General features: G+C 39.2%; 2 protein-coding genes, 1 non-coding gene and 1 pseudogene across 3 annotated transcripts; 1 reads left to right on the top strand and 3 right to left on the bottom strand.

The window, feature by feature from the left end:
• Window positions 1-14,795: 14,795 nt before the first annotated feature.
• LOC145119451 (putative aldo-keto reductase 2) lies at window positions 14,796-16,591 on the bottom strand. Its single transcript, XM_079055116.1, has 5 exons — window positions 16,335-16,591; window positions 16,036-16,236; window positions 15,687-15,859; window positions 15,471-15,573; window positions 14,796-15,322 (listed from the first exon to the last, which is right to left on the bottom strand). The coding sequence occupies exons 1-5, from the start codon at window positions 16,548-16,550 to the stop codon at window positions 14,990-14,992; spliced, it is 1,026 nt and encodes a 341-aa protein (XP_078911242.1). The 5' UTR covers window positions 16,551-16,591; the 3' UTR covers window positions 14,796-14,989.
• Window positions 16,592-17,493: 902 nt separating this feature from the next.
• LOC145120978 (voltage-gated hydrogen channel-like protein) lies at window positions 17,494-18,273 on the top strand. Its single transcript, XM_079056759.1, has one exon. The coding sequence runs from the start codon at window positions 17,515-17,517 to the stop codon at window positions 18,217-18,219; it is 705 nt and encodes a 234-aa protein (XP_078912885.1). The 5' UTR covers window positions 17,494-17,514; the 3' UTR covers window positions 18,220-18,273.
• Window positions 18,274-48,713: 30,440 nt separating this feature from the next.
• TRNAG-UCC (transfer RNA glycine (anticodon UCC)) lies at window positions 48,714-48,785 on the bottom strand. The gene has a single exon. It is a non-coding gene; the product is annotated as a tRNA-Gly (tRNA).
• A 2,318-nt stretch (window positions 48,786-51,103) lies between these two features.
• LOC145121887 (F-box protein CPR1-like) lies at window positions 51,104-52,521 on the bottom strand (annotated as a pseudogene).
• Between the last annotated feature and the right edge of the window lie 19,568 nt (window positions 52,522-72,089).

Here is a 72,089-nt window from a genome sequence, read left to right as displayed (position 1 = left end):
GTGGCATATCATTAGCTGCAATAAATATCAGTGGAAACAATCAACGTATTAGATTCTTAGCTTGTAATCCAGTAAGATTGTGATGTATCTTGATATTATAGGTTTGAACTACCATTCACTGACATAGTATTGCGAGATATCATCAGCGTGTGGTTTCATAAATTGACTCAATAATCACTTTTATTAGAAAAAAGGAAAGAGTGGTATGATGCGTGTAATAAGTTGTGGTGTTTTAGCTTAACCATCGGCATAGTTTTTTTCAAGCTCTCATCAGCGTATGGTACGACAAGAATAGGTTGGTGCGTGTGATAGCCTACGGTACATAGACTGACCATCGACACAAAGTTTCAAACTTTTATCAGTGTGTGGTATATCATAGTGAATCGTCAAGTTTCATTTAGTAGAAATGAAGGAAATAATGAATTGTTTCAGTCATGCTGAGGTAGAATCAGCATGAATCATAAACGAATATAACCCATTAGCAAGAAATGGTTTAATTCTTGCATCATAGAGTTTTAGTTGTAGTCTACAATCAGAGATTCTCCGTTAACACATAATGGTACAATGTCATACGTCATACTAGGAGGTCAAGGACATGAATAATCCTTTGTCATTTAAGGACCAGACAAGTATCTATTACACTGATGACTGTGCAAATAATGTAAGCCATTAGGTAATGCTCATTGTTTCTGAAGAACGTGAAACTTGATGCATACGGCAAGCAAGCTTCCACGGATAAGGTCAGGTAAGATAGTTAACTAAGAATAAACACCCAAGCCTTTCTATCAATATTTTATTTGGACCAGGAAATATCACTTAGAAGGTTTAGGCAATGTTAGATAGTCAGCGTGAGGGGGTGACTCAATGTTCTCGGAAGATGGTCTCGCTAATGAGAGACTTAGAGAGATTTAGTCACACAAAGCAGCATGCTTCTAGCGACGATGATTTGTCAAAACTTACATACTAGGCTTAGAAAAGCCTTCGCCAGACCCTTTTAAAAAATGGTAAAAATAATAAATAATATAAGAATACAAGCAAAAGATTTAGTCAAACAAGGAAATATTCTAAAAGGCGATATATTTGCAGCTTTTGCAGAAACCTAATAAAGACTCGATTCATCAAATCCTTTGATTTGAAAGGTCATAAATGAACTTCCATTTTTTGAGATATCTACCCCTTGAATTTTGGCTATAAGAGAGAGCAAACAAGATCAAATATATCAAACAAGAAACACAATTCATAGTAAACAAAGAGAGAGAATGCCTTTAATCGTTAAGATTTTGCGGATTGATTCCAAGCTTCATGTTCACGAAGAACAAAAGACGAACATGAACCATTCTTTGTAACCAACGAGTTAGAGGGATCCAATCTTTGTAAACTTTGAGTTATGAGAGTCACCATGACAATATTCAAAGGTTCCATTCATTGCAATCCATGAAGGAAGAGAAGGTGGGATTGTTGTCTTGTTGAAGACGCCTTTGGATCTTTGAGGTGATGGAGTGGTAGTGACAACGTCAGTGGAAATTAGACATGCTCTCTCAACTAACTTCACTGCATCCTACTACAATTAGAATAAACTGTTCAAGAAAAAAGAGATATGTGTCTAGAAGAACACTTAGTGGCACAGTTATCCCCCATCTGGTCTTATCAACAGGATGCAACTGATGAATTAGCATCAGCATCAGCGTCAGTGAGAGGGTAGTTGGTGCTAAAGAAAAGATGCAGAGTCAGCATCAACTAGATCTTATAAGGAAGGTGATGCACTCAAGGAGTGACAAAATGATCTAAACAATTAAGATCAATATCGAGATGAAGACAGAAGGTCCTGACACATACATATGGAAAGAGAAGGATGAACATTGGCAATGTTAGTAGCAAAATATATATGTACAATGTATACTCCTTTGGTAAAATAAAAGTTAAAAATAATTTTTTGAACCAGAAAGTTATAGCAAATAAAAGAAAATAGCAGCTTATGTTCATCAGTTTAAAAATAGCAAAGCATAAAGTAAAACTAAAGTGGCAAAGCAACAAATAAAGTATTAATGTCTAAATAAACAAAATCAAACCATATAAATGTCGTTTTCCCTGAGTGAAATAAGCGCAATTTTGTTCTCAGAATCAAATACGTTTCCTTCATCGCAATTGAAAAGAACTATATAACCAGTGTCACAAATTTGACTGATGGAGATGATATTGCCTTTTAGACCCTTGACATAAAACACATCCTTCAGCTTGATCGTCCTGTATTTAAAAGTTCCAACACCTGTAACGACTCTTCCACTATTTTCACCAAATACCACCATTGGACCGTCCTTCTCAGCAAATTATGTTAGGAGGAACTTGAAACCAATCATGTGTCTACAGCTTCCACTGTCTAGGTATCAAGTTTGTCCTAGATTTAGACTTGATCCTCTGACAGCATGACAAGTATCAGCGTCACTCATGCCATCAGGGGAATCATTGATAAGAGCCATTAGACCCTTAACATTCAAACCCTCATCTTCGGATGTCTCCTCTTCTTCAACACATTCTTCAAGATCCTATTGTTTTGAAATGAAAGCTTTTGGCAGAGAGATGTTTTTCTTCTTCAAATGGGCCACCAGCTTCTTGTATAACACTTCATAGTTCTTAGGACTTTGAGCTTCTTTCTTCTCTTTGCAATTCCTGGCAAAATGGTCAAGGCTACCACAGTGAAAACAATTCCCTTAGTTTCTATTCTCTGAAGAGGATCTCCTTACTGAACTGCTTCCTTTAAACTGAGCTCGTCAAACTCCGTTTGATCTGTTTTCTTCATAGCCTTTGACAATAAGAGCAACACTGGCAACAAGTTCATCAGTGAGATCTTCAAAAATTTATTCACCCTGATCTGAGTTATCTGAGTCGTTGATGTGCTTCATTGCTTCCTTTCGAGAAACCAATGCTACAGACTTTCCCTTGCTTGAATCCTTCATGATATCTTTATGAAGAGATTTGGTCTCTTCATAATTTTGCAGATTTCCAAACAAGGAGTTTAGATCCATGACATCGATCTTTTCACTATTCTTAAGGACATCAGCGTGATGTTACCAACTTTTCCCGAGAGAGTCGAGAAACTTCAGAACCAACTGAGACGAATGGTTGACGATTCCCATCTTGCACATATCATTAACCAAGCAGTTAAACCTATTGAAGGTTTAGGTAAGTGACTCACCTTGTTGAGCAAAGAAATGCTCATATCTCCGATTGAGGTTGTTGATGGTTGTGGTCTGGACTTCTACGGTGCCTTCATAAGCTACTGTCAGCATGTCCGTAATTTCTTGAGCCGACTCACAATTTTGTAAGTGATGATATACGTGATAGGGAAGAGAGTTTCCAATTGCGGCCCTGGATTTCACATTAGGACTAAGCAGTCTGTTGTCATCGTCATCATAACTTGTCTCCGACTTTTGCTTCAAGGAGCCAAACGGAGCATTATTGACCATGGGTTGATACATAGGAATGTGAAAACCTTTTTCAATAATCTTGCGCATCTCATAGTCTATGGTTTCAAGAACAACCATGGCTTTTGTTTTCCACATAGCGAAATTGTGTTCATCGAAGGGAGGAATTTTGTTAAGACCAAAGGATTTAGGATTATTGGAAGTCGACATGGTAACTTGAGTGTATCAAAAACCTTCTCTGATACCAATTGAAAGTTTGTATCTATCGGATACACTTCAAGTGTAAAGAACAAAAGTAAACTAATCTAAGAAAACAAAGAACAGAAAATAAATAACACATGGAGTTCTCTAAATTATCTTTCACCAAGAAAGGGTTTTGTCTTCACCAAGGAGACGAGTTGTCACAAATACGAACTATCTACATTAGGGTTTACACTAATGTAGATTATATACTAATCTATACAAGTATATCCCTTGATTGAAGGGATTACATGTAATCTATACTAGGTATCGACCATCATCAAAAGGATATCAGATCTGCTATCTATTCTATACTTATCTATATCATTACTTAATATCTAACATGTAGAGTGTTTGACTCATCAGATTATAAGGAGTGACCTTACAAAATTCATGATTCACATCTTCCAAATGCCTTCAATGATATTAATGATCATTCTTTCCTAATTAATGATAAAATCCCAAACAATGTTGATAAAATTCCGAAGACCGTTAATGATCTTTCTTCTCTAATTAATATTGAAGTTCCTCATGGTCCTGTTAATGAAGTTCCTCATTCTCCTATTAGAAGATGTACAAGAACTGTTACTCCTTCTACTTGCTTGACAATTTACATTTGTTATAATGTAATTAACCAACATAATAATATCAATGATTTTCTTATACAATTACTAATTTGTTCACAATGACTCAAGTCAAAATTCCCACTTTTCAAACAATCTAGGAGTAATTAACCATGATGCTCCCAAAATTGTTGAACCATTATTCTATAATCTAGAAAAAGGAGATCCTATGTGGGAAAAATAAATGATAAAGGATGCTTTGAATGCTAACAACACATGGGAAATTCTCAAACTTTCTAAAGGCAAAGGACCAATTGCTTGCAAATGGGTTTACAAAGTGAAATATAGAGCAAATGGATATACAAAAGATATAAAGGTAGGCTTATAGCAAATGGTTTTTGTAACACCCAAATTTTCAAAACAATTTTTCATTTCAAAACATACTTTCCACCACATAAAAATCACAAAATCATAATAAATCTCTGTATCATCACAAAACATGTCCCAAGATCTCATATAAATAAATCCTCTCTCGTGTGTACGAATCATGCCGGCGCCTTCCCGCGATCCTCACTAGTACCTGAAACACATCACACAACAACTGTAAGCATAAAAGCTTAGTGAGTTCCCCAATATACCACATACAACACATACGCCACTCGAGGCTACAAAACGACCCTCCGGTCCGATGTGTCTCAGCGGGACCCTCCAGTCCCGTAGCTCGTTGGACCCTCTGGTCCGCTCATAGCTCGTTGGACCCTTCGGTCCGGTCTGTATCGTTGGACCCTTCGGTCCGGTCTATATCGTTGGACCCTTCGGTCCGGTCTATATCGTTGGACCCTTCGGTCCGGTCTATACAAAACATAGCATACATATAACACAATGCACATAATCTCATACATACACATACCATACAAGACCCTCTGGTCTACACATAAATACCACTCTAGGTAATGTATAGTGAGAAGACTCACCTCGGATGTCTCGGATAATATCCCGCCCGTGTATATACTGATCTAGCCTCTGCCTATACACATAACATAATCATCTCAATCAATCACGACTCTCTAGGCTAGACTAGACTCTCACATGTCCTCTAAGAAGGCTAAAAGGCTATTTTACCCTTCAAACAGTCCACAAGTTCCATTGTTGACCAAACCCAAAAAGTCAACAAAAGTCAACGGTCAACCCTTGACTAGACTCGCCGAGTGCACAAATGTGACTCGGCGAGTTCAGTCGTGAACTCGAGTCCTCTATCCCCCTTCTGACTCACTGAGTCATTCCCCCAATTCGGCAAGTCACTCACTGTGTGATTCACGGGAAACCCTAACCCTACTCGCCGAGTCTGTCCTTGGACTTGACGAGTTCATGTCATGCACAAACTCAATTGACCTCCTGAGGTCAGATCTGTTCCTTAGAACCATAGATCTGACCTTCCCAAGCCTGATAATCACGTAAAGCTTGGATCTTGACACTCATGTGACGCCTAGGAGGCTTTACTTGGTGATTTAGCCCCAAAAACAACAACCTGAGCTCATTGCCTCCATAGCTCAACATAAAGCAAGCTGGAATAAGCTCTTTAGACCACTATGGGTCCAGATCCGAAGTCTCAAAGTGAATAGGGGCCATATTCTCACAACTCCTTCCAATAAAAGACATAAAAACTCTACATCTATGGATTCCTTCAACAAAACAGATAAAGGGGCGACATAATACCTCAAAGATGAAGTCTTTTGCTCGAAATCCCAAGATGCACAACCTCCTTGGTCCCCTCCAAGCTGGAATCACCTCCTTCTTGTAAGAATCAATCACAAAGATCAAGAAATGGCTCCTTTCCTCTCACAAACGCTCTAGCTCTTTTAGGGTTTCTCTCTGGGGTTTGGTACCCGCAAGTGACGGCCCTAAGGGCCTTTAAATAGGTCCCAAACCCAAGAAATTAGGGTTTCATTAAACAGCGTGGACTCGCCGAGTCCACGTATGGACTCGCCGAGTCCAGTCATTAATCCAGTCCAACAAAGCGCGGCTCTACTCGGCGAGTCTAAGCGCCTACTCGCCGAGTCCCTCTCCAAAACTCAAAAATAATTAGATAAATACAGTACCTAGAAATCCGGATGTTACAATTCTCCCCCACTAGAATCAGACTTCGCCCTCGAAGTCTCTCTCAGCAAATAACTCTGGGTACTGTTCACGCATCTCTAACTCCGGCTCCCAAGTCAGCTCGGACCCCTTCTGATGTTGCCACTGGACCTGAACCAATGACACCTCCTTGTTTCTCAAAACCTTGATCCTCCTATCCCGAATCGCGATCGGCCTCTCAACATAGTTCAGGCTCGCATCCACCTGAATGTCCTCAAGGGGAACCACTGCCGACTCATCGACGATACACTTCCTCAACTGAGATACGTGGAAGGTATCATGAATCTGACTCAACTCCGCAGGTAGTTCCAAACGATACGCTACTCTGCCCACCCTGGCGATCACCCTGAAAGGACCAATATACCGAGGCCCCAACTTGCCTCTCTTCCTGAATCGGATCACTCCTTTCCAAGGAGATACCTTCAGGAGGACGAAGTCACCAACCTGAAATTCGAGCTCGGACCGTCGTCTATCCGCATAACTCTTCTGACGGCTCTGGGCCGTCAGTAACCTCTGCCTGACCTGCTGAATCTGCTCGGTCGTCTGAAGCACAATCTCCGTACTACCAATCACACGTTGCCCGACCTCACCCCAACAAATGGGAGTCCGACACCTCCTCCCATACAACAGCTCAAAGGGTGGCATACCGATGCTCGAATGATGGCTGTTGTTGTAGGAAAACTCTGCCAAGGGTAAATATGTGTCCCAACTCCCTCCAAAGTCCAATACACATGCCTGAAGCATGTCCTCGAGCGTCTGAATCGTCCGCTCACTCTGCCCGTCTGTTTGTGGGTGGTATGCGGTACTAAAATGCAGCCTCGTACCAAACTCCTCATGAAACTTCTTCCAGAATCTGGAAGTGAAACGCACATCTCGATCTGAGATGATCGAGATCGGCACTCCATGCCGTGATACCACCTCCCTCACGTACAACTCTGCCAACCTCTCAGCGGAAAAGCTCTCACTGATAGCAAGGAAGTGAGCGCTCTTCGTCAACCTGTCCACAATCACCCAAATTGCATCGACGCCCCTAGCAGTCCTCGGCAATTTGGTGATAAAATCCATGGTAATATGTTCCCATTTCCATTCGGGAACCTCCAACGGCTGCAATTTACCATGCGCTCTCTGGTGCTCGGCCTTAACTCTGCGACAGGTCAAGCACCTCTCTACGAACCATGCAATATCCCTCTTCATACAGGGCCACCAATACTCTCTCTTCAGGTCTAAATACATCTTAGTGGCCCCGGGATGGATCGAGAACCTCAATCTATGCGCCTCCTCCATCAAGATGGTACGCGTTCCACCCACGAACGGTACCCAAATCCGACCCTGAAAGGTCATAAGTCCTCGACCATCGGTAACGAACTCCGATACCTGTCCGATAACCCGCTCTCTCTTCCGGTTCTCCGGCCTAATGGCCTCAGCCTGCGCCCCTCGAATGGTGTCCAACACCGGAGTCATCACTGTCAATCTCATACAAACATCTCGTATCGGGGCACTCTCCGCCCTGCGACTCAGGGCATCAGCTACAACATTAGCTTTGCCCGGGTGGTACAGGATCTCGCAATCATAGTCCTTCACCACATCCAACCATCTCCTCTGACGCATGTTCAGGTTGGGCTGATCCATCAAATACTTCAAGCTCTTATGGTCCGTGTATATGGTACACTGAACCCCGTACATGTAGTGACGCCAGATCTTGAGGGCGAACACTACTGCCCCCAGCTCCAGATCGTGGGTGGGATACCTCGCCTCGTGAGGCTTCAGCTGTCTCGATGCGTATGCTATCACATGCCCTCACTGCATTAGCACCGCTCCCAGCCCCGATATCGATGCGTCACAATACACCACAAAGTCCTCCATTCCCTCCGGAAGGGCTAACACCGGGGCTTCGCACAGTCTCTGGCGAAGTGTCTAAAAGGAGGCCTGCTGCTCTGGGCCCCATGAAAAAGCAACACCCTTCCGGGTCAATCTTGTGAGTGGCACGGCGATCTTGGAGAAATCCCTGATAAATCTCCTATAATAGCCGGCCAACCCGAGGAAACTCCTGATCTCGGTGGGGGATCTCGGCACCTCCCAACTCATCACTGCCTCAATCTTGGCCGGATCGACCAAAATCCCATTCTGGTTAACGAGGTGCCCTAGGAACCGGACCTCTCGTAACCAGAAATCACACTTGGAGAATTTGGCATAAAGCCTCTCCGATCTCAAAACTCCAAGTAACTCTCTCAAATGCTCCTCATGCTGCTCTCTGGATCTCGAATACACCAATATGTCATCGATGAACACGATCACCGAACGATCCAACATCGGTCTGCATACTCTGTTCATGAGATCCATGAATGCCGTCGGTGCATTGGTGAGCCCGAAAGGCATCACCACGAACTCGTAATGCCCGTAACGAGTCTTGAATGCTGTCTTCTGGATATCCTCATCTCATACTCTCATCTGATGATATCCAGACCTCAAGTCGATCTTGGAAAACCAAGACGCTCCCTGCAACTGATCGAATAAATCGTCGATCCTCGGTAAGGGGTAACGGTTTTTGACCGTCAGTTTGTTCAGTTCCCGGTAATCAATGCACATCCGGTGTGAACCATCCTTTTTCTTGACAAAAAGGATCGGCGCTCCCCACGGCGAGCTACTCGGCCGTATAAACCCCTTCCCCAGCAGCTCCTGAAGCTGCGAGGATAACTCCTGCATCTCTGGTGGCGCAAGGCGATAGGGCGCCTTGGCGATAGGTGCTGCCCCCGGAACCAAGTCAATACGGAACTCTACCTGCCTCTCGGGAGGTACACCCGGCAACTCCTCGGGGAAAACATCCGGGAACTCACGCACTATCGGAACCTCATCGACTGACCTCGGTCTCTCTGCATCTACTCTCGTATCCACCACATAAGCCACAAACCCACTACAGCCCTGCTGTAGACTCTGCCTCGCTATAGCGGCCGAACAAAATGCTGAGCCAGAACGGGTACCCTTGCCGTACACCGTAAGTAGTCTATCACAGCCCCAAATCGGCTCAACCAATCCATGCCTACTATGACACATACGTCCCCCATAGCAATCGGGACCAGATCTATCGGGAACTCGACACCGAAGATCTCGAGTACACATCCTCGAATCACATCAGTAGCATACACTGCTCGCTTGTCGGCTATAGAAACTCGTAGAGGTCGACTCAACGCCTCTCGCTGAACACTGATGTGTCGACTAAACGCTATCGACACAAATGACCGACTCGCACCCGAGTCAAACAACACCAAAGCAGGTACAGAACACACAAGAAATGTACCTATGCATACCTCAAAATAAGCATAATATCACAAACTCAATATAAACCGAGGAAAGAATACATACCAGCTACCACATCGGGTGCTGCGCAGACCTCCTCCGCTGTCAACTGGAAGGCTCTCCCGCGAGCCTTCGGCGCCTCGGCCTTCATCGGCCGACTCTCTGTAGCTCGAACAGCAGGCGCAGATCCCTACGCTGATCTCTGCAGTAGCTGTGGGCACTCGGCCTTCCGATGGCCGGTCTGGTTGCAATGAAAGCAAACCGTGAATCCCTTGGGGTAGTCCCTCGCATAATGCCCCTCCTTCCCACACTTATAACACACCCCAGCTCTGCATGTCCCCTCGTGGCTCTTGCCACACTTTCCACAAGTGCGGCCCTTCGGACCCCCAGATCTCGAATCAGCGGGCTTTGCCCGCTTGGCTGCCGGCTGAGACTGTGCCGGTCGCCGATCCACCCTCTGAGACTCGGCCTCCTCCCTGGCCTACGTCTCCAGCTCAATCTCCCTCTTCCGGGCATTTGCCTGGAGCTCAGCAAATGTCCGATAAGTCGAGTTCGACACGAACTCCCGTATATCCCTCCTCAAAACACCCAAGTACCGGCTCATACGTTCCTGCTCAGTAGACACCTGCTCAAGGCAGAACATCGCCCTCTCATGAAACTTCCGGGTAACCACAGTAACCGAATCAGTACCCTGTTTGAGGGTCAAGAACTCCTGAGCCAATCGCTCCCTCTCCACCGGAGGAACATACTCATCTCGAAACATCATGGTGAACCTCTCCCAGGTCACCGCAGTCAGCTCTGCAGTAGTGAAGTCTGCCGTCACAAACTTCCACCAGTCCTTCGCTCCCAAGCGAAGCTGGTTCAGCGCAAACCGAACCCTCAGATGCTCTGGACACGAGCAGCTATAGAAACAACCCTCAACATCGGTAATCCATCTCATAGCAGCAATCGGATCCTGCGTCCCATCAAACTCTGGTGGCTTCGTGTTGCTGAACTCTCTGTACAGCAACGAGTCACCCCCCCTGCGGCCTGGCAGCAGCAACGGCTGCGGTGGCCGCAGCAACAGCTGCATCAGTAAGAGCGGCGTACCGCTCATCAAAAGCCTCCATCATCGTGGTCTTGATAAACCCGAACATCTCTGGAATCTCAGCGCGGATGGCAGCAGCCACCTCATCATGAATCATTTGGCGGAGCTTCTCATCGCTCACAACCCGCTCGCTAGCCCCTGGCCGGTGGCGCGTCCCAACCATGATGTCTCTCTGAAATACAACACAAGATATCAGAGACTCGCTCGAGTATACTCGCACTCGATAACTCAACCCTACTTGCTCCTTAGTACCCAATGGATTCTTACTTAGGGTGCACACTGCTCCGGTGTCTTCAGTAGTACGGGCCCTATACTACCGTCCACACCGCATCAGCATTCACTCTAAGTCCTCCTCCTTGGATTCCAGATCACAAGTACACTACATCTCACTGGCATAGGCTACCCTTCGGTAGGCCTCCCAACAGCTCCTCACTGCTACCTATTCGCTCTCAAGCATCATATAGCAGCAAAATCATTCCTAGGCTAAGGCATCACAGATCAGGCCACTCTAGTCCTAATATGATCACCTAGCCTACTCTAGCATGCATAATATCTCATAATATCTCATAACACATAAGGTAAGGGTATTTTGGGAAATCACCGTTCGGGCGCTGGCTGATCGTACACACTGCTTCCTTCTGCCTTTCTCAAAATCTTTTATTCTTTTAGAAAAATTGTTTATTTTATGAAAACTTACTCATCTCCTCAGTTTGAGTTCGGATTCATCCGAAGATGCACCCGAATCCCTCAAACCAAGGCTCTGATACCAACTTGTAACACCCAAATTTTCAAAACAATTTTTCATTTCAAAACATACTTTCCACCACATAAAAATCACAAAATCATAATAAATCTTTGTATCATCACAAAACATGTCCCAAGATCTCATATAAATAAATCCTCTCTCGTGTGTACGAATCATGCCGACGCCTTCCCGCGATCCTCACTAGTACCTGAAACACATCACACAACAACTGTAAACATAAAAGCTTAGTGAGTTCCCCAATATACCACATACAACACATACGCCACTCGAGGCTACAATACGACCCTCCGGTCCGATGTGTCTCAGCGGGACCCTCCAGTCCCGTAGCTCGTTGGACCCTCTGGTCCGGTCATAGCTCGTTGGACCCTTCGGTCCGATCTGTATCGTTGGACCCTTCGGTCCGGTCTATATCGTTGGACCCTTCGGTCCGGTCTATATCGTTGGACCCTTCGGTCCGGTCTATATCGTTGGACCCTTCGGTCCGATCTATACAAAACATAGCTTACATATAACACAATGCACATAATCTCATACATACACATAGCATACAAGACCTTCTGGTCTACACATAAATACCACTCTAGGTAATGTATAGTGAGAAGACTCACCTCGGATGTCTCGGATAATATCCCGCCCGTGTATATACTGATCTAGCCTCTGCCTATACACATAACATAATCATCTCAATCAATCACGACTCTCTAGGCTAGACTAGACTCTCACATGTCCTCTAAGAAGGCTAAAAGGCTATTTTACCCTTCAAACAGTCCACAAGTTCCATTGTTGACCAAACCCAAAAAGTCAACAAAAGTCAACGGTCAACCCTTGACCAGACTCGCCGAGTGCACAAATGTGACTCGGCGAGTTCAGTCGTGAACTCGAGTCCTCTATCCCCCTTCTGACTCACTGAGTCATTCCCCCAATTCGGCAAGTCACTCACTGTGTGATTCACGGGAAACCCTAACCCTACTCGCCGAGTCTGTCCTTGGACTCGGCGAGTTCATGTCATGCACAAACTCAATTGACCTCCTGAGGTCAGATCTGTTCCTTAGAACCATAGATCTGACCTTCCCAAGCCTGATAATCACGTAAAGCTTGGATCTTGACACTCATGTGACGCCTAGGAGGCTTTACTTGGTGATTTAGCCCCAAAAACAACAACCTGAGCTCATTGCCTCCATAGCTCAACATAAAGCAAGCTGGAATAAGCTCTTTAGACCACTATGGGTCCAGATCCGAAGTCTCAAAGTGAATAGGGGCCATATTCTCACAACTCCTTCCAATAAAAGACATAAAAACTCTACATCTATGGATTCCTTCAACAAAACAGATAAAGGGGCGACATAATACCTCAAAGATGAAGTCTTTTGCTCGAAATCCCCAGATGCACAACCTCCTTGGTCCCCTCCAAGCTGGAATCACCTCCTTCTTGTAAGAATCAATCACAAAGATCAAGAAATGGCTCCTTTCCTCTCACAAACGCTCTAGCTCTTTTAGGGTTTCTCTCTGGGGTTTGGTAGCCGCAAGTGACGGCCCTAAGGGCCTTTAAATAGGTCCCAAACCCAAGAAATTAGGGTTTCATTAAACAGCGTGGACTCGCCGAGTCCAGTCATTAATCCAGTCCAAAAATGCGCGGCTCTACTCGGCGAGTCTAAGCGCCTACTTGCCGAGTCCCTCTCCAAAACTCAAAAATAATTAGATAAATACAGTACCTAGAAATCCGGATGTTACAGTTTTACTAAAAAAGAAGGTGTTGCATGGAAGAGGTGTAAACAATGCATTCCTGCAACAAGTTCAACATTGTTAGAAGTTTAGTAGCTTTAGCAGTCAAGGTAAATTGGAAGGTTCAACAATTTGATGTAAACAATCATTCCTGCATAGAAAATTTCATGAAGAGTTGTATATGAAAATACCACCTAGAATGGATAATTCACCTTCTAATTTTGTGTGCAAGTTAAAGAAATCATTATATGGCTTGAAGCAAGCATTAAGACATTGGTATGAAAAGTTGTCAACTACTCTTATCACCAAAGTTTATCACAAATCTTCAAATGACCTTACATTGTTTATAAAGAAAAATGAATCTTCCATCAACATAGTTCTAATATATGTTGATGATGTATTAGTAAGTTGTAACAATAATGAAGATATGACTGCTCTAACGGTATTTTTAGATAATCAGTTCAAGATTAAAGATCTTGGCACTAGTAATTTCTTTTTGGGTTTGGAATTCATTAGTAATCCTAATGGAAGACATTCATCAAGGAGTTGCTGAAATCTTACTTGCCTTAAGATCGAAAATCTGTTTCATCACCATTGCCTACTAAGTTAAAAGATTTATATTTCAAATTCGAGTTGTTATCTGATCCAACAAGTTATAGACAACTTGTGGGGAAATCAAATTTTTTGTTGCATACTCATCCATATATAGCATTTACAACTCAGTTTCTATGTCAGTTCAACAGTAGTCCATGTAAAAGTCATATGGATGCCACAATTCATGTTCTCAAATATTTAAAAGGTGTAATTTTTCAAGGATTTTTTTATCAACAATAAACAAGATTTTGAAGTTGAAGCTATTTGTGATTCTGACTTAGTTGCATGTCTAAAAACTAGAAGATCTATGAGTGGCTTCTTTATCACTATGGGAGGTAGTCCCATATCTTGGAAATCAAAGATGCAAACAACTATGTCCTTATCTTCTGGAGAAGCAGAATACAGAATCTAAACTTGCATGGTTTAGCAGATTATTAAAGGAGTTTGAAGCTCCTGATATTGATCCAATTCCTTTAAAATGTGATAATAAGATTGCAATTTACATAACCAAGAATCCTGTTTTCACGAAAGAACTAAGCATATAGAACTTGATTGCCATTTTGTTAGGGAAAAGCTTCAAGATGGTCTTATCACTTTGTCCTGTATATATCGACCAAAGATCAACCAACAAATGTGTTAAAAAAGTCTCTATCAAGATCTGATCATTGATCATATACAGGGTGCATCCAAGCTTGGTCTCACTACATGTCCACCAACTTGATGGGGTATTGGAGTATAAAGTCAACACTTCAATTGTTAGAAGTTTTTCGCATCATCAATCTTTATAGTTGTGTTACTTAGTTAGTTAGAAGATATTTTCAATTTTGTTCATGTATATATGTCATCCTAGTAATGTTATGAAATAACAACGAAAATTCCCTCAATCAATTATTTCTCTCAATTGTTCTTTCCTTCCCTTTCAACAAAGTGTAGTATTGTTATGATCTAGAAGTAGCTTTGAAACAATAGCCTAAACAAAGAGGAAATATCACATTTATTTCATAAATTAAAAGATGTATACCGATACAAGATGTATTACCAAAAATTACAAGATATACTAATATTGAACACTAGTTTTTCGTCGGACATCAATCATAGAAAGAGTCTTTAAATCCCTAAATTGGTCACCATTTTTCTCGTTCGATGGGTCTTATCAAACCATAGCTTAATTACCTTTCCACGAAGATAATGGAGGAGTCTCTGAGTTTAACCAGGTCATCTGCATGAACGCACTCCTTTCACCCTTTACCATGTCACTTGAAGCAATAAATTCCAGTTCTGCCATATCGTCTGGTGTTAGCTTTACAGACAAAGCTCCAATGTTTTGGTCGAAGTTCTCAAGTTTGGTGGTTCCTGCTATCGGAACCACGTCGCTTCCTTGATGATGTACCCATGCGAGTGCCAGCTGTGCGGGGGTGCATCCTTTGCTTGTTGCCATCTCATTCACTCGCTCAAAAACCGTCTTATTTTGCTCCATGTTCTGAAACCTTGGATAAAGCTGCAATAACATTAACATGAATCTAAGGTTGTATTCCTCTGTGTAAAGGATATAAATACACGTCATCCAACTTTCGGCTTGTGGTTTCAGTAAAACTCAACCATGCACGTTTCAAGTGATAACGCGATAAAAATGTACATATACGTACCTTCCTGAAGTATCCCTCTATCATGTTTTCGACCACCTTAGGGCCGACTGCCAAGAATCCCCTCCCAATAGGACTGTAAGGAACAATCCCAATGCCAAGTTCTCTGCAAAAGAGAAAATACGAATCAACATCAATCAAAGTAATTAAATTAATGTAGATATAGATTGTGTTATACTCAGATAACCCTAAAAGAACATGAAAACCACAAAAGATCACCTGCAAGTAGGAACAATTTCATCCTCCAAATCTCTTGTCCATATAGACCATTCATTTTGTACTGCTGTAATTGGATGAACAGCATGAGCCCTTCTAATTGTCGAAGCAGATGCTTCTGATAATCCTACATACTTCACTTTGCCTTCCTCTACCAGTTTCTTGATCTCTCCCATCTTTTTAATGAAGTTTGTAACATATAAAAGTGTTAAGCACAGCTCAACCTTATCATGGCTATCATATATGATTAAAATTTCAAAAGCAACAAAACTAAGCAGTAGCAAACAAGTTATGAGAGCCATGGAAAATGGTATTCAAAACTAGACCACAAAGAAAGGAAAGAGAGACCAACCGTGACTTCGATTGGGACAGTAGTATCAATCCTATGAATATAGTAGAGATCAATATAATCAATATCAAGTCTTTTCAAGCTAGCTTCACAAGCTGATCGGACATAGGCTGGATCACCACAGACATCTGGCTTTCCATTGATCCATTGGATTCCAAATTTTGTAGCAATTTGAACTTTCTCTCTCAGTCCTCCTTTCAAAGCCTACACAACATTTCAGATTCTCTAAATTAAAACCATAATCGAAAACCCTAACAAAGAAATCAGATAGATTCATCTTTAATCAGAACACAGTTACTTACCTTCCCGATAAGGATTTCATTGGTGTGAGGGCCATAAAAGTCGGAAGTGTCAAGGAAGGTGACGCCAGAGTCAATGGAATGGTGGATGAGCTTGATCATATCGGCTTCGGGTTTTGGGAGTCCGTAGTTACCTGACATACCCATACATCCCAATCCCTGTGCTGATACAACTAAACCTTGTGAACCTAATTTTACTCTTGGAATAACTGACGCCATTGTTGTTAGTAGATGGTATTTGCTTGAATCCTAATGACTAATGAGCTTTAAATACTATCTGGGTTGTTTAAATTAAAGATCGCACAAGAGAAAGCTTAGTTTGATTCCTAAATCAACGAAAGGGAAGATGATGAAGTCAGTGCTGACCTCAGCGCATTGAGAACTGATTCAGTTTGTCTTAGGTATGTTTTGGCGGGACTGGTTCGCGGAATTTTCTTATATTTGTAATATTATATTTGAACCACCTCATTTTATTACATTTATATGAATTAATGTATCTTATATTTATTTTTAATGGGTTATATAACAGAAATTAAAATTTTAGCCATCAAGAAAATAGGTTACAACGTTTAAGGATGGTTAAGTGTTCGTAACTTTTTTTTTTCAAATAAAAAAACGTCCGTAACTTTTTATACTGTTTTATTAAAAAATTAATTTTTTATAAATATTAATTTTTAATTATATACCATTCTAAAGAAAAGATAATACAATTTTACAAACTGGTATATTTTTCTTGTTTGATTGATAATTATGAATGTTTTATAATGTTTGAAATCAACGGTTGTTTTTGGTCTTTTGGAGCATGCAATTTGCAATTTGTAATTTGTAAATAAATAATGTTACATATGGCTTTAGAGTTTTTGTATAATTAGGTATCCATGATACATTGAAAGAATTTAAAAAAAAAAAAAAAAAAAAAAAAAAAAAAAAAAGACATAAGAAAAAAGTTAAGTACGGCTGCTCTTGCATTTTTATAATAAAAAAAGAATCTAAAAATTACAGGAGGAAATTCCCCCAATAATTTAATAATAAGTTCTCTGTTCTCAACTTGACTTAAAAGCCCATCCATCCAAGACTTACGTTTCATGCTTGCTTTCAATTATGCTAACCTTATATTAAACTTTCCATACAAATAACAACTATCAAACCCCACCAATACCATTCACCACACTAATTCCCATCCATGGAGTCATCTCAAATTCAAGCCCATAAACCACAACCTCCCTCCACTTCAATAACGTCAACCGAATCCATTGAAATATCCATCCAAAATCTCATCAAATCCTACAAAACAAGGCAAAAATGGGAGTTTTTCTCGGGATCAACCAAACAATCTTCCAACAACAAACCCCCATGGAGAAACCACTTAACAAGTTTTCTAGAATCAACCCCAGTTCACATAATCGCCATCATATTACTCCTTGCTGACCTTGTTATGGTAGTTCTCGAACTCTCAAAAACTTTGGTTTCTTGCCCTAAGAGCAAAAGAATAAACAAGAAAGTAGATGTGTGGTACCACTGGGTAGGAATTGGAATCTTGGTGATTCTTGCTACCAAAAGTGTGGCACTAGTGGTGGGGTGTGGGAGGTCATTTTTTAAACGCCCGGGGTTGGTGGCCGATGGCGTGGTTTTAATTGGGGCGTTGGTCTGTGAGGTTTTGATGGAAAGGGTGGGGATGGGGTTGATTGTTGTAGTGAGCTTGTGGCGGGTTTTGAGAGTTGTTGAGAGTGTCTTTGAGTTGAGTGATGCTGCTATTGAAGTGCAAATAACGAGTATATTGTGTCAGTTTGAGTTGCTTAAAGAAGAAAATGAAAAACTTAGAGGCATTGTAATCGAAAAGGAGAAGATTATAGAGCAATTGCAAGAAGAACTTGATAATCGAGTTTAGGCGAATGTTATAAGTATTACTAGATATCATAATGAGAATTTGATGAAGCCATAATTTAAGTGCATAAGTTTATTGATTCAAACACTTAGCTATTTTCGATATAGTGGTTAAATCCTTATAGTTTCGTACCCGTTAAAAAATATCATGTTCTCCGGTTATAGTTTTAAAAAATAGAAAATACATAAAAATAAAAGCACAATGTTTAAGGGTTTTCCTATCAGGGACGGTTTTGCTTGGTGCTCCGGTGTGGCATCGGCAACACCTACTTTTCCTGCAGTGAAATTTTTTTTGATTTTTTTACCTATTTTTCCTGCACCGGCAATACCTACTATGTATGCATGCGTCCGTCGTCCCTGTTTCCTATATATCTCCTTCTCAGTGAATTCATGACTCGGTACTACAAAAAATGTGTTGACCGATATTTGTTTCAGTTAAAGACATTTATGCCCCAAAATAAAAGAACAAACACGCCTACTCTCTAAAATGACGAACAGCTCCTTCCTCCTTCCTCATAATGATGAATCACTGTTTCAGGTTCTTCCCATCACCCACCATGTTTGTCGTTGGCGCCTCAAGTAGAGTCGCCAACCTCCTCTTCTCCTACCCTAACTGCAGTTGCCGGCCTTTTCAGGTACTTGAACTTCTTCATTTTACCTGTAAAAAACGGAAATTTGATGAAGGGGTTCTTTGATATATATATATATATATATATATATATATATATATATATATATATATATATATATATATATATATATATATATATATATATATATTCTGATATATGGTAATTTCTTTGTTGTTTTCTGAAATCTGTTTTTTGGTTCGGAAATTAGATGCACTTATGTGTGAATTAAGCGTGAAACCATATGTGTGATATCATAAATCTGATGAAGGGGCTGTTGTACGTATGATCAGGTAATTTGTATGTTCTTTTCTCAAGTATCATATCCAATTTGTATAAATACCCCTACTCCCTTCTTATGATGATCCTTGGTGTAGGAGTGGATTTTGAATTTTATCTTGTATGAATGAATTAGAAGAAGAGTAATAATTTTGGAAAACTCTCAATGTCCTCTTTTTACATTACATTTACTGATTTACATACATACATTTGAAATTGGTTGTTGTAATATTATGAAATCGAGGCATATTGTAATTATAATTATATGATATTTGATGCAATTTGGTAACAATTAAAAAGTAGAAAGGAAAATTAGGAGTTCAAATTTTGATTTTTCATAATCTTTTCTAGATAATATGGAAATGGTAATGAAAGTACATCGTTATGTTTACATTTAGCAATATGTATATGAAGGAAAGTATGTTTTTATGTTTTCAACTTAACAATATGTACATGAAGGAAGTACATTGTTATGTTTTGCATTTAGCAAAATGGTATGTAACAATTATAAAAATTAATATGTAAAAACTAAATGAGAAACTGAAAAAGTAGAACTATGAAAATACATAACGTGGTTTAAACTTAACAAAAGGATAAAATTGTTATTTTCATCTTTCAGCATAGTCAGTCATATATAATCAAACAACATGGTTTTAGTCGGATGTAGACTTTGTCAAACATTAGACCTAATCAGGTTTGAATCAGTAGATCTGACTTAGTTAGATCCGGCTAAATTAACAACTATGAATCAACCCCCTAGTGAATTTATTTAACCATTGAATGATGATTTTTTATGATTATTATAACAATAATTTGGTGTCACATTTGATAAAAGAAAAATAATAGTGAAGTAGTTAAAACGATAAAATGGGAAATATATGTCATGCTTTTTCTATTTGCATTTTGCCCTAATATCAAAACCATGCAAATGGCAAACACATTTTTTTACCACTCAAGAAACATATAATGGTTAAATCACTAACTATGTAAAATGGTAAAAGTACAACTAATTTTTCGAAGTTTTCCGTTCTAGAATAACGTGAAGAAATTTCGCAAAATCTTTCTTTTCGAAAGTGTTATTTAATACGTCTAGTAACTGGGGGCATAATCATCTCTCTTGAGTTATGTTTCTTACCTAGGAGATTTTATTTGATCTTAGCAAAACAGAAGTACCAGGGGAGAAAATAGAAATATCGATAATGAATAGTATTAGGGAACCTTCCGATTAGAATTTGAAATCGACGAGGATAGGGAGGGTTTAGGGGTTTTTTTTTAGATCAAATTGCTTCTACTTGTACATGTAATGATCGATGACATAATTTCAAGTAGAGTATAACATATAGCTTAAGTCATGAGAGGTATATTAAGCCTAAACAATCACATGCAGAATGGGTATGGATCTTTGGAAATTCGAAGAATGACATAGCTGGACAAGGAAACATCATAGATGAAAGTATATGGATCAATGTGAAACCGAGAAAAAGAAATAAGGAATTGGTGGAGAAGATGTCAATATCAATTTATGTCAGTATTTTTCTTGCGACTATGGAAATTAGGAAAATTACGAAAGATATATGTTATTGTGGATACAAATTATGGCGTTTAGATAGCATGAATTGTTATCAAAATTAGGTAAGAGACTCACGTTTTTTAGATTTTTGAAGGTGGATGGTCTTATTAGGGTAGCAAGTGTAATGTCCCGAATTTCAAACATTTTTTTATTTTTAAAACCTAAGAAAAGCATACCAATTTCAATCTCAAAAGTAAACATCTAATAGTTTTGTTAACATAAAATTAGAGTTATAGGAATAAAGTTAAGAGTACGGAAAATATCTAACACATAACAGAAGATGCAATGCAATCACGATGCGAGAAGCACCTAAAAACATTTAAACTTAAGACCATAAGCACAAAGCTTAGTGAGTTCCCCAAAATACCACATACCATACAAGATAACAAGCCTAGTCCAACAGTTGTGTTTCAATTAAGATGGCCCAACAAGCATGTAATCATTCAAGAATGAGTCAGAAACACAATCAAGCATACCAGCAGCATGCATGCATTGACACCTAGTGTCCTACATAGTATAGTGAGAAGATTCACCTAAATCAAAAGTTGCATATCAACCGCTGTAAGTCTCATAACAATAGCTACATGAGTCTCCTAAACTGTGACAACCCGAAATTTCTATTCTGTACAACCATTCACTTCAATAGGAGTCAAAACTGTTTCTGCTAATTTTCAAGCTTTTTGGAATAAGTTTGAGTATTTTAAGATTAGTACTTCAGGAGATAATAGGAGAGAGGATTCCCTAGGGTTTATTGTGCAACAATAATGTCCCAAAACTCCAAGAGTTTGGAGTTTACGGCCTAAACAAAGGTGTTTACGTCCGTAAACCCTAAAAGAGGGTATAAATATGACACTTAGTCATTATTTATCACTTTTCACAATTTCAAGATCCAAAACTCAATTCTCTCTCAAGTATCATCGACTTTTCTTCTTGATCTTCAACATTGTAAGTGTTTCTAGCCCTAAAAAGTTGATATCTTACTTAATCTAGTGATCTAACATGATTCCATCCGTGAAATCATTCCAAAAGTGTAGATCTTCAAGTTTCACCAAGAACACCAAGAACACACACTAGTGTTCTTGGACTTTTAGCACCTTTTCAAGCTTCTACCTAGTAAGTACTTCTATCCTAGAGTATTATAGAGCTTGTTACACTTCTAAACATCAAGAAAACACCCAAGAAACCAAGGATCAAAGGTGTTTACGGTCCAAGATGTTCTTGGACCGCAAACCCCAAAAAGGGTGCCAAAGTGTGCCCTAGTCCCTTCTAAGCCTTGGAAACTAGCCTAGATCCCTTCCTTGATGTGATTAGTACTTGAAAACATCAAAAACCATAAACCATTTGGGTTTACGGCCATAAACCCAAAGAGAAATGGTCCAAGGACTGTAAACTCCTAAAAGGAGTGAAATGGTGCCCTAATCTCTTCCTAAGGCTTAAACATGAAGTAGGAATGCTCCTTGTGATCTTTAAGGCTTCAAAACACAAGATGGTCAAAGAAACATGAGTTTACGGCCGTAAACTCATGGGTTTACGACCGTAAACTCAATGAGTTATGGTCACAAAACCGTAAACTCCAATAAAGGGTTCCCTTGAACCCTAAACTCAATAGCAATGTCCTACAACACTTAGATGCAATCCTTAGGACTTATAGCACTTAAATAAGGTGTTTTACAAGTCCTAGGATGTCTTAACTTTGTTAATTAGTTGTTTAAAGACTAATTGGATACATATATGTGATATTATATGTTAACTAGGATCATCGTGTGTGTACAAGTCTTCACTTGACACCTAGCATCCTATACATTCCGTTCATCCAAACCACTCACTACAGGTGAGTTCATACCCCTTAATTAACCTTTTAAATGTTTTTAAATGCTTTTATGGGGGGGAATACAAGTTGAACTATTATAGTTATTATATCAATCACATGTGATTAATAACTACCAAACAAGTGGATTTCTTACTTTTCAAACTGTGTTATCAAACTGTTTTACTTCAAACTGTTTTACAAACTCTTTTACATGTCAAATACTTTTATTAAACTCTTTTAACTTATATTCTGTGTATCTATATGGATATAATTATATAAGTAGGATTGAAAGGACTTAGGACTGATAGCTCACCTTACTTCCTGTTCCTTGTTTGGTTGTGGACTTAGGGTATTTGGGTTATTTGTCCGAAGGTCGTTTGAATCCTAGTTATATATCATGTATATGTGTATAGATACAAAAGGTTACTTCTTTCATTCAGTTCAATGCCTTTGGGTAGCAAAGGTATAAAACATGTTCATATACACAAACAACATTACTAGTAAACTATAATAGGTATAGTTTAGGAAGATACTATTACTAGAACAATGAAACATACAATGAGTCAGTTCATTCATGAGTAATACATAGTGATGAGAAACAAACATAATACATAGTGATGAGAAACAAACATAATACATAGTGACGAGAAACAAACATAATACACAGTGATGAGAAACAAAACATACAAGCTAGACAGACAAAGAACACATAATACAGCTAGCACATACATATACATATACATATACATTACTTACAGTTATGTGAGCCACTTAACGGGGGCATGACACTACCTATCATGACCCGTTTTGTATCCAGAATCTCCTTAATTGGAGAGCGTATGAGTTTGTGTATAGATCTATACTGGATTGACTATCCTACACCTTGCTGCTCGCTACAGTGGGACTTGTAAGTCTACGGGTGCCAAACGTCATTTCTTACAACGTCTTACATCGTCGTTTTTCTATAGAGTTGGTAGCAGGATACAGGCCGATCACATGGTACTTTAAAATAACAATTGATTTAAAGTAATTAGTACAGCAGTAGTTACTTAATACAACACTACAGTACTATTTCATTTTCCCTTTGCATTTACTTTGTGATATTCACACAATAAACAATAATGTAAAAACTATATTTTTGGTTAATGATAGTCAGTTTTGGGAAAATACATACTCTTACAAGAGACACACACAGACACTAGATGCCTTGGTAGAAGGCTACTTTTAGTAGGAAACATAGGGTTTTCTAGGAGAGTTCAAACAATTACAAACTTTTACAAAACTTATACATTACAGACTTACAAACACTTTCATACAAATACAGACACTAATATACTTATGAACTCACCAGCTTTAAAGCTGATAAACTCTTTCTAAATAACTTGTATTCTCAGGTCGCCAGTAGACAGGTACCGGAGCCAGGTTTTTGAGAAGATGGAGCTCGTTCAAGACTCATCTTTTATTTTGATGTATATTTTTGGTGTCTATATAACTTGACAGAACACACTTGTATGAAATTATATTATTAATGCAATGGATGATGTTGTTGCTTGTTTACTACTTTGCATTGTTGTGATACTGAACATGACATCCTCCACCCCCGAACGTTTCCGCCGTTCTGGTTTTGGGGTGTGACATAAACCAAATCATAGCTCACACCTGAGTCTAAAACTCAGAACCCCTCAAGTTTGACCAAAAGTCAAACTAGTCAAAAGCCAACAAATAATGGTCAAAGTCAACGGTCAACCACCACCGACCACCATGCCGCGACTAGCTCTTTGGTTGTGTCGTGCTCGCAAAAAGACAAAACAGTTGTGGTTGGATCTCATGACCCGCGTTGCGACCTACAACCCATCGCATCGTGGTCAACGTCCATGATAACTTAATACATTATGCTCTTAATCCTCAAATCCAGAGCTCTAAAGCTCAGATATGAATCGATTAATACCATACATGGATAAAGTTTTCATTAATACAACTTTGTCCATTTCTTAACGCCAAACAACCTAGATTTAGAACCCTAATTTTGTAAGAAACCAAAGTGACCAAAAACTCATGCATGACTTGGAAATGATATCAAGCTTTCAACTTTATGGGACCAAAAGGTCTAGTAATCAGCCAAGGTCCAACCAATGGTCCTAGAGTTGGTTAAGCTCCAAGAACCAACGTCAAATGCTCAAGAAAGGACTATAATGAATGTATAACCAATAAAACAGTATAAAGGCAAGAAATTTATCCCTCTAGGATACCTGGAAAATGCATAGATGATCGGATCTCAATAGCAAAATCATCAACGAGGATACAGGTTGTAGTAGAGAGAAACCCTGGAGAGTTAGCAACATTATATAGGGCCCAAGGTCCGGGATTTAGGATTTTATGCCCAGCCGCCACTGCGCCGCAGTCCAACTCCTGACTGTGCCACCACTTAAATGACGTAGTCGAGCCGTGACCAGTAAAAACTCCAAAATTCCAAAGTTAAATAAGTTAAATGTCAAAAGACTAGTACCTGAAATACAAATGTTTGAACTCTCTCCCATGTGAACTAGATTTCGTCCTTGAAATCCGTTGCAGTAAACAGCTTTGGATAGTGTTCCTCAAGTTCCCAAGTCTACTGAGAACGATTCTATTGTTTCCATTGCACGTTTACGAAACAAACCACCTTGCTGTGCAAGGTCCTCATCTTCCTATCGAAGGTTACGACTGGTCTCTCCAAATAATTCAGACGCTCGTCCACCTGAATATCGACCAATTGTACCATTGATGAGTCATCTACTAAACACCTCCGTAGCTGAAAAACATGGAAAGTGTTGTGGATCTGGCTATGCTCCTCAGGTAAATCCCACCGATAGGAAACCTTGACCACCCTAGCAACCACTTTCAATGATCCGATAAATTTGAGATCTAAATTGCCCCGTTTCCGAAATCGGATGATACCCCTCTAGGGTGACACCTTCAAAAGTACAAATTCCCAACCTAAAACTCTAGAATGGACCGACCTCGATCTGAGTAGCTATTTTTCGACTCTATGCAGTCTGTAGTCTCCTATGCACATGATGGTGCGACTCTTTAGTCTTGAGCACAACCTCAGTGCTTCCCATAACTCACTTACCGACCGCACCCCAACAAATCAGTGTCTGACACTTCATTCCATAGAGCAACTCGAAGGGAGGCATATCAGTATTGACATGGTAACTTTTGTTGTAGGAGAAATCTATTAAAAAAGATATGAATCTCAACTCCCACTAAAATCCTCCAGGTCAAAATAGTTCGCTCGTTGACCGTCTATTTGTGGATGATAAGCAGTGTTGAAATGTAATCGAGTACCCAAATAGTGATGGAAACTCTTTCAAAATCAGAAGTAACATGAACATCTCGATTCAAAACCATTAAAATCGGCACACTTTGACGAGTAACCACTTGCTGAATGTTGATGTTGGCCAATTTCTCAGCCAAATAATTGTCCTTGATAGCAATAAAGTGGGCACTCTTAGTCAATTGGTCCATGATGACCCAAATATCATTGAATCCCCTCATTGTTTTCAGTAACTTAGTGATGAAATCCATGGTGATCTACTCATATTTCAACAATGGAATGTCCAATAGTCGTAGCTTGTCATGAGGCCGGTGATATTTGTCCTTGATTTCCGACACGTCAAGCACCACTCCACATACCAAGTTATATCCCTCTTCACATAGGGCCAGCTCTAGTTGTGTCTCAAATCTCGGTACATCTTAGTCGCACCAGGATGAATCGAAAACTTGGACTTGCACGCCTCCTCCATCAATACATGTCGTTCCCCTCCCGAATATTAAATTTAAACCCTACCATGAAGAGTCAACAACCCACGACTATTGATGTCAAAAGCATAACTCTAACCCATAATCTTCTCACTCTTCCTATTCTCTTCCTTGATGACATCAGCTAAGCCACTTTTATAAGGTGCAATAGTGGAGAAATGGCAGGCAATGCTAAACATAAATCCCGAGTAGGTGCACTAGTAGTGTCACACCCCCAAACCGGAACGGCGGAAACGTTCGGGGGTGGATGACTTCATGTAGTATCATAACAGTTGAGTATTTGTAAAGAAAGTAAACACAACCATCATAAATATAATTTAAAAGGTTACATCGTTGCAAAAATACATGTTTCCACATAAATTACATATGATGCCAAAATAGTTCAAAAGAAATCTACGCCTAAGCGTCTTGCCTTCAAAAATCTTGTGGTTACCTGTATTACTGAATACCTGAGAATATAAGTTGTTTTCGAAAGAGTATCAGCATTAAAGCTGGTGAGTTCATAAGCAGTTTATGAATGAAAAATGAATGATGTTCTTTGAAGTTTGTTACAAGTTTGTTTCCAGAAAATCCAATATTTTCTAAAAGGTTTATTGTAGTCTTAACTGAACCGAGACTTAATATATGTAAGTAAATCGTCATACTTATGTGTGGTTTTATATTTAAATAAAACTCCTTTTTGTGAAATCCTTAAATTCCCGTGAACTGTGTGTTTTGTTAATTCCCCATGTGAGTTGTTATAACCATACTAAAACTCGAAGACCTCGTATGCGACGTTCTTCAGGCGTCGAAATGATATGACACTTGTCACCCCAGACCTGCTGGTCTAGCTGTTGCAAGCAGCTTAGGTTCGGGTTTGTCAGACCCAATATAGATCTATACACAACTATCACGCTCTCCCTCCAAGAGATTCTGCTTATAACTACAGGACTTTTCTATGGTACTTTAGAGTACCCCGAAGGTGAATGTCTCACAAATTTATTCATTAACAAGTTCACGTCGTTTGCTTTGAAATAATCGTTTTGTAAATCGATAGTATTACCATTCCTTTGTTAGATGAGGTGTTCAAACTATACCTATTATAGTTTATCAGTTGTGTGCTATGATTTAATGAAACCTTGATATGCATGACTTTGTGTTTCAATGAAAATAACTTTGAAACTACTAAGTGTAAATCTTACACACCTTGCTCAGCGTGTTACAAGGTGTGAATAACTCTTTAACTTGTGTTTGACAAATTTACCCTTAACTGACACTGTTTTAGAATATTTATAGAAAAATCGTACGGAGATGTGGAAGTAGTCATTTTAAAGGTATAACCTGAACTATTTGCATATTAAACAGTTGTGAAAAATATTAAGTTTAAGTTGGGTAAAACAGTTCGTGAATAGGTCACAACTTTTCTGTTGTAAGCTGTCAAGTTAAGTTTTCAAATATGTTTTGGTGTTTTAACTTGTATCCCCCCCTGAAACTAAAGAAAAGTAGAAAATATAGGGGTATGAACTCACTTGGAAAGTGAGGTGATTTGAAGAAAACGGGATTTTTCCTCGGGCAGCACTTCGACCGGGAAGTGGTGAGTTTTTCGGGAATCTCGGAGCTTCGAACTTCCGTCAGAGCTTGGATATGAAACCGGGATGTCGGGATAGCCTCGAGGGGGTAGAAGTATGAAATTTGGGGAGAGAGGATGGTAGAATTGCAAAAAAAGTCGGAACCCTCGCATCCTATTTATAGGAGGGCTTCCAGGCTTTGTACGCTGGGCGTACACCGAAGTATGTAGGGCGTACCTCGTACGCTGGGCGTACCCTCGTACGCGGGGCGTACGTCAGCGATGACGTCACCGGTCGCCGGTCTTCGGATGGGACGGAAGTAGAGGCATAGGGGCAACGTGGCTGATCCGAGGCCGTGCATTGGGTACGTTGGGCGTACTCCGAAGTACGCGGGGCGTAACCCTTCGGATAAGCTTCGAAGTGTGTGCCCAAATCTTTGAAAATTCGTAACTTTCGCATACGAGCTCCGTTTTCGACGTTCTTTATATCCACGCGTAGGTGAATTTATACTCTACAACTTTCGTTTAGACTTCGTCGGCAAATTTTGACTTCAATTTTTAATATTATATTTTTAATAGGCCAGGACAGGATAAATCCGTTAAAAATTCATAACTTCTTCATCCGATGGCCATTTTCGTCTGTCTTTTTACTGTTGTACTACTATTGTCGAGATTTTCAATTCTCGTTTTGGTTGCGTTGGCTAAAAATCACTCGATCACTGTTTTGAGTTTTTAGCTGTCTACTACTGTCCCGAAACTTAGAAAAATCATAACTTCTTCATACGAAGTCAGATTTGGACGTTCTTTTTATGTACGCTCATGGTTTGTTATTATCTACGACTTTCGTTTAGATACTTAAGGCTAAAAAGTACTTTATTGAAATTTCACTTTTTACGTTTAACAGTGTTTTACCGGTTTTGACACTAATCTTTGATTGGTCATAATTTCTTCGTTATAACTCAGATTTGAGTGTTCTTTATATTTCTGTAAACCTTGTCATGATATCAATCATTTTATGTAACCCAATTGAGACTTTTGAATATTTTATTTTTGACGCTATTTCCAATGTATCAAAATAGATTACAATTCTTGGCTTTTAGGTCATTACATTGATTCGAAATGTCGGGTTGTCACATCATCCCCCCGTTAGAGGGAATTTCGTCCCGAAATTTTAGTATCAGAAAAGTATTTATGGACTAGGGAAAAGATGATGTTATTTGTTTCATCTAATCTTCGCGCTCGTGTATTCAGGTCCTCGCTTTGCATTCCAGCGGACCTTCACAATAGGTATGCGACTTTGTTTTGTTCTTTTTGTTTCCCTATCCATCATTTCTACCGGTTATTCTACGAAGTGGAGACTCTCGTTGATTTCGATTTCGTCCGGAGGGACAACGAGGGTCTCATCGGATAAGCACTTCTTTTAAGTTTGACACATGAAAGGTAGGATGTATGTTATTTAGTTCCTGTGGTAATCGAAGTTTGTATGCTACTGGGCCAATCCTGGCACGGATCTCGAATGGTCCGATATGTCTTGGATTTAGTTTCCCAAGCCTTAACAACATCGATCATGCAAGCTCTTAGCATATCTTCTAAGGTTTGAATGGTTCTCTCGCTCTGGCCGTCGGTTTGTGGGTGGTAGGTGGTACTCATGTCTAGCCTAGTTCCCAGAGATTTTTGTAAAGATTGTCAGAAACGAGGGGTGAATCTGCTATCTCGGACTGAGATAATAGATATTGGTACACTGTGCAGTCAAAAAAAATCTCTTTGAGGTAAGTTCTTGTTAACTTCTCCATCTTATCGGTTTCTTTTATTGGTAGAAAGTGTGGATTTGGTCAATCTATCGACAATCACCCCAAATGGTATCATAACCAACCGTTCGCTTGGGTATCATAGTTATGAAAATCATTGCATGGATTATGCCTGATTCATCTAATATAGTTCCGTGTATACGAGTCGTATATAGTTAAGATTGAAAAGGCAGTCGAATAAATGATTCATCTCTAAGCCCACATCCTGACAAGGAAAAGGAGTCAAAGTGGACTCATCAATTCTAAGCCTGTAGAATCTTAATTACGTACTACTCTTATGTATACATTTGATAATATTAGATCAACCGCATAAATTTTTGGGGTCTTTGTAGGTGAACTTGACTTTCTGTGCGAGTAGTATTCCTGGAAAGTTATAAATTTTTGGGGTCTTTGTTGGCAGAACTTGAGCAAAGTTATAGAAAATTTGGTGCTCCTTACGTGACTACTTCGTTGGAGGTTTTTGCTGGTTTCCTTGATTGTCATTAGGGTTCGAAGTGTCGACTCCACTTTCATTTTTTTTTTTGTGTTGTTAGGGTTGAATTGCGCCATGACAACTGCCACTGCAGCCGTTACGGCGGCTTGGAATGTAGCGGATTCTATGTGTAGGATCAGGGTTTCGTCGGTTGGTTGATCAGGTTAGTCATCTACGTGAGGTAATGGGTAACTATTCTTAATGGTATGCTTGTTCAGTTCTCGATAGTCGATGTACATACGAAACGATCCGTCTTTCTTCTTGACGAACAAGATCAGTGCTCCTTATGGGGAGAAGCTTGGTCTAATAAATCCTTTACTGAGAGGTTCGTTAAGTTGACCGGAGCGTTCCTGCATCTCTGTTGGAGCTGGACGGTAAGGCGATTTAGCTACAGGGGTAGTTCCTAGAATTAAGTTGATTCGAAACTCGGCTTGACGTTGTGGTGAAAATCATGATCATTCGTCGGGAAGGTCGCGCACTTCTGGAATATTATTTGGTGTTCTTCGCTTTAAGTCTAAAAACTATTGGGTAGGTTAGAAGGGCGTGGTACCCCTCACATGGGTACTTCTGAAGGGTTTTGCGTTATGGGTCGTGAAAAAAAAATTTCATCTAACGGTTGTTTAAGGGAAGAGTTCTTTTCATCTAGCACATAGACTTTTCATGGTAAGAACCAAGCCAAACCATGTCGGATGATGATGACGTAACTTCTTAATGATTTTAATATTATGTTGGTCTGGAAGAAGAAATGATTACTAGGATGAAGAATTAACCTTGATCCCTATTATATCACAAATTACAAGTACAAACTAAACGAGGGTTCTAATAATTTGAAATAATGAACTTTCGTGAAGTAATCCCTACTAGGTTTTTCTATTATCGTCCGGTGTATGCAAGAAGGTAACGTGTAAAATTCTGTAAAATTTCAGGGGTCTAATATTTGAGGTTTAGATACGTACCAGAACTTCTTAGTAGAGTTCCTTGTTGCCTTTTCATGATCCGTTGTTACACCCCCCCCCCCCCCCGTTCCCCGTCATTCCTCTCCGTTGGGCAGTCCCTTTTGAAGTGTCCTATTTCACCACAAAGGTGTCATATTAGACTGGCGCCCACATTGGTGGTTGAAGTGATGAGCTCGACCGGGGTCCTACAGCAACGGGCTGTGTGCCCCTTCCTGTTGCATCTATTGCAATGCAACACTCAGCAGACTCCATAATTATGGTAGTTGCACTTACTGCAGTGTGGGAGGTTTCCTAGGTACGGTGTGGTCGGTGTTGGGATAGCAGGGTTGATGGGGATATTGACTGCCCCAACTTGATACTCTTCCGAAGGCCCTTGAGTTGAACTGCTCCCTTTCTCGCTCTCGAACTTTCGTTTCAGGATATTAGGGTTGAGGTCTCGAGTGTCTTTACAAACAGGCACTCGTTGTTGTACTTGGTTATCCCCGTGATTGGGGTTGTCGATAACATTTCTACTAACATTTGTGTTGTTAACATTTAGGTGAGTTATGACAGCTGCTACAGTAGCTGTGACCGCAGCTTGAAAAGTAGCCAAATCTATCTGAAGAGTTGGTGCTTTGCCAGCGGTTTGGTTACGTTTCTTTGGAGGCATAATTCTATTATACGATAAGAAAATGAGTTTGTGAGCGGTTATGGTTGGCTCTTGATGTATTCTGATTATTCATGCGAACGTAAGTTTTTCGTTTTGTTATACTGTTCTCGATGCTTCGACCTACATCCCTATGATGCAGTCCTAGTAAAGAGTAGGAGTAAGTTTCTAAAATGGTTTCAAGATGAGTGTTTATCCAACTAAATCATCTTTGATTAGAGGTATTATGCTTTCCACTTTCGAAAAGATTTGAAAGTGATACATGATGGAGTCTACATAAGGTAGACTTATGAGTTTGAGAATCATTCACTCTTGACTGGAATTCTGTGATCCGATATATTGCTAACGGAAAGACGATAAGCTTAAAACCTAACGCGAGAAATGTAATCACTAAATCACTAGGTGGCATGAATAGTCATTACTATGACGAAGGGGGCATTCATGTACTTCATATGGAACACGCGTGGTTTTTCCTTGGTTCTATGATTTAATCCGAGCGGTAATGGTTCATTCTCCCTTGGTATCTACATGGTGTCCTTCTCCCCTGTATATACATGGAATTTTTGTGCCGTCTTACTTCTGATTCTAACACTGATCCCCATTACTTCATAACGGAGAGTTCGAATCCCGAAAGTTCACGCAAATTTTTCCTCGGTGTCTTTAACAAGGTAACGGCATGTTGTGGTTTCTATAGTTTTCTCTTGGTTGCGAGTACAGACGGTGTTAATTTCAGAGGCAGCATCTATCAACTAAGTTTGCGAAGATGGAGATAATGTTAAGAATTCAAGAGTGAGAATAACGAAAGTGATCCATGAACTGAATCACCATAGTTTAACCATTACATGAGGGTGTGATTTTTGGTAGAGTTCTAACAATAGAAGGATGAAAGTATTTGGAAAAAGATTTCCCTAGGAGATTAGACGTTTGCCGATGTCATTGGTAGCAAATATGTGATAAGTTCGGGAAAAATTGACCTTGGAGTAGGTCTTACATCACACCAGAATTGAGAAAATTTTGCCAGTACATAGACCTAACTGACTGAAAGTTCAAGGTCTTAACATAAGCATGAAATTAATACTAGAGTCTATACATAGACCTATTTTATATCCAAAAGAGAGAGTAGAGTAGACTCTACTTGCGGCGAGAACCGCTCGAATGAGTCCTTGATTCTTCCAGACGACGCTCCATGTCCAACATGCGTCTTTCAAACGTTGCCTGGTGACCTCGAAGTTCCCTGAATTCAGCTTGGGTTGTAGTTAGTTCTCTCTGCAGGGTCATATTCTGGTTCAGGGTTCTTCTGTGAGCAGCCTCTAGATGGCGAATGCGAACTGTATTGACTCCCGCATCGGCATCAACCTCCATGACCCGGTTGATGGCTGTCCTTCCCTGTTCCTCATTACGAGCAACCCTGCGAACCAGAACAGGTAGAATTCTGTCTGCTGAGCCCCCCTCGCTCAGATTGTAGAAGCTTCGGTCTCCGTTGTAGGGTAAGGGTTGACCTTGCTCGTGACTCCATCTGTTCAAGTTTGCTGCCCACAGGGGTGTGGGGCCTTGAAATCCTGGTCGAGGGTTAGGATTTGGGATAGGAGCCACCAGGGGTAGATTATTGGCTTCTAGCTCGGAGTCTGAATCTTCTGGGAAATTTTCTACGAAATCGTCATCCACTGGAATTGCATGATTCTCTTCTGGCTCCGCATCGGTCCGTCCACCATTATCTTGGTTGGGAAAGTACGGGTCGCCGGGGAGATGGGGTCCAGTCATGAAATCTAAGCGAGAAAAGGGATGTACGAAATATCTAATAGACGTATAACTTAGATAATTTTAGGATGATCCTTACTAGTTACTTCAATACTTGCGTAGTGCATACCAACCATATGTAATCAAGATAAAATAGACCTTCGAATAAGTGACCCTAACTCTAAGTCCACAACCAAACAAGGAACAGGAAGTAAAGCAAAGATCACAAATTCTGAGTCTATGACACCCTAGTAACATATTGTGACACCAGTCAAATTTTGGTCAAAAATAAATTGATCAATAATCGTAATTGGGATGAACCAAGTGGTAGAGTTTGTAACAAGGTTTCCAAAAATATAAAGAACACTGAAATCCGAGTTATAACAAAGAAGTTATGACCAATCGAAAATCCGCGACAAAACCGGCAAAACACTGTTCAGTGTAAAAAGTAAATTTTCGATAAAAGGATTTTTATCCTTAACAATCTAAATGAAAGTTGTAGAATATGTTAAACCGAGAACGTTCATAAAAAGAACGTAAAAATCTGACTTCGTATGAGGAAGTTATGATTTTTCTAAGTTTCGGCTTAGCAGTAGACAGCTAAAAATTCGAAATATAAATCGATTGATATTTAGCCGACGCAACTTAAACGAGAATCGAAGGTCTCGTCAAAAGTAGCACAACGGTAAAAAGACAGACGAAAACAGACGTCGGATGAAGAAGTTATGAATTTTTAACGAATTTTCTGTCCCGATCTGTTAAAAATATTAATATTAAAAATAAAGTCAAAATCAGCCAACGAAGTCTAAACGAAAGTCGTAGAGTATGATTTTACCTACGCGTGCATATAAAGAACGTCAAAAACCGGGAAATTTCGCATGAGTCATCCTCGGACACGTCATCCTCGCATGCGAGGCTTCCACATATCAGACACGTGTTCGCTTCTCATTGGACCGCAGCCTCGCGTGGCACCCGCTGATTGGTCCGAAGCCGTCACCCTCCTTCCCCATTGGACCGAAGTTCGGTCCACTTAGAAGCCTCCATCTGTCCGAAGCACGTGCCTCGCACCGGGTCCAAATCCGCACCGCCTTCGCAGGAGCTGCCGCGTGTCCTGCTGACTCACCTCCTTGCCTCGCCAGGTGGCTGCTGACTCACCCTTCGGACCGCACCCTCGCACCCTTATCTGGGATCAATATAGCCAGATCAACTATATTCATTCGAGATATGACCAACATGTGTTTGGGGAGTGATTGTAGTGTTGCAACAAGTCTAAAACTTACCTAAGTACCAGAAGAATTCTAGAACCAAACATAAAGATTAAAATACTATGGGAGTATTTTAGGATGCCATAACAAGAAAACTGAAAACTTGTCAAGTTCTTATATCTAGAAGTCCAAGAATCAAACTCATAACTAAAATAACATGGAGGTATTTTGCATACCTTTGGGGAAATATTAAAAAGATCTTTTATGATAAGTCTATAATTACTAAGTGGATACGTTAAGGTTATATATACCCGGGATTTTATAGACTTAGAATATTTGATTTTCACTCTACTTCCTTCTCCTTGTTTGGATGTGGTTTTAGAGTAGGATTACTTATTCGAAGGTCTATTTGATCTGGATTATATATAATCAGTACACACCATGTGATTATAGAAGGACCAGAAAGAATCACCTTCGTAAAAATTTAAATTTTCTCATACGTTCTTTAGACATTCCCATTCTCGTGTAAACCCTTTAGATAAACGTAGTTACTCCAACAATCAATAGAAGAGTCAAGGAGGATCCAACAAAATTTCATTAAGAGAATTCCGAGAAAGAAACAGATGAGAAGTAAATAAACTATAGAAATCATTTAGTGTCCTTACTTTATTAAGGACACCAATGAGAGATTCGTATGAACTTCCAAGATTCAAAAACTTCGTTACGAAGTAATGGGGATCAGTGTCAGAATCGGAAGTAAGACAGCTCGGGAATTCAATATACCTACAGAGGAGAAGGACACCCAATAGATACCAGGAGGAAACAAATCATTACCACCCAGAATATAACAGAGAACAAAAGAAAACCACGTGTGATTCATGTGAAGTGCTGAGCGCCTTTTCATCTAAGTAATAACTAGTAAATCGATTCAACCTAGTGAGTTAGTGATCTCATTACTCACATTAGGTTTTGAGCTTATCCTTTTTTCCAGTCATGGCTAATAACAATAAATCAGATCACAATATCTTAATTGATAGTGATTACTTCTCAAATTCACAAGTCTATTTTATGTAGACACTGTTATGAATTGTTTTCGAATATTTTCGAAAGTTGGGAAACGGTATTCACCAAACGAAGGTAACTTAGTTCGGATGATACTCGGTTCATAACCATTCTAGAAACTTAATTATGTTCCTTACCAGGACTGCATCATAGGGATACATGTCGAATCATTGAGAACAATATAACAAAACGAAAGATTTATACATAGATACAAATGGTTAGAATACATCTAGAGACACGATAGTCGCTCACGAGCTCATTTTCTTATCATGTAACAGAATCATGCCTCCAAAGAAATGTAACCAACCCACCAGCAAAACACCAATCCTTCAGATAGATGCGGCTACGTTTCAAGCTGCGCTTACAGCAGCTGTAGCAGCTGTCATGGCACACCTTAATGCTAACAATGCAAATGTTAGTGGTTATGCTATTGGTAACCCCGATCGTGGTGATGACCAAGTACAGCAACGAGTACCTATTTGTAAGGACACTTCGAACCTTAGGCCTAATATCCTAAAACGAAAGTTCGAAAACAAGAAAGGGAGTTTTTCAACTCAGGAACCTAACAGAGGGCAACGAACTGGGGCAGTCAATACCCCCATCAGCCCTGTTATTCTAGCACCGACCAAGCCATACTTAGGAAACCTCCCACACTGCAGCAAGTGCAACTACCATCATCATGGAGTTTGCCAAGAGCTGCATTGCAATAGATACAATTTGAAGGGGGATACCGCCCGCATCTGTAGAACTCCGGTTGAGTTCATCACTTCAACTACCGATGTTGGAACCATTCCCATATGTCACCTTTGTGGTGAAATAGGACATTACAAGAGGGACTGCCCAACAGAGAAGAACGACGGGGGAGCAGGAGGAGTTTGATCCCAATACATGGGAAAGCATCAAAGAACCCTACTATATTTTGGTACGCTTCCAAACCCCGATAATTATCTATAATTATGATTACTCTCCCGTTCAAATTAAATCACAACAAATTATATAAAATTTGAAACCCTAACAGGAGGCTATGATGACTTAGTGTATACATAAGGGTCATTTATAATTAAGATTTGTAGACTTAGAGTGAGTAATCCCGCCTCATTTCATGTTCCTTGTTTGGTTGTGGATTTAGGGCAGGGTTGCTCAGTCAAAGGTCTTACCAATCTTAATTATACATGACTTGTATACACCAAGCGATTATAGAGAGACCTAGTAAGGATCCTTTCATGAAAGTTCATAATTTCAAATTATCAGAACCCTCGTATTGGTAGTACCCGCCAATTTCGAATCAAAAAGGGGTTCGTAGCGATAATAACAAAATAAAACCGGAAGCGCTGAAAACTTAGGTACATAGGATATCATCCTAGTAATCATTCCTCCCAGAATGACTTAATATCTATTTCATCGAGAAAATTCTGACATCCTCATTCGACATGGTTTGGCCTGGCCCTTACCATGTGAAAATTCTTATGCTGTATAAGAGAACTTTTTCCTTAATCAGCCGTAAGATGAAATTCTTCCAATCCATAACGCAAAGCCCTTAGGTTGTCTCTCATTTCAAAACTCCATAAGTACCCATGCGAATGGTACCACATCATTCTAGCCTACTCAGTAGACATGAAACTTCAAACGAAAAGCACTGAAGTAGTCTTAGAAGTCAGTAACTACCGAAGTACTCCAATAGATCTCATAGGAAAATCATTGTGCCGCAGGTCAAGTTCAAGAATAGAGACTAAGAACTCATTAAGTTAATCTATCGCTGCTAAGTATATACACGAGAGTGGTATATAAGTTAGACTTAACAAGATTAAGGATGTGTGATTCCGCCCTATCTCCTGTTCCTTGTTTGGTGGTGGACCTGGGGCAGAGTCACCCATCCGGACGTTTTGTAAAATCTAAATTATATACGACTTGTATACACGAGGTGATGGTGGATGAGCCAAGTATGAGTCTGATCATGAACTTCGGAGCAAAAGCCTGCATCATGTATTCTACCAGGTGGAATTCAACGTGAGACCACGACAGTGGGTCGAGCTACTAAATGACTACGAATTTGAAATTCGTTATCATCTCGACAAAGCCAATATAGTAGCTAACACCTAAGTCGGAAAGAGTATTCAGATCATAGAGCCAATCATTGACTGTGATAACCCATTCAAATCTCTCCACACAAAGTAAGGAGGCTCAACATGAAGCCTTGAAACCTGAAAATATGGCAAGTAGAGAAGATAACTAGAACGTATGAGTGCACGGTATTCCAATGTCTGTTATCTCCACTGAGATAATAGAATATCTCCCAGTTCAGGCAGTCACTCAAAAATCTCTAGGAACTAGAGTATTCATGAGCCTATGTGATCGACTATGGTAAAGAATGGGATACCCATTTACCAATCAGTCGAGTCCTTTATCACGCTAGCATTTAAGTTGCTCCATTCAAAACCTTCTGTGGTCACAAGTACAGATTCTATCTGCACTGGACTAAATTAGGTAATACGCAACCAGCTAGAGATCCAATTTCCACACAGCACCTTCGCTGATATGGAATTCATCCGAGAAACTACCAAAAACAAAATACGAATCGGGAAGCGCCATAAAGCTTCCAGAGTTAATCAGAGAAGCTACGGCTTCGATAAAATAAAACCCTTGGAATTCCAGGATTGATGACCTTGTCATATGAAGGTCTCACCCTGGAAGGATAAGATACGCTGTAGAAAGCGTGGAATACTAAATTCAAGGTACATAGGACCATTTGAGATTCTTACCAGAATCGGTCTTGTACTTTTAAACTTAAACCACCACAAAAACTTAATAACATTCATCCCATCTTTCACATATCTAATCTAAAGAGGTGTCTACCCGATGAAACACTTGTTATTTCACTCAATGAAATCAAGTTAGATAAAAGTCTACACTCTGTAGAAGAACTAATGAAAACCATGGATAGGGATATCAAAAGAACCAAGCAAAGTCTCATCCCGTTAGTGAAGGTTCGCTGGATTACAAATCAGGGACCTGAACTCACTTGGGAAGGAAAGATTAGACCTGATCCATGAGTATCACTTTAGACTTAATTTCGGGACGAAATTCCCTCTAACGGGGGGGGGGGGGGATAATGTGACACCAGTTAAATTTTGGTCAAAAATAAATTGATCAATAATCGTAATTGGGATGAACCAAGTGGTAGAGTTTGTAACAAGGTTTCCAAAAATATAAAGAACACTGAAATCCGAGTTATAACGAAGAAGTTATGACCAATCGAAAATCCGCGACAAAACCGACAAAACACTGTTCAGTGTAAAAAGTGAATTTTCGATAAAAGGCTTTTTAGCCTTAACAATCTAAATGAAAGTTGTAGAATATGTTAAACCGAGAACGTTCATAAAAAGAACGTAAAAATCTGACTTTGTATGAGGAAGTTATGATTTTTCTAAGTTTCGGTTTAGCAGTAGACAGCTAAAAATTCGAAATATAAATCGATCGATATTTAGCCGACACAACTTAAACAAGAATCGAAGGTCTCGTCAAAAGTAGCACAACGGTATAAAGACAGACGAAAACGGACGTCGAATGAAGAAGTTATGAATTTTTAACGAATTTCCTGTCCCGATCTGTTAAAAATAATAATATTAAAAATAAATTCAAAATCAGCCAACGAAGTCTAAACGAAAGTCGTAGAGTATGATTTTACCTACGCGGGCATATAAAGAACGTCAAAAACGGAGGTCGTATGCGAAAGTTATGATTTTTGCAAGTTTTTGGCACAAAAATCAAGAAAATGTTGAAAACCGGGAAATTTCGCATGAGTCATCCTCGGACATGTCATCCTCGCATGCGAGGCTTCCACGTATCAGACACGTGTTCGCTTCTCATTGGACCACAGCCTCGCGTGGCACCCGCTGATTGGTCCGAAGTCGTCACCCTCCTTCCCCATTGGACCGAAGTTCGGTCCACTTAGAAGCCTCCATCTGTCCGAAGCACGTGCCTCGCACCGGGTCCAAATCCGCACCGCCTTCGCAGGAGCTGCCGCGTGTCCTGCTGACTCACCTCCTCGTCTCGCCAGGTGGCTGCTGACTCACCCTTCGGACCGCACCCTCACACCCCTATATAAAGGGTGCGAGCCTTCTCGGATTTGAAGGGTTTTTCACCCCTAAATTCCCCATTTTGCACCATTTCACCCCCTCGGCTTTCTCACGACCCCCAAGGCCCCGGTATCGTGTCTAAAGCCCAAAGCAAGCCCCGGAGCCCCGGAATTCTCGAGAAGTTATCCTCTCTCCAGTCGAAACTCTGCCCGATTTGAGCCGGTTTCTCGTCAAATCAACTCCTTCCGGGAAATGAAACGCTGCCCGAATCACCGATTATCGAAGTGAGTTCATACCCCTATAATTTACATTTTTAATGGTTTTTAAATGCTTTTTAGGGGGGGGGGGGGGAATACAAGTTTAACACAATATAAATTGTGTTAATAATTATGTGATAAAAATCACACAAAGGCTTTTCGTATACTTTTAAAAATTACGAAATACTTCAAAAATGACTTAAAGCCATGTTAAATCTTTGAAGTCATGTAAACTCCGTTAAACTCTTTGAAAAATGTTTTATAAACTATTTCAATTTATAATTACCAAAATCATGTCTATATATGTATAAATATATAAATAAGATTTGAAGGACTTAGGACTAATGAATTATCTTATTTCCCTTTCCTTGTTTGGATGTGAAATTAAGGTGATGTTATTTGTCCGAAGGTCGTTTCCTTCTTAATTATATATATATATATATATATATATATATATATATATATATATATATATATATATATATGAGTATAAAAGATTACTCCTTTTGGTATCATTACCTTTGTATCAGGCTGAGCAAAGATGTTCATCCATGAGAAATCATGATAATCAGATAGAACATATAAATTATAATAGGTATAATTTATGATTCAGAACTAAATACACAAGTATGATTCACGATTGTATAATTTCCAAGGAAATTACCAAGAATTCATTTAACTATACCATGATATGTATAATACCTTTAATATATGAATAACATATTGAAGAAGTAAAAATACATCATACCGGGTTTGCATTAACAAAGGTACTATACAGAGTACCAGGGTTAGCAAACACGGGGTAATAATACATGATACCGAGTTTGCATTAACAAAGGTACTATACAGAGTACCAGGGTTAGCAAACACGGGGTAATAATACATCATACCGATTTTGCATTAACAAAGGTACTATACAGAGTACCAGGGTTAGCAAACACTGGGTAATAATACATCATACCGAGTTTGCATTAACAAATGTACTATACAGAGTACCAGGGTTAGGAAACACGGGGTAATAATACATCGTAAATCTCGTTGAAACAATAAATTTGTGAGGCCCTTCACGGTGTACTTATCTAAGTACGACTTTAAGTCCTGACCTATTAACCAAAATCTCTTGTAGGGAGAGCGTGAATTTGTGTATAGATCTATATGGGACTGACAATCCCGCACCTCTACTGTTCGCTACAGTTTGGCCGGCAGGCCTAGGGTGTCAGATATCATACCATTCCGACGCCTGAAGAACGTCGCTGCAGGCGTATCCGTCATATTAGTATGGTTAATAGAACTCACATGGATAAAACAACGAGTGAATTACTAAGTAATATACTTCTCTTAAAACAGTAAGAAAAGATAATTACATCCCGACCAAATATACCTTCTGTAGTTTTTACTTACAGTAAAAGCTACGTATCATGAAATCAAGTATGGTAAATATACTTGTACTTCTGGTTTTGAACATTTAAAACCACAAGGCAGTATTATGGATAATATAATATTTTCCAGGATTAATACTAAGGTTTTTACTAAAGAACAAATATAACTAAGAATACTTTTACAAATGAAACAGTTTATGGAATGAAATCACTCTTTCAAAAGAAACGGTTTATGGGATTAAACCACTTATTCAAAGGAAACGGTTTATGGGATTAAACCACTTTTACAAAAGAAACGGTTTATGGGATTAAACCACTTTAACAAATGAAACGGTTTATGGAATTAAACTACTTATCAAATGGAATTTAGTCATTCAATCTCTGTAAACTAGTATAACATAAAAGACCTTTAGTGGTTAATTCTATAATTCCTTAGTTTTTACATCAGAATTATACATATGTAATATCCGATTGACAGTGAAATGTGTGACTTCCGCCTTACTTCCTATTCCTTGTTTGGTTGTGGGCTTAGGGCAGATACACCCATTTGACTGTCCATTCGATATTAGGTTATATATAATTAGTATAAACTCAGTAATTACAGAGGGAAACTATTGAGGTTATCAGTTAATCACCTCAGGAAATATAGGATTTTCTGGAGGAACCAATTCAAAGAACTTAGGGTATACTTAACAGAACTAAAATACTTATGAACTCACCAGCTTAAATACTGATCTACTCTTTCCAAATAACTTGTATTCTCAGGAATCCAGTAGACAGGTACACTCCCGAAGCTTTTGAGAAGACTACCTAGTACCGTACCGCGACTCTTGTCTTGGTGTTTGAATATGTAATGTTTAAACACTTATGTAAAACTTATACTTATTAATGAAATGGTTGTTTGTACTTTGATTACTATATTGCATGTGTTGTGATACTTACATGAAGTCCTCCGCCCCCGAACGTTTCTGTCGTTCTGGTTTGGGGGTGTGACACATATAACCTTAGCGTATGCACTCAGCAACTATTAACCTACTAATAAAGACCTTTTTGTTCTTAATTAAGTAATTATAGCAACACAAAATACTCCTATAGTATTTTAAATTTGTAAGTTTGATTCTAGTGTTTTCTTTGGTAAGTTTTCGAGTTGTTGCTCACTATGACTATTCCCCAACATATGTTGGTCACATCTCGGATAGATATAGTTGATCAGGCTATATTTATCGTAGATCTGATTACATATTCTGAGGCCTAATCATAGTGTCCAACTTGTCTTAATACTTTTGTATAGTTTTGACTATGATACTAGACCGCTGTGCATGCATGTACTTATACTTTTATAAAACTAGCATTTTAATTTTAAAAGTATAGTTTGTGTGAAAACATTTAGTCAGAGAGTTTTACTCCCTTTGCATTTATAGTTTGTATATCTTATGCGATTCGATATACTTAGTTCACTATAAACAATGCTCTGATACCAATCTGTCACACCCCCAAACCGGAACGGCGGAAACGTTCGGGGGCGGATGACTTCATGTAGCATCATAACAGTTGAGTATTTGTAAAGAAAGTAAACACAACCATCATAAATATAATTTAAAAGGTTACATCGTTGCAAAAATACATGTTTCCACATAAATTACATATGATGCCAAAATAGCTCAAAAGAAATCTACGCCTAAGCGTCTTGCCTTCAAAAATCTTGTGGTTACATGTGTTACTGAATACCTCAGAATACAAGTTGTTTTCGAAAGAATATCAGCATTAAAGCTGGTGAGTTCATAAGCAGTTTATGAATGAAAAATGAATGATGTTCTTTGAAGTTTGTTACAAGTTTGTTTCCAGAAAATCCAATATTTTCTAAAAGGTTTATTGTAGTCTTAACTGAACCGAGACTTAATATATGTAAGTAAATCGTCATACTTATGTGTGGTTTTATATTTAAATAAAACTCCTTTTTGTGAAATCCTTAAATTCCCGTGAACTGTGTGTTTTGTTAATTCCCCATGTGAGTTGTTATAACCATGCTAAAACTCGAAGACCTCGTACTCGACGTTCTTCAGGCGTCGAAATGATATGACACTTGTCACCCCAGACCTGCCGGTCTAGCTGTTGCAAGCAGCTTAGGTGCGGGTTTGTCAGTCGCAATATAGATCTATACACAACTATCACGCTCTCCCTCCAAGAGATTCTGATTATAACTACAGGACTTTTCTGTGGTACTTAAGAGTACCCCGAAGGTGAATGTCTCACAAATTTATTCATTAACAAGTTCACGTCGTTTGCTTTGAAATACTCGTTTTGTAAATCGATAGTATTACCATTCCTTTGTTAGATGAGGTGTTCAAACTATACCTATTATAGTTTATCAGTTGTGTGCTATGATTTAATGAAACCTTGATATGCATGACTTTGTGTTTCAATGAAAATAACTTTGAAACTACTAAGTGTAAATCTTACACACCTTGCTCAGCGTGTTACAAGGTGTGAATAACTCTTTAACTTGTGTTTGACAAATTTACCCTTAACTGGCACTATTTTAGAATATTTATAGAAAAATCGTATGGAGATGTGCAAGTAGTCATTTTAAAGGTATAACCTAAACTATTTGCATATTAAACAGTTTTGAAAAATATTAAGTTTAAGTTGGGTAAAACAGTTCGTGAACAGGTCACAACTTTTCTGTTGTAAGCTGTCAAGTTAAGTTTTCAAATATGTTTTGGTGTTTTAACGTGTATTCCCCCCCTGAAAACTAAAGAAAACTGGAAAATATAGGGGTATGAACTCTCCTGGAAAGTGAGGTGATTTGAAGAAAACGGGATTTTTCCTTGGGCAACACTTCGACCGGGAAGTGGTGAGTTTTTCGGGAATCTCGGAGCTTCGAACTTCCGTCAGAGCTTGGATATGAAACCGGGATGTCGGGATAGCCTCGAGGGGGTAGAAGTATGAAATTTGGGGAGAGAGGATGATAGAATTGCAACAAAAGCCGGAACCCTTGCATCCTATTTATAGGAGGGCTGCCAGGCTTCGTACGCTGGGCGTACACCGAAGTACGCGGGGCGTACCTCGTACGCTGGGCGTACCCTCGTATGCGGGGTGTACGTCAGCGATGACGTCACCGGTCGCCGGTCTTCGGATGGGACGGAAGTAGAGGCATAGGGGCGAGTTGGCTGATCCGAGGCCGTGCATTGGGTATGCTGGGCGTACTCCGAAGTACGCGGGGCGTAATCCTTCGGATAAGCTTCGAAGTGTGTGCCCAAATCTTTGAAAATCCGTAACTTTCGCATACGAGCTCCGTTTTCGACGTTCTTTATATCCACGCGTAGGTGAAATTATACTCTATAACTTTCGTTTAGACTTCGTCGGCAAATTTTGACTTCAATTTTTAATATTATATTTTTAATAGGCCGGGACAGGATAAATCCGTTAAAAATTCATAACTTTTTCATCCGATGACCTTTTTCGTCTGTCTTTTTACCGTTGTACTACTATTGTCGAGATCCTCAATTCTCGTTTAGGTTGCGTCGGCTAAAAATCACTCGATCACTGTTTCGAGTTTTTAGCTATCTACTGTTGTCCCGAAACTTAGAAAAATCATAACTTCTTCATACGAAGTCAGATTTGGACGTTCTTTTTATGTACGCACATGGTTTGTTATTATCTACGACTTTTGTTTAGATACTTAAGGCTAAAAAGTACTTTATTGAAATTTCACTTTTTACGTTTAACAGTGTTTTACCGGTTTTGACACGAATCTTTGCTTGGTCATAACTTCTTTGTTATAACTCAGATTTGAGTGTTCTTTATATTTCTGTAAACCTTTTCATGATATCAATCATTTTATGTAACCCAACTGAGACTTTTAAATATTTTATTTTTGACGCTATTTCCAATGTATCAAAATAGATTACAATTCTTGGCTTTTAGGTCATTACATTGATTCGAAATATCGGGTTGTCACAAGTAGTCTTCTGATACAATACGTCAGCCACCATGTTGGCCTTGTATGGGTGGAAAAGAATTTCACAGCCATAATCCTTCAGAAGATCTAACCACCAACATGGTCTCATGTTGAGGATTGGTTGGTCCATCAAGTACCTTAAGCTCTTATGGTTTGTAAAAATAATACATCGAACCCCATATAAGGAGTAACACCAAAGCTTGGGGAAAAAACCACCGTTCCCAGCTCCAAGTCATGAGTAGGATCATTCGTCTCGTGAGGCTTCGGCTGCTTCAAAGCGTATGTCATCACATGACCTCTCTGCATAAGTATGTGACATCCCCATTTTTACGGCCTGAAAAGACCATTTTATGCTTATTTTAAAATCATATTTTTCATTTGTAAATGCAGAATTTGTCCCATAAAATATTTTCAAAGGAATGTTTTTCTTTGATTTATTAAGACAAAACAATTGCGATTGGAATTTGCAACCCGTGTCACGACCTACAACCCACCGCGTTGTGGTCAATGTCCTTCATATCTTAATACATTAAACTCTTAATCTTCAAACTCAGAGCTTTAAAGCTAAGTTTTGGATTGATTAATGTCATATATGAATAAAGTTTCCAACTTTATCCATTTCTTAACCCCAAACAACCTAGATTTAGAACCCTAATTCTCTAAGGGGCCAAAGTGACCCAAAACTGATGCATGGCTTGGAAATGACATTAAGCTTTCAACTTTGTGGGATCAAAAGGTCCAGAAATCACCCAAGGTCCAACTAATGGTCCTGGAGTTGCTTAAACGCTAAGAACAAACCTCAAATGCTCAACAAAGGACTATAAGGAATGAATAATCAATAAAACAATGTAAATGCATGAACTTTATGCCTCTAGGATGCCTGGAAAATACTTCGAATATCATATCTCAAAAGCAAAGACCTCTACAAGCACTGGGATGACCACCTTCTTCACCAAGAGACCATCAAAACACCAAAAATGGCAACAACACTCAAGGTTCTCACACTCCAGGGTTAGGGTTTCATTTTTGAAGATGGAGGTTGCAGCAGAGAGAAACCCTAGAGAGTTAGCACTATTATCTAGGGTCCACCTCCTCACCACGTCACGATAGGTCTCCACCATCACGTCGCGACCACTGAAATTCGAAAGATGAATAAATTAAATTCCGAAAGACTATAACTTGAAAGAAAGTTACACAAAGGCTATTGAGTAATTTATGGATTAGGAACAACCATGTTTTTTATCTATTCCAAGGTTTGTAAGTAATGGCAAGAAATGTCACCGATAAATATTTCTAAACAAAATGGTTTTGTTTATGGCAAGTCGTATGCAGGGTAGGTAAGTAGATGAAAGAAATTCTAATCAAGACATTTGATTAATCAATTCATATATTTCAGTTAATGTTTATATCTTGCATATATATTTCGTCTGGCTTGAATATAATAATATTTACCATCTTCTTCACAAATACAAGTGTGTATACATCTTGTAAAAAAGAAAGCTTAAAGAAGGAACCTAAACCATAGGAGCCTTAGCAACTCTACAATCTTCGTAGATTAAACTATTTTTACCTATGTTTGTCAACCTTTGTGATATCCTAAAGATAATTATCGTTAAATCATAAAGAACCCGCCTATATCTCACCATTTAATATAATTTATTCTCTTGAACTTTCTAATTTTTTTTCTAAAGAAAAATAGAATATATATATATATATATATATATATATATATATATATATATATATATATATATATATATATATATCCAAAGTCAAAGTTATTGTTCATTTTGTTTATTTATTTCTAAAATCAAAAATAACTACATCAAGATCAAGTTACAAGTTTTACCACATATAATACAATATAATACAAGATGCAAAATAAGAATCTCTCGAAATAATAATTATCATATTTACATTTTTTCCCCTCAATTAATTTTGATGTTATAGTTTCATCTCTGGTAATTTTAAAGTTAAATGATTGGTATTTTAGAAGTTGCGGTTTCAATCCTTACTATATTTTTATAGTTACATTTTTTGTCCGTACATAATTTGAATTTAGAGTTTTTGCTTTTATTAATATTAATATTTATTATTATATTTTATTATTTAATTTTCATTTATGGTATTGGAAGCAATATATACTTTCAAACTTTATTTTGGCCTTTCTTTTGCATGCATAATTATTTGGATCAAAACATAATTATTTGGATCAAGACTTTACTAGGGGTAATATAAACGTCAAAATCCATCGAAAATTTGATAGTTGGAAATGAATGAGAGATTTTATCATACCATTGATCCTTTTATTGATTCAAAAAGTTAAAAATTCTAAAACCAGAATCATTCTAATATGTATTATGTTGAAACAGTTAAATATGTAGGGCTTCTGATGAAGTAAAGGCGACAATTAATACTAGCAAAAGGAAAAGAAATTGAAAACCCATTCTCACAATATCCGTTTAGCAAGAGAGAGGGGTGAGTTATGTAAAAGCTCAAATACATGAAAAAACGAGATGGAACAAAGATGCAAAAAAGGAAATAATGAAAACTAAAGATCGGGTACGGAATACAAAATGATCTCTTTCAAAGCAAGCACGTGAAATGAGGGTTGGGGTTCTAGAGATGAATGATAAAGTAGCATAATAACTTGAGGCGAAAAAAAAAAACAAAAAACAAAAAAAACAAAAACAAAAACAAAAAAACCTTTGCGTACGAGTTTTCATAATGGCAAATTATAGATGATTAGGAGTATTCAACTTCCTAAATATTCAAGTATGGTTAGTAGATACATTTATAGAGAATCATGAAATACATTTATAGAGAATCAGGAGTATTCAACTTCCTAAATATTCAAGTATGGTTAGCAATCATGAAATACATTTATAGAGAATCAGGAGTATTCAACTTCCTAAATATTCAAGTATGAGTAGTTAGCTTCCTAAGTAACTAATAAAAAGAAAGTTATTTGACATGACTAATTAAAGCATATTCTTAACACTCCTCCTTGGCTTTTGTGAGGAAATGCAAAACCCTATTGTAGTGAACATCACCTGTTATGAATCTGACAGCCATGTAATTATACTCTGATGCAGGGGCATAAGCTGTCTGTATTCAATTTTGCATCACAAATTCTCCTTCTTATTCGATGGGTTCTGCACGATAAATAAAAAGGATATCACATGGACTTGGGTGGTTCTGGTTTAAAAAGTTAAAGAAAGCAAGGAAGTCCAATTTCATGGGATGATAAGATTACGAGCATACACATTTACGAGCATCATACACATTCTTTGCTATGATTAAAAAGTGCGTTTGCCGGGAGTCGAACCCGGGTCTATTGCTTGGAAGGCAATTATCCTAACCGTTGGACTACAAACGCTTGATATGCATTTTTGCAAACCAACAGTATTACAAATATCTGTAGTCCTAATTTAAAAAAAAAACACTGGATCTCATATTCTAAGAGCTTTTAAAAGTCAGTTCAGTTTAATATATTTTAAACAGCTAGGTAGCATTGAGTTCCACACCATAATAGTTATTTTTATTTTTATTTTTCAAACTTGAAATAATACCATTTTATATGTATATAGTTTTTTCAACTTGAAAATGTGTAATTTGTATTCAGTTCAGGGTTCAGTTTGAGACTAAACCTGTTCCGAAACACCAAAACCAATTAAGATTGGTCTGTTTTTTTGGTTACTTTCCATATTCTATTCTAAAAGGGTTTTGTATGGTTTATGTTGGAGACTTAATGTCATCAAGCATTTAAGGTAATTGGTATTTACCCATCTATCTAAAAGGTATTTAGGTTATGCTCAAGTAAGAGTTAGGGAGCATGCAGTGTACACTCATATAAACTAGTATTATCGTGGACGCAACAAATGGTCCTGAAGGTGTAGGTATTTAAGCCCTGAAAGGCGTAGATTTTGAAGCCTAGGTCATGAAACATTGCCAAAAGTGTAGGTAGTGAAGGCTGCTACTGATGGCTTTAAGGCAAGCTGCCAATATCCAAAACTGCTGATCCACTTTAATGAAAATTTTGGTTTACATACATGATTTGATCAGTAAGTCTAGGGTCTAACTCTTGCATTCTAAAACAAACTAGCCATACTCTTGTTTAGTGCTCGACTTCCTGTTTTGCAGCCCAACTTGAAGTTGTTTTTCAAGTGAATAATTCCCAAGTAGATTTTGCCACAGATAATTGCATTACAGATCATAATAGTACTTACAAATCGTGTATAACGCAATCTAATTTGATATCCAAGTTTTATTGACTATCATTCACAGTCGAGCCAAAGTGAATCCCAGCCCTACTCATATAGAATCTCAAGAAATAGTATTTTTCAAGAAATGAATGAGTTTAACCTAAATTACACATAATGAGTTTATACTTTAACATCAATTCTAATAAATATGTCTCTAACTTCAAGTAATAATTGTGCCTGCAATCCAGAAATAAAGGTTTTGTCCTATAATACCTTGGTGCTATGACCCATTAATTAAGTTCAATACGTCACAGACGAACGCAATCTAATATGATAATCTTCAAATATCATGTATTTAACATTTGGGATCCACCTACATTAAGTAGAAAAAAACATTACACAAACTCAACATTTAAAAAATGCAACATATTGTTTATTAATGGAATTTATTTAACAAAAAATTATCTCCATTGTTTGTCCACTAGGTTAGAATGAGTGAAGTGGCACTTTGATTGAGAACCAAGTGTTGCATGGTGACCATCCTAACAAATTCAATCATATCAAGCACAACAGTATAACAAGACGAAGAAGTACATATCCCCAAGAGCGTATCATAGCTGGTTTATTGATGGTATACTTGCAGAAAATGAATAGATCAAACATAAGAAATTTAAGCAAATGAAGATATAGAAAATGAAATGACATGACAATCAAGAACCAGGATGTAGTAACCATATGTACATGAGTAGATCCTGCATAAAAAATTAAGAATCAAAATAGTAACATGCAGATTTAAAGAAACACAGATAATTAAATGAAGGCATACACTTTTATGAGAAAGTCTATCACAACATTTTTTTGTTAAAAGCTTTCCACAAGATGCTAAAGTGATGGTATTCAAAGCATTTTTTAACATCATCAGACACGATATTACTAGAAAGTAAGAGTTCGTCACACTTTAAAAACATCAAACATACGTTTCTGAAATCCATCAAGCACAAGCTATTGAAATCCATCAAACACAATTTATTAACATAAGATACTAAAAACTATCAGAAGCTATCTTTATGGCAGAGAGAACAAGCAATGCCATATCATCCAAACTGCTTCAACAGCCTCAAACTTTTCCACTTGCTCCTGGAACCGAAGGGTCTCGCTTAATCAACTGAGAAATCAAAATGGGAAGTCAGTGAACAGTCAACATTATATATACTAGACTCAAAGACTAAATAGTAGTTGCAATTGAAGTGCATTGCAAGAATACAAATAAATGAAGGCCAAATGTATACTGGGTGAAGGTAATGAGTCTGTTACACTTCTTATTAGGCTTACGTTTCGTCCTGTCAGTTGTGGCTTAAGTAGAGCAGTGAGGGAAATAAGGTCTTTTTACTGTTAGATCAGTTAGCCAGGCTTAGTTTCATTCCACTCCATAATGGAAATTTAAAAAAACATCCAAACGACAACGCAGTGACAATTAACAAACTGGAAGAAATCAAATTGCTTCAAGAATTGCCCATTCCATTCCACCGGGCAAGACAAACAGACTTTTCTCATTCCTATGGAATGAACCATTCCATTCCTTACCATACTCCATGATACCAAACACTATCTAAATGTAAATAGAATAAGGAAAAAATAAACTTAAGTAAGTTCAATGATCAAAACTATAAACTATAGATAATGTCCATTTGCAGACCTCATATATTACAAAAGAAAATGAAAGCATCCCATGAGTAAACATGAAGATTGAGCTATGAGGCCAAGATCAACACAATTTTTTAGGGATGAACAAGAATCATCATAAACATTAATAAGAATTCAGAATCAAGATATAATTCCACAGTTTGTATTATATGATAAACAAAATGAACGCACCTTACAATTCTTCTTGCTATTACTCTCTTCTGTCTTTCTCTTTGGCCTCCCGTTAACATAGGGAGATACAAGACTCTCCATATAGATAGGGGCACAAATATACTCCCTAGTCTTGTAGAACAGCATATCACGACACAATGTTCTCTTGTTAGGAATGTAATGTTCCTGCTCTTTCAAGCATTGTAAAGCTAAGTTCATATCACAGTCCTTTTCAAACATTCCCCAAGACAGCTTTCCATTATAGTTCTTCAGCATCCATAAGTTATCATTAAACCCATCACAAGGAAATACGCATAAACAATCTTCCATAATACCTAAATTCATATTTGGGCGGCTAGCAACACCAGATTCATATCGCTCATCATCAGGTTGGGGAATTTAGATAAATTTTTCTTCAGATAGCCGAAACGAAGTAATGACTCTCTTCTTATTTGGAGATGAAGAATCTTTCATAATCCAATGAAGTGCCCCATTGCATAAGATACCAATCCTACTAAGAAACGAATACTTTACATCTCCAATTAGTTTCCAAACATTTGATTTCAAACTTAACACTTGAAAACATGTCCAACCAACACGTTTACGGAACTCTAATACAACCTTGTAATCATCCGTAGATGAATCATAGCCAAAACCCCAACAGAAATGCTTGGTATCATGAATTTGAGGGTCTTGTAGTGTTTGAACCTCTCTAGTTGAGGGATTAGTTACTACAAGTTGAGAAGCAAAAGAAGAGATGCATACAAGTCCATTGGAAGAACCAAGAAGATGACAATCACGATCATCAAAGAATCTGTCATCAACATAACAAACACGCGACCCGTTGCGATAAGAGACCCTTGACATAACAATCCTCCTATCTATATCATTGTTTTTGTAATCAATTTGGTAACTATAGTTCATATGGAATTTTATGAAACCAGAGTCAGAGATCAATTTTTCCCAAGACTTACACACACTTTTGCATCGGATTAGATCCCTCACATTCAATCTTTTCAGTATATTCGGAAGGACATCACCATGAAGCTCTGCCATCGAAACCCTAGAGTCGGCAATCCGAAAGGAAAGAAACGGGGGGGGGGGGTGTACCTAGACGATAGCGAGAAATTTATTTCTATGGTGTATTTATTAGGGATTTTAGTTATCAACACTCATAAATGCAAAACATGATATGATGAAATTATTACCACGATATTTTACCATTTAGAGAGATTCATTTACTGAGATGGCTTTTACAAACCTGTCATATATGATTAGTACTTCAATACCCATAAGATCACTAATGCGATCTAGATCATGATCTTTGATAATTGCTTTGCTATAACAACTAAAATAAGTGTTAATGACATACCTTCATTCTTGAGTATTTCTCTTGTGCTTCCTTTAAAAAGTCCACTAACATGTATTTATCATAAGTTGGTAGAGGTTGTGGAACAGGGAGACAAATTATACCGCCATCATGAAGAGGAAGGAGGAGAAAGTGAATGTTGGGATAACAATAGAACAAGTTAAGCACTTTAGACAAATGTCAAACAAACTTCAGTGATACTTGCAGAATAAAACTTCTGAAAAAACTTAATTCAAAACTGAACACATTATTTATTAAACTTGTGAAAATTTAATGTGGTTCAGTTGAGATGACCTACGTCCACGGGCGAACGAGAGAAAGAGGATTTTATTAAACTTCTAAGAACAATTATAATCACACATAAATGTTACATTTCACTTGAGCTTTCAAAAGAAAATAATCTTTCTTGCTTACTAATTGCTCCAAAAGATGTGCACTCAACTTCACAATGATTGCTCTCTTGAAATTACTGTGTACACAATCACGCAAGGAATAATGAATGAGGATATGAGCCTATTTATAGGCAAGCATGGAAAACCTTAATTCAGATGGGTCTGACTCATCCATAATTAGCTCAAGAAGGGGATGCCCTAAGTTCCAATCAATCACGGAATGCATGTGGGAGCTTCTAGAACCTTTGACTTCATAAGCATCGTCCATGAGCATCATCCATAACCATTGTCTATGATCATCATCCATGAGCATCGTCGATGAGCATCTTCAACTCATGAGCATCCCCCTTTAGCATCTTCAACATATGACACCTGATGCTCACACGTGATACGTGATCCCTGATGCTCACCCGAGCTTCCATGTGCTCTATTGATCCCGGATGCTCCATGTACCCGGTAGCTCCAAGTGCTCAATGTTGATTCTTGATACTCACACATATATCTAAGCGTAAGGATGTCAATGGGGGCAAACGGGTAGAGGGTTGCATCCCCCGCCCCCGCCCCCAAAATTGCCATGTTTCCCCGCTCCCACCCCACCCCCTGAATTCCTGAATTACGCCCCGCCCCCGCCCCCAATTGATTTTATGTTACCTTTTTTTTACGCTAAATGAAGTTCTTTTTTGGGCTAAACGTAAATAATTTTTTGGAAAAGAAAATAGTTCTTTATAACAAAATTGTAAATGTTAAAAACAAAAATGCTATGACATCTCAAAAACATCAGAATGGAAACTTAAAAACTTTTTTTTTTTGCTGAATTTTGGCAGCTCAACGGGACCCCATGAGACTTTCAGGACGGGACTACCCACCCCCACCCCTGCCCTGAAGTTAAAACGGGGTTCCGTCCTTGCCCCCACTTTTTTAAAACAAATACCTCACGTATGGGATCGGTGTCCTACGAGACTTTTTGACATCCCTATCTAAGTGTTCCATTAACATACCAAATGCCCCAATGAAATATAGATGCTCCATTGAATTTGATCAAGTGTTCACACCCTAACAGTGAACTGCTTCTAGTGGCCTACATAGAAGAAGTTAGGAAAGGATATGGATGGTTACATGATTTGAGATATTCGAACCACATGAGTGGAGATTGATCATGGTTCTCAAAGTCACACGACCATAGTTAAACTTGGAAACAAAATGATAATGAACACGCCTACTTAAGGTAATGCTAAGATCAAATTGAATGGAATCAATCATATAGTTTGTGATATGTACAATGTTTTGTAGTCGAGGAACAAATCTTAATATGTCACGGCTACAAGAAAGTGGTCAAGATATCTTGACAAAAAGAATGGGTAATATTTTTCATCCCAACAAAGGTTTGATTATTAAGACCTTAATGGGTGCAAGTAGCATGTGTATGTTGTCTATTGAATCACAACCTCAACCCAGTTGAAATGAAGACTGCTTGATCACCATTCACAAAAGGATAACAATTGAAATGTAACTTTGGCACAGATTGTTGTGGAACTTAAATTGTACATGGAACTTGTACATGCAGACCTTTACGGACCACGTCAAACAATAATAAGAGTTACAAGTTTTGTTTTATTATATTGATGATTTTAGTAGAAACTTTTGGGCATATCTTTTTGATATAGAAAAATTAAGACACATTACTACTTCAAATGCTTCAAGAAATTAGTTAAGAAGGGAACAGGTTTTCTAGCGAAGTGTCTAAGATATAACATAGGTTTGAAATCGACTTGATGAATTTAAGGAAACATGTAAGGAAAAAGGAATATAAATATAACTTGCATACAAATGCTTACATGGACTAGCAAAATGGAATCTCTAAACGAAAAAAAAAACGATCATTATTAAAATGGCTAGGAGTTGTTTTATCTAACGATGAATGCCAAATAGACTATTTTATGGATAGATCTACCAATACAACTTTGATTGATATCAATCCTGAAAAAGCGTGGAGTAGTAATCGCCCCTATGTTTCATATTTATGTGTATTTGGTTGTTTAACAAATGTTCATGTACCATAACAATAGAGAATGAAGCTCCATGACAGGAGCGTGGATCTAAGGCCTATAATTTGCTCAATCCCAATATTAACAAAATCAAAATTACAATGAATGTCATTTTTTTATGAAGATAATGGATAGTGTTGTAGCAAATCACATAGTAGAATGATTTGAAAGAGACCGGATTCTTAGACAAGCTCGGATCTCCTACCTGTGTAACACTCCGTTCCCCTTCCATACTGTCATTGTAAGATCTTTCGAATTTACAATCATATCCCCCATGTTTGCATCCATTTAATACCTAATATTACATCGGTGACCTAACTCTAGAGGGAAGAAATCATCTACGACTAGTAGATCGTGAAACACGATAATCATTTTTTTTACCAGTAGTTCATGCAATGCCTTGTGAGACAAAGTTACCTTCCATCAATTAGTACCACTATTTCAAGACTGCCCATGTTTTTGTGTAGTTTCATAGTCTATGGGGGTGTTAACACTATAACCGAGTTTAATGTGACTTCCATTGTATCTAAGTGAGCATGATCCTGATTTGTATTAGACGGTTCTTCCTGATCCTCTTCTTCATCTTCGTCTCTCAATACACTACTTGATGGCCTGGTGCGAACTTGGCATCGCATTTGAAGCATAACCCTTTTGCCCTTTAGCTGCGAGTTCATCCTTTCAAAATCTTTTGAACGTCCTCAGCTATCCCCATGCACCTCTAACTTTCCTATAGGAGGTTACCATATCTCTATATGTTGATCGGAATAGCCAACCCCCGATCATGCCCCTCTCCCATCAACACGGTTCTCGTTACCGCCAATCGCATTGTGCGGGTCAATCCCTAGGGTTGTATGACCCTCACCGAAGATCTGAGTTTTGATTTTAGCTTCTTGATGGAAGTTCCTTCCAATACCAGTTTCCAATGCTTCATTTTGCTTCCACAGCCCATTGGTGTGTTGTTGTTGATCGGAATGGCCCACCCCTATCGTGCCCCTCTTCCTTCGACACAGTTCTCATTACCACCAATCGCATTGTGTGGGTAAGTGTTGTGAAATACGAAGGATCCGAATAGACTTAAATAATATTAGCTCAATGCGGAATGGGATCAAAAATTATCAAAGCGTAATAATCACAACGAAATACGAGTAAAATAAATAGAATAGAGACACAGGAATTTACGTGGAAACCCAAATCGGGAAAAAACCACGGGCGGAGGAAGCCGAGAAACAATTCACTATAATTTGCAGTGTTTACAGGGATTATGAAAGAGATTACAAATAGAGTGAGAGGGCTAAAATATATGGTGGTGTATCAGTATATATATATATATATATATATATATATATATATATATATGTAATGTTTTACTATATATATATATATTTTGATTGTTGGGTTATTCGTGGGTTAAATCTCTCTGGCTATTTATAGCCAAAGAGGAGAATACAAATGAAAGAAGAAAACAAAAATGCCGTCCAAGACAAAATTGCTGCGCCTACAATCTTCAAATTCATATTGCATATTACTATACACATATAATAATGTCTGCGCCTCCATTCCGTCCAATTTCATTTTCAATTTCATATTAGATTACTATTCATAGTCAAAATATGAATAGTAAATGATAAGTTACGGAAATAACCCCTAAACTATTTGCCACTTGCTAATTTTGGAGGCAACTTTTCCACAATCTCCACCTTGACATCAAAATTAAGCAAGTCATGCTTTACGATTAGTCAAAACCTTTAGCTCATCAAACTCTAAAACTTCCATAAAAAACTGCAATTTTGTATAGAGAAAAATTGTTTCCGAAAAAATAAATAATACTTCCTCCACCACGAGCCTTCAGGCTCAACTACGATCAGAAACACCCACCATGTCCAAACATAATTTGAACTTGGCTATAGGAAGACTTTTAGTGAACATATCAGCGGGATTATAATCTGTATGAATCTTGTCCACAACACAATCACCTTTTTCAATGATATCCCGCACAAAATGATAACGAATATCAATATGCTTTGTTCGGTCATGAAACATTTGATCTTTACTCAAGAAGATAGCACTCTGGTTGTCACAGAAAACTGTGGTCACCTTTATTCTATCATCGAGTTCTCCGAATAACCCCTTCAACCAGATATCTTCCTTAACTGCTTCTGTAATCGCCATGTACTCTGCCTCGGTAGAAGACAGGGCAACTGTAGACTGTAACTGGGCTTTCCAACTAACAGCACAACCATTTAGTGTAAACACATACCCTGCAATTGATCTTCGTTTATCCAAATCTTTTCCATAATCTGAATCAACATATCCGAACACCCCAGTGTTAGATTTGCCAAAACGTAAACACATGGAAGACGTACCTCGTAAATAACGAAAAATCCACTGTACTGCTTTCCAGTGTTCTTTCCCCGGGTTCGCCATGTATCTACTAACCATGCTAACAGCATAAGCCAAATCAGGGCGTGTGCAGATCATAGCATACATTAAAGATCCAACAGCACTAGAGTATGGAACACGTGCCATGTAAGCCATATCAGTCTCATTAGTAGGACTCAACGCGGATGATAGCTTGAAATGAGCTGCAAAAGGTGTGTTGACAGACTTTGCTTCGTGCATATTGAAGCGTCTTAGGACTTTCTCAATATAACGTTTCTGAGAAAGATGCAAGATCCTAGACTTCATGTCACGAATAATTTGCATACCTAAAATCTTTTTGGCAGCTCCTAAGTCCTTCATTTCAAATTCAGCTTTCAACTGGTCTTTTAACTTCTGAATCTCCTTCATATCTTTTGCTGCAATCAACATGTCATCCACGTACAAGAGTAAGTAGATCTTTGAACCATTGTCACCTTTCTTGAAATAAACGCAGCTATCATAGGTGCACCTGCTGAATTTGTGACTGGTCATGAAAGAATCGAACCTCTTGTACCATTGTCTAGGAGACTGCTTGAGGCCATAAAGAGATTTGTTCAACTTGCATAAGTAGTTCTCCTTTCCAGGAACTACAAAACCTTCAGGTTGTTGCATAAAAATCTCTTCCTCAAGCTCACCATTTAGGAAAGCTGTAGTGACATCAAGTTGTTCTAACTCAAAATCGTTAGAAGCAACCAACCCCAACAATACACGAATGGAAGTATGTTTGACAACTGGGGAATAAATGTCAGTGTAATCAATACCAGGAATCTGACTGTAGCCTTTAGCTACTAACCGAGCTTTGTATCTTGGTTTATCATTTGGGTTGACAGGTTCCTTGAGCTTATAGACCCACTTGCATTTAACTGGTCTCTTCCTTTTCGGAATAGGAACTAAATTCCAAGTACTGTTTCGCTGCAAGGATTCCATCTCATTTTGCATAGCGAGCATCCAATCATTTGAGTCTTCAGATTTGATAGCCTCGTCATAATTCGCAGGCTCCGTTGCGTACTCAATATTATCAGCAACAATAAAAGCATAGGCAACCAAATCAGATTCAGCATACCTCTTCGGAGGAATAATCTGTCTTCTCGGTCTATCTCTTGCAATGCTTGGAGTAGTAGCTTGTGGTTGTGAAGGTGTTGAATCTTCACCAACAACATGCTCATCCGACGAAGAAGAATCTTGATGCTGATTTGTACTCTGATTAGTGGTAGGTGAAGTAGGAAGCTCCACCTCCATTTGAGCATACTCTTTATTTGCTTCGGATGATACATCTGATGCATCTGTTCTTTTAGAAGAGTCAGCAACTGGTTGAATTATAGCAGACTCATCAAAAGTAACATCTCTTGAGATGATAATTTTCTTCAAATCAAAGCTCCATAACTTGTAACCCTTTACACCTTGATTGTACCCAAGAAAAACGCATTTGATTGCTCTTGGTTCTAGCTTCCCATTGTCAACTCGTGCATACGCTGGACATCCGAATGGTTTTAAATCTGAATAATTGGCAGGTTTACCGGACCATAACTCAAACATAGTTTTCTTCTCGATTGCTCGTGACGGTGATCGGTTGATAACATAGCAAGCAGTCGAAGCAGCCTCCGCCCAAAAAGACTTTGGCAATTTGGAATTAGAAAGCATACACCGGACCTTCTCCATAATGATGCGATTCATCCTTTCAGCTACACCATTTTGTTGAGGTGAATGGACTACTGTGCGATGTCGAGTAATGCCTTCCTTTTGACAATAGACATTAAACTCTTCTGAGCAAAACTCAAGTCCATTATCCGTACGAAGATACTTTACCACCAGACCTGATTGCTTTTCAACCTGAACTTTCCAATTTCTGAAGGTATAGAAAACGTCTCCTTTATGTTTTAAGAAGAAAGACCACACCTTCCTGGAGAAATCATCAATAATAGTGAGCATATAAATAGCTCCACCTTTTGAAGCAACTCGAGCCGGTCCCCACAAATCCGAGTGAACATAATCAAGTGGTCCTTTCGTTGTATGGATGCCACTTGCAAACCTCACTCGTTTTGCCTTGCCATATACAAGTCTTCACAGAAATCCAAATCAACAATCTTTTGTTGACCAAGTAAACCTCTTCGACTCAATTCTGACATGCCTTGAAAACTCATATGGCCGAGTCGAAGGTGCCAAAGACGGGACTGATCTGGATCAGAAAGAGACTTTGAAACAACAGCAACATCACTCGAAATTGTTTGCCCGTCAAGAAAGTAAAGATCTGAGGTTTTTCGTTTGGCTCTCAGTTTGTCGGAGCCGTCTTTGAATACCCTGAGAACTCCACCTTTACCAGCAAACTCGTATCCCCTTTTGTCAAAGGAATTGAGAGATAACAAGTTTCTTCTGAGGTCAGGAACATATCTAACATCCCCCATGGTTCGAATAACTCCGTTAAACATACGGATCCTGACTGAACCATGTCCAAGAACTGGACATGTAGTATTGTTACCCATCAACACATAGCCCTGGTTAACCTTTTCAAATGTGTAAAACCAACTTTTGTTGTGACACATATGAAAAGTACAACCAGAGTCGAGTATCCAATCACCAGTGGAATCCAGTTTATCTGAATAAACTGTCAAAAGTTCTCCAATACCTTCCACCTCAGCTACATCGGCTTCACCCGAAGTGCTAGCTTGTTTACCATTTGCTGCCGTCTTCTCTTTTTCTTTATTCTTCAACTTGAAGCATTCTTCAAGCACATGTCCCTTCTTGTGACAATAGTTGCAAAACTTTTGTTTGCCTTTTGATTTGGATCTGGTTCTGTTGGAAGATTGAGAAGTTCTACTTCTCTCTGTTGTTCTTCCTCTGGCATTCAAACCTTCGGCTTTAGCATCACTTGAACCACCACCAGTAATATGCTTCATCTTCTCTTTGGAATCCAAAGCTGTATAGACTTCATCTAAAACTAAAGTGTCACGGCTATAGATAATAGTATCACGAAAATGGCTATAGGATTCTGGCAACGACGACAGTAAGAATAAAGCCAAGTCTTCATCTTCATACTGAACATCCATATTCTCTAAGTTATTTACTAACTCTTTAAATGTGGATATATGTTCAGTTAAAGAGCCTCCTTCAATCATCTTGAGATTGAACAACCGTTGCTTCAAATGCAACTTGTTTGGTAAGCTCTTGGTCATCAACAGTTGCTCCAACTTTAGCCATAAAGAAGCCGCTGACGTTTCTTTTAGAACATCTTGCAAAACATCGTTTGACAAGTGCAAACGAATCTGGGATAAAGCCTTCAGATCTTTCATCTCCTTTTCTTCTTCGGTCCATGTATCGGGCATCTTATTGAAACCCAAAAGCGCCTTGTGTAAATCCATCTGAATGAGAATGTCTCTCATCTTTACTTGCCACAACGGAAATCGTGTGTTACGATCCAGTAGTGGAATATCGTATTTTACCGAAGACATGATTAATTTATTGATAAAATGATCCCAATGAGCTAATATTACAACCCGGATGCTCTGATACCAATTGTTGTGAAATACGAAGGATCCGAATAGACTTAAATAATATTAGCTCAATGCGGAATGGGATCAAAAATTATCAAAGCGTAATAATCACAACGAAATACGAATAAAATAAATAGAATAGAGACACAGGAATTTACGTGGAAACCCAAATCGGGAAAAAACCACGGGCGGAGGAAGCCGAGAAACAATTTACTATAATTTGCAGTGTTTACAGGGATTATGAAAGAGATTACAAATAGAGTGAGAGGGCTAAAATATATGGTGGTGTATCAGTATATATATATATATATATATATATATATATATATATATATATATATATATATATATATATATATATATATATGTAATGTTTTACTATATATATATATATATATATATATTTTGATTGTTGGGTTATTCATGGGTTAAATCTCTCTGGCTATTTATAGCCAAAGAGGAGAATACAAATGAAAGAAGAAAACAAAAATGCCGTCCAAGACAAAATTGCTGCGCCTACAATCTTCAAATTCATATTGCATATTATTATACACATATAATAATGTCTGCGCCTCCATTCCGTCCAATTTCATTTTCAATTTCATATTAGATTACTATTCATAGTCAAACTATGAATAGTAAATGATAAGTTACGGAAATAACCCCTGAACTATTTGCCACTTGCTAATTTTGGAGGCAACTTTTCCACAGTAAGTTCCTAGGGTTGTATGATCCTCACCAACGATTGAGTTGTTGTATGATCCTCAGAGTTCCGATTTTAGCTGGTTGATGGAAGCTCCTTCCAAGACCTGTTCCGACAGCCCCCGTAGTTAGACCCACCATTTTCCCAAAATTTCTAACGTAATCGTGGGATGTCCCCTCCTTTCGGATAGCTATGAATTGCTCATATCGGCTACCCTCATACGATAGCTGGAATGATTAAGGAGATGCCGTTTCAGTCCTCTTCATTATCAAAATGGTGACGTGTCCTCACTCCAAAGATACCAAGGCTGCTCCATCCATATATAAGGTTGCAGCCTTGAGTTGTTCGACTTCCTTGATGCCTTGAATCTATTAAAAGAACACTCAATGTGGTAGACTTACACACATATACATCTTCTCCTTCAAATAAGGACCTTTTTTGCTTTATGTACTTGAGCCCCTTCGAACCAACTTCTTCTTTCATCCCATTCTTATGCGATTCCCATTTTGCACCTTCGCCTTCTTGCTTTTTCCCAACCTGATTCGTTGTCAGATAATGGAAACCCCATATCATCGTAGAGACGGTCTTTCGTCGTGTGTCGCTCACATTCTTCCTTGGTGGGCAAGTTACCAACCTTCGTGGTTAAGTGGTTGATGGCCCGAAGGAGTTATTCAATCTTCTAGTTGTGTTGTTTCTATTTTTCCTCGGCTTCACTTCTAAATTTTATGAACTCTACTTCCAACTTGTCGATTTTCTTCAATCCCATGGTTCGCTTGCTTGGTGCTCTGATGCTAGTTAAAACGAACCAGGTAGAATTACTATAATTCTAGAAACAAGAAGGTCTCTGGAAGTCTTAGACTCAAATGAAAATTCTCATTATTCATCAAAATAACACATGAACCTATAAATACCAATTTGCCAAGAAACCTAATCCAAATCTAACCCCTATTTAGACGATAAAAAGATAAATCTCCCTATTAATTAATTCACTTGTTTCTAGGATGCTTATAGACTTGTCCAAATTTGCAAGACGTATCATGTTATTGAAGCTAATACTATAAGCAACGAATCGGACAACCTCCTACATGGATGAGTGATTATGACTCGGGTAATGAACCGAAGATGTTTGAGAAAACATGACCGTGGAAAAAAATTCTGATCCAAATTCATACAATGAAGTTGTTAAAATGAAGCATTTGAGAATTGCCGTGACCGATGAGATCAAGCCCATTAAGAAGACCATTAATGTAGCTTAGTTGGGCTGCCAAAATGAGCTAAAACTAGTGAATCTATAAGACCAAGCTGAAGCATAAGGCCTTACTAGTTGCAAAAAGAGACTCATAGAGGTATGGAGTTGATTATTTTGAGGTTTATGCACTTCGTGTGGAAACAGTAGGAACTACTATGGGATTGGATTCTCAAAAAAGGTGGAATATCTACCAGCTAGAAGTCAAATCTCTGTTTCTAGATAGAAAGCTGAATGAAGATGTATACGTTGAGGCTTGAGAAACCACAAGGGTTCGAAGTAAAGGCTTAAGAGAAGAAAGTGTACAAGGTACACAACGTACTCTATAGGTTTTCGGGCTATTCGGTCTCATATAAAACTACATATACACCAGGTAAAGAGGGGTTTGATTATTATAATTTTTACAGTGCACTTCAAAGAATTTAAAATGCAACATAATCCAATCCGAAACATAAATGGAATTACCTGAATTGGTGACAAATTTGCAGAGGCGGAATAAAACCGATCTAACGTGTATCACCCGTGGATGAATGAAGGGGTGTTTGGATGTGCATACTCAGACGACATAAACAAACTGAGGGAACACCTGTCATGTTGCAGTTAATTCAATAAATAAGCGCCTCCAATTGCCCCACTGGGCGTTAATAACCATCTTTAAATCAGAGATGCATGGCTCAGAAATCAATGGCGTGAAGGTAACTTTGTGTATCCAACGTAAGTGGGTGCGGATTTTCATCGAACACTTATCCTGCAGTTCAGTGGCATCCATAACATATAGCATCTGGATGAACATAACGTGAAGGTAACTTTGTGTAGTTTGTAATGCCGAGCCTCGGATTTCGACCATAAATAGGGTTTGAAGTTACTCACGAGTCGCACATAAACATCAACATCGCTCCCCGAGATAGGAGAATATCTATTTTTTTTCAAAGGTGTTCATATACCCTTCCTTTTCTAAATTTCTTCGTGACCCATATATTATTAATTTTAATATATTATTGTTATTATTATTAAATTATTAATATTACTGTTACTATTATTATTATTAATATATTATTATTAAAAGGTTTTTATTAATTATATATGAACGGATTGAAAAGTTGTTGGTTTTGTTTTACATCATGTTTTAGAACAAAAAAAAATAAGACAATAACTAGATCAATCTGACACTAACTCTAACACAAAAAAAAAAAAAAAAAAAAAAACTTGGAATTAATTGAAAATTTTTGGAGGAACCTTGATTAATCATCGAAGATGAAGAACTACAATTTGTGAAGATAGGAATTAAGGTTATATTTGAAAACTAAGGTGCATTTTTACGTCATCATCAACTATGGTTGTTTATCTGGTTGTTCATAAAAATACATGTGGATGTTCAAAGTTCAGCATAAAATGGTCATATTAATAGCTCTGCTAGTGAGTTCCTCCAAAATACCACACATCATAATATACATACAATGCATGTACATCGGGCTCACAGTACAAAAGACTAGAGTACCCTGGGCCCACAACCACAAAGACTGGATTGCCCTCTGGTATGTTGGCCTAGCGCCTCAACCCAACCACTCACATTAGCCCCCGTGCCTACAACTTAGAGTCGGCCCGCACCTGGTATCTTGGCCTACAACATGAAGTAGGACTACCTCAACCTAACCCACCATGATTTGTCGACATATATGATCAACAAGAAATCAAGTAAACAAGTAAGCACAAGCAACTATCTACATAAATATACATGTCGAACAGTTCATTACCGCCTACTAGGCCCCTCCCAGCACACTATGCCACTACCGAAAAATCTCCAAGGAATACATAACTATGTCAGATTTGGAATCTATGTTGCTGGAATTGATTGATAAGTGTGTGCTTTAAAAATAGTATACGATTAGGATCATATAGTCCAAGAAGGACTGATTTGGCCTTATTTCCTGTGTATTGTCTGGTTGTGGGCTTAGGGTAGAATCTTTCATTCGACAGTCTATGTGATCCCGTTTTGTGTATAATTTGTATGCATAAGGCAACCAGCAGTGTTGATAGAAGTTCCTAGCATAATAGAAGCAAGTTAGTTGAAGGATGCCTTTTTATGTTTTGTGGCCTATAGAGTGTTACTGCCATAATGTTGCTTGCTTTGTGCTTTGTGTGGCCCATATTGATGTGAGCTAACTATTAAATGAATATGTTAAGTTACATGCTGCAAAGGTTAAATAGTTCTAGAATGATTGATTTGGCATATTGTGTAGCTCTTGTTTGAGTCTAACCGTTGTAGGGTTGGGTCTTTTATTTGAAAGATTATTTGAGTTTTGTTAAAGGTAATTGTATTCATGAAGTAGTTAGCTGATATTAGTAGGGGTTTTTCAATAACTGATGGCAGGCTGAGGTGGGAATCCTAAGAAAGACTAGGAAGTACTTCAAAGGAATTGGTGTGTTGTTTTGCGGTGTGTATTTGTTTGAAAGAGGGTATATGTGATTGAATCGTGCGGTAGTGGATATGAGTAGTTACTTAGAGGATCCAGAAAGATTCTTGAAGAAAGTACGGATAGGTGTGGAAGTTAATATTCCGCTCGTACTACTGAAAGTGTAGGACCCGTAGTCAAATCGAGGAGGACTTCGGGGATTCTAAGGAGTTGATGGAGGGTAGATTATATGGTTTGGCACCATGATTCATTGCAATGTATTCCCGCCTTATTCGGTTTAACGGTTACGGTTGTTTAGACTAGGGATGGGTCTGGTGATTGCTTGGGTCTTAATGGTTATGTCAGTCTGAGTTTGAATGGTGCATACCTAGATGAGTTAGTTGATTTTGAGGTCTCGAGGGCCTTGCTCGAAGTAGTACCAGTTGAGTCGCGGGACTAAAGAAGGAACCGATTGTGATGAATGGCTCGAGGATTGTAGCCGTAGGCTGAATAATTGGAAGATGGATTGGGATGTCACTATTTTCGACGGGGGTTATGTACTTCCAGTTTTCCGCGTTTGGAGGAAAGAGAGATCAGACATTTGATTTTCATAGTTGGGGTGTAGACCCAACATGAGTCTAGATTATTGCGGTTTTCATTGGCGACCTGTATGGAAGTGTGTGAATGAACAAGAGGATACTTGTGTTATAGTTGCCTAGAGATGAGGTCAAGGGTTTGTTTTCTTCAGATATAGTTAGGTTAGATGCTAGTTGATTGTTTTAGGAAGCAGGGAAGTGAATCGGGAACGAAAAACTTTTGTTGTTCCATGTGTATCCCAACTATGAGAATGATGCCGCTTGAATTTATGAATGATTCCCACAATGAATTGATGGTTGGGGATTTATAAGCAAGGTGTGTGCTAGTCCATTCGTTTGTAGATAGAGAATCAGTGTTATGAATGGACTTTTAGAATTATTGCTAGTGCGTCTACATGGGATTCTTGATGTTAGAGGCAGTTATGATTAGGGAGTTTCCGAGGTCCCCATCTGAGATTTGGAATCTCTTTGATTTTGATGATCTTCATCTAGAACCCTAAGTGGGAGATTTGGTATGTTTGCAATGCCAGTTGGTGGTGACCCGAACCCTAAGTGGGAGAGAATAGGGTATTCAGCTTGGAGGATCATCGATCTGTTAGAGTTCATGGTTTTAGAAGAATGGGTCACAGATATCTACGGTTTGGGTATGCGAGTTTTTGGTTCAAGATTTGGTGAAAACGGGGTGCAGGGAAAGTTGCCATCAGATGTATGTGCTCAGGAATGCATGAGTTTGTTGGGGTTCATAAATGGCATCGACCTAGTTCCCGCACGATGGCCTGGAGTGCCGCAATCGAATGCCTGGTCCTGGAGGGATGAATGTTCTATATGGTTAAGGTTGCACCCTTTCTAACACCAATTAGTTTTAGATCAACCGGTAGCGATGATGCTGAACAAGTGGTATCAGAGCCAGTGGCAAGGGTTTGATTCTCTCAGGGAGCAATTTCTGAGGGGGGGATTGTTGGGGGTCAGAAATGGCATCGACCAAGTCCTTGCACGATGGCCTGGAGTGTCGGAATCGAATTCCTGGTCCTAGAGGGCTGAATGTGCTATATAGGTAATGTTGTGCCCTTTCTAACACCAATTAGTTTTAGATCAACCGGTAGCATTGATGCTCAACAGAGTTGTCTTCGCGGTAGGAGGTTATTGGACAAGGAGCTTGTTATATCCAATGATTTTTTTTCGGGATCATCAGTGGATTAATTTTCAATGCATTCTCAATCGTTGGTCATTTCATTTATTTTTAATAGCTGAGTTGCCAAGCTTTCCTTCCAGGAGGTCGAAAATTATTGGAAATAGTGCTCATAAAGGATTTCGATACCACTACTGTTGTCTATGTAGACACGGTTGATTTGTATTTGACGTAGGCAGTTATAAAGAGTGGGTCCCTAGGGTTCCAGCCCGACATCCTTGGATCTTCTAACGAAAAACTAATATTGAGGATGTTTTAAGGGAGTACCTCAATGTCGTCATCTATTTCGCAGCACTCGCTTGTCTTACAGCGCCTCGTGATGGTAAGGATCTCCTTTTTGACTTGGTGCTTGCTGGCATCTTTCCGATCTCGGGCATTCCTCTGGTCGGCGTGAAACTTGGACCTTAAATCCTATGCGATTTCCGAGAGTTCTCCTGTTAGTTGTTCTTCATCTATTTCTTTCCTCAGAACCATGCACTCGCCGGTATCGTGAGTTTTTCTCTTGTGGTACTCATAGTATTTCCCTTTCTCTTTGTCCGCCTTTAGAGGTGTTTTCTCAACAACATGAACCTCAGCTCGATGGCTTCGGGGCTCATCTTTACCAAATGGACGGAATCTGCGGGATGGGTGTCTCGAGTGCTGGTTGTACTTGTCATGGATTCTGTAAAGTCCCAAAAATAAGACCCAAAAATTTCATTTTTAATTTTAATAAAAACAATATTCAAAACATCATCATAAATCCCAAATGCAACAAACGTATCAAAACATCATAAATATCAAAGTTATCATGAAATGTAGAACAATAACGTTATGCACTATAATCACCCTGAGCGCTTCCCTTTTGCAACAGAAGTACCTGAAACATAAACTAAAAACCGTAAGCATGAAGCTTAGTGAGTTTCCCCCAAATACCACATATTACACATGCCAAACATATATTGGGCCTCGCCCGATGAGTGTAACTGGCCCCGCCCTAACTCGCATAACGGGCCCCACCCACTGAGTATAACGGGTCTCGCCCTAACTCGCATAACGGGCCCCGCCCCCTGAGTATAACAGGCCTCACCCTAACTCGCCTAACGGGTGCCGCCCAACATACAAATCATATGAGCATACCAAGATAATAGTATACAGAATAACCATCGGGCCCCCGCCCAGTAAGCATAGAAGCACAAACACATGCAAGAGTCGCACAGACATCTAGCATCCTAACATAACTGATCATTGGTCGGCATTGGTGCCTTAGACCTGCTAAACCCGGTAAGGAGACTCACCTCGAACTGCTGAATCACACTGATAAATCTCTGGCTGCTGGCCCGACAAATCCCCGCGCCCAAAAGTCACTAAATGAAGAAGCTAAATTTGGATCCCTAAGATCTTTTCCAAAGGATGAGTCTTCAATCTTCTCCTTCCTCTTCAAGATGCACAAAACACACCAAAAATGTTTCATAAGAGCTCAAAAGCACCACACAAAGGCTATGGGACGAAATTAGGGTTTGAGGATGTGGAGGTTGGTCTAAAAATGTCCACAAGGTGGGTTAATGATGCTTAAATAGGGCACAAACCCTAAAAATTAGGGTTTGCCCCTGGCCAGCGTACGCCCAGCGTAACCCATGTATGCCCAGCTTATGTGGTCGATTCTCGCGATTAGATTTCAGCTAGTACGCCAAGCGTACTCATAGAGTACTCCCCGCGTACTAGCCAGAGGACCAAAAAAACAAACATTTTGCTTAACAAGGGTTAATATGGAAACTTACAAGGTTTAAATGTTTCAATTCTCCCCCACCTGAATCAGACTTTGTCCTCAAAGTCCGTTGCTCCAAATAATTTCGGATAATGCTCCCTCATCTTATTTTCCGGCTCCTAAGTCCACTCTGAACCCTTGTGATGCTGCAACTGGACCTTCACCAACTCAACGACCTTGTTCCTCAAGGTTTTCGTCTTTCGGTCAAGAATCGTCACTGGTCTCTCTATATAGTTCAGGCGGTCATCCACCTGAATATCCTCCAATGGAACCACTACGGAATCATCCACTAAACACTTCCGCAACTGAGAGACATGAAATATGTTATGGATCTAACTGAGCCCATCTGGAAGATCCAAGCGATAAGCAACCTGGCCTACCTGGGCCAAAACCCTAAAAGGACCGATGTACCTGGGGCCCAACTTGCCCCTTTTCCTGAATCGGATGACACATTTCCAAAGATACACCTTCAGAAGAACCATATCCCTCAGCTGGAACTCTATATCTAATCGGCGCCTGTCGGCATAGCTCTTCTACCGACTCTGAGCTGTCTGAAGTCTACTCCGAACCTGCTGGATCAACTCGGTCGTCTTAAGTACCACCTCGGTACTCCCCATAATCCGCTGAACGACCTCACCCCAACATATCGAGGTCCTACATTTCCTCCTATAAAGCATCTCAAAAGGTGGTTGATCAATGTTGGCGTGATAATTGTTGTTATACGAAAATTCTGCTAATGGAAGATACATATCCCAACTCCCACCAAAGTCCAAAACATATGCATGTAACATATCCTCTAGGGTATGAATGGTCTGCTCGCTCTGACCATCGGTCTGCAGATGGAAGGTTGTGCTGAAATGGAGACGAGTACCCAACTTTTCATGGAATCTCTTCTAAAACCTGGAAGTAAACCTGACTTCCCCGTCTGAAACCATGGAAAACGACACCCCATGCCGAGCCACAACCTCCTTGATGTATACCTCCACAAACTTCTCCGCGGAGATACTCTTGTAGATCGGGATGAAATTCGTGATCTTGGTCAACCGATCCACGATGACCCAAATCGAATCCACTTCACGCGCAGTCTGGGGAAACTTCGTAATGAAGTCCATGAAGATTTCCTCCCATTTCCAAACGTGAATCTCTAATGGTTGCATCTTGCCGTGAGATCGCTGATGCTTGGCCTTGACTTTCCTGCAAGTCAAGCACCGCTCCACATACCAAGCCACATCCTGCTTCATGCAGGGCGACCAATAATCAGGACGAAGATCTCTATACATCTTCGTCACCCCAGGATGAATGAAGAACCTAGACTTGTGTGCCTTATCCATTAGAACCTGATGCACATCGCCCCAGTACGAAACACATACTCTCTAATGAAGAGTCAACAATCCACAATTATCATAATAAAAGGAAGCCACCTAACCCACAATACACTCACTCTTCCGGTGCTCGTCCTTCATAGCCTCGATCTGAGCCTCCCAAATCTGCTCCAAAAGCGGAGTAACCACTATCATCCTCAAACATATGTCTCTTATCGAAGTCGTGACTGCCTTGCGGCTGAGAGCATCACCCACCACATTGGCCTTCGCCAGGTGATAAAGGATGTCACAGTCATAATCCTTCACCACGTCCAACCATCAGCGTTGCCTCATATTCAGATTCGGCTAATCCATCAAATACCTCGGGCTCTTTTGGTTCGTGTAAATAGTACAGGAGACCCCGTAGAGGTAATGTTGCCAAATCTTAAGGGCAAAAACTACAGCCCCAGCTCCAAATCATGCGTCAGATAATTCGCTTCATGAGGCTTTAGCTGCCTCGAAGCGTAAGCGATCACACGACCCCTCTGCATCAACACTGCCCCCAAACCCGTGAATGACGCATCACAATAAACCACAAAATCATCAACTCCTTCAGTAGGATCAAAATCGGTGCCTCGCACAACCGCTGGCTCAATGTTTCAAAAGTTGCGTGCTGCTCCGGCCCCCAGCGAAAAGTAACAGTCTTCTTTATCAAAAGACTCAAAGGGACAACTATCTTGGAGAAATCCTAGATGAATCTCCGATAGTAACTTGCTAACCCAAGGAAACTCCACATCTTAGATGAAGACCTCGGAACCTCCCACTACATCACGGCCTCGACCTTGGCCGGATCGACCAGAATACCATTCTGGTTCACAAGTTGCCCCAGAAACTGCTCCTCGCGCAACCAGAACTCACACTTGGAGAACTTTGCGAAAAGTCGCTCCCTCCTCAAAGTCTCCAACACCTCCCTCAGATTCTCCTCGCATTGTTCCAGGGTCTTGGAGTAGACCAATATATCATCAATAAATACAATCACAAACCAATCCATCATCGGCCTACACACACGGTTCATGAGATCCATGAACACTACTGGAGCATTGGTGAGCCCAAAAGGCATCACCACGAACTCATAATGACCATAACGAGTCCGGAAGGCCATCTTCTTCACATCCTCATTTCTAACCCTCATTTGATGATAACCCTAACGCAAGTCAATCTTGGAGAAGGAAGATGCTCCCTAAAGCTGGTCGAACAGATCATCAATCCTCGGGAGTGGATAACGGTTATTCACCGTTACCTTATTGAGCTCCTGGTAGTCAATGCACATACGATGAGTCCCACTCTTCTTCTTCAAAAATAAGACAGGTGCATCCGCCTTGCCCTGGCGGCCATCAGTAATCGGTAGAGTTGCAGGAGCGGGTGCTGACACCGGTCCTGCTGCAGTCAAACTCAGACAATGGGCCTTCTTGTGGCCCCTCTGGTTGCAATGAAAGCAAATCAAATAAGATACTGGGGTGGTGGTGGTAGTAGCAATACAATCCCTACTGATATGACCTGTCCGACCGCACTTGAAATAGCCAGAACCACCCTCCCTGCACGCCCCGTCATACGTCCTGCCGCACTTGCCACAATCGCCCCGGCCCTGCTGGCCCTTCGCTCTCGAATCAACAATCGTGGGCCTCTTTCCCGAACCCTCTGGAACCTGCACATAATCTGGCTTCCTCGGCTGGTCGGCTG

The sequence above is a fragment of the Lactuca virosa genome, chromosome 6 (assembly GCF_052849685.1).
Source record: "Lactuca virosa cultivar CGN04683 chromosome 6, Lactuca_virosa_CGN04683_v6, whole genome shotgun sequence".
NCBI lineage: Eukaryota > Viridiplantae > Streptophyta > Magnoliopsida > Asterales > Asteraceae > Lactuca > Lactuca virosa.
Note: the sequence above shows the minus strand (reverse complement) of the source record. Positions and strands in the feature narration are given on the sequence as shown.

What these genes read in the sequence shown, in the direction of transcription:
- LOC145119451 (XM_079055116.1), bottom strand. Translation starts at nt 16,550, where the DNA reads ATGGCGTCAGTTATTCCAAGAGTAAAATTAGGTTCACAAGGTTTAGTT. An exon ending in GAAATTGTTCCTACTTGCAG is followed by an intron (nt 15,574 to 15,686) that starts GTGATCTTTTGT and finishes TCTCTTTTGCAG; the next exon opens with AGAACTTGGCATTGGGATTG. An exon ending in TAGAGGGATACTTCAGGAAG is followed by an intron (nt 15,323 to 15,470) that starts GTACGTATATGT and finishes ATGTTATTGCAG; the next exon opens with CTTTATCCAAGGTTTCAGAA.
- LOC145120978 (XM_079056759.1), top strand. Translation starts at nt 17,515, where the DNA reads ATGGAGTCATCTCAAATTCAAGCCCATAAACCACAACCTCCCTCCACT.